Raw genomic sequence first — 72,089 nt, 5'->3', positions numbered from 1 at the left:
CAAGACGACACACATTGCATGCAGTCATGTGAGAATTTAATACACTAGGCACAAACACCTTTTACCAACTTTGTTATACACATAATATATTTTTCTTAGGATAAATGAAATACAAAGGGACGGAACAATATTCTGTCGTTCAAGTCATTTGATTTTAAACCCTAACGATAGGTTTGTTTTTGTTTGAGACAATGGAACTATCGCCATACAGTGATATTTTTTTTCAAAACGCTCGACTTCATAGCTCTTCATTCACAGAAGGAAGTTATTCGGTTACACTAAATATACAAGGCAAAGAAGGCGAATTCCCCGAACACCAACTCTGGTAAAGACAAAGGGAGGTGTTTATGTAGGGAACCCTATGAAGTTTAGTTATAGTCTGTTTCAAAATCTAACACCAACTCAGGTAACTTTTGAACTAGGTAATATTTTAACTAATATGATAAGATACATTATAAGATACAACAAATGTACAATTTTGTTAATTGCAATTATTAGTTTAAGTATTTGTATCAATTATTACTATTTTTCCCCAAAATAATCATATGATAATACACACTGCACAATATCTATATTTTACTATAGCAATTAATTTAAGCACTATTTTACACAAAGCCTATTTAAAAAAATCATAAATCAAATTTAAAGTTTTATTAAATCATCATATATTTTATTATATCATTTAAGCACTAAGGTAATTCAATGGTTTCTAAAATAATCTATAATGATAATATATGTTATCAAAGTGTCTCATATACGTTTGGATGTACATATGGTATGCAAAATATTTCATTTCTAACTAATTTAACCAAAATGCAGCAGCTGTGATGCTGAGTCGGCGTATGTTATCAAGTCGATGGTTCCAGTCTGGTAGCGGTCTTTCAGGGTTACCAGGCGTCTGTCGATGTTTACATACTTCTTCTTGCGGGGTTTGGTTGGAGCTCCAGCATCTCTCTGTATCCGGCTGATGTCGTTCATGTTCTGCATGTCCTTGAAATCTGTATAATGGTGTATATGTTGGGATGTGAGTGCATAACTCGTCTCTTCAGTTTCCCATGCCATGCTTCCAGGTGGTTTGTAGTGCGTGGACCTCAGTCAGGAAGTGGTTCCATGTCGTTTTGTCTCCATCTACCCACTGTTCTGTCACGTAGTCGGTAAATGGTAGGAGTGGATGAGGGATGTCGGCATCATTGGCATCCTCCAGGGCCTGGAACCAGACGTCCTCTACACGCTCCATGGGAATGAGGGGCATAATAGCAGCTCGGCGCACAAGGAGTCTCACGTCGTCGTTGTCGCGGTACAGTGTCTGAAGTCCTGTTGACTGAGCCTTTCTCCATATGCACTGAGTGAAGTGAAAAAAACATCCTTTTACATCTATTCCAGGGAAGACACTTCGGATAGCATTGTGTGTGGCGATCTCAAAGTCGACGAATGCAGTAGTTGGGTGGAAGGGAATGTTGAAGTTGGTCATATGCTCCTGAAGTAACGTGAAGAAGCGGGTGAAGATGGTCTGGCTCTTTCCGGGAAGTAGTGCATAAATCATCGGAGTCATGATGCCGTCAATCTGCGTATGGATGCTGTAGATCTGATAAAACAGTGAGGGCAGGTGTAGAAGGTACCGTCGCTGAAGAATACATCCGAAGCAGCAAGGTCGGCAAGGTTCTCTGATGTAGCAAACGCGAGGATTCTGTTGTTGCCTTCATCATCGCAAACAGAAGAAATTGTTCACCATGTCTCTGTCAATCTTCCATCCAGGTTGAGGTCGGCCATGGTTTTTGGTAGTGGTGGAGTCTGCTTACGACGAGCTCTGTAAAGTGATGACTTGGCACTGTAGAAGGTTGGCAGATGCTGGACCACAGCTTTGGAAGAGTCATCCCAGTCGTTGTCTCGAAGTTGGTTGAGTTCCTCGTCGAAGATAGATGGTATTCTGCACGGACTCTGCACAGCGGTTGCTAATCTGGTTCATGATCTGCTTGGCAACAACGTTGGCTAGGTCAGAGGCATGTGTGTGAGGATGTCTTCCGAAATTGACTGGTATGTCGTTCAGTGTTGAGAGGGAGGCTGAACAGCCGGAAGTAGAGCATCTCCAGAAGGTCCTGTCGCCACTTTTACGGGTCTGTCTGTAGATGAAGCCGTCATGGGATAGGTTACGTCCGCCTCTTCTGTTGATGATGACCTTAACGTTGATCTGTGCGTTTGCCATTCTGTGTGTAATAAAATGAAATTACAGTAAATTGGAAAATGCTAGTACAGATGTTTTACAAAATCTATGTTACCTAAGAAAATGATGAAAAATTAAAAAAATCTAGTACAGTAGTTCTATCAAATATTTACACTAAAACTTAAAAGAAAAGAAACGCAAGTATAAATCAATGAGAAACAGTAAATTGGAAAATTCTAGTACAGATGTTTTACAAAATCTATATTACCTAAAACTGAAAACTAAAACAAGTCAGAAATTCTAAGAAAATGATGAGAAATTAAGAAATCTAATATAGTATTTCTATCAAATATTTACACTTATAAAGCTGAAAAATAGCACAAAATTGTATAGACTCAGACAAAGTCTACTAATACAAAGACAAGTTGATAATTCAATGTACCAAATATCAGAGCAAGTATGATTTTTTCTGAGATATGCCACTGTTTTATACACTATTCTACAGCAGCTTGGCAATAATTAACTGTTACTGATTTGCTGATCACCTATCAGATGAGTTGAGTTACCTGAGATTTACCTGTGATCTTGCAATGAGAACAATTCTGAGACAGACTATAACTCCCTATCAACATACCTTAATCCCTATGTAAACACCCCACCCTACCCAGAGTTGGTGTTCGGGAAAGAATGACTACGCGTACGGTGTACAAGCAAAAATAATCATTTGCTTTTACTAAGTTTGCGTAGGAAATACAAGGTTGAAGGTCTCGAACGAAGTGCTTCTATCATGATTCAATACGAAGTACATGTTCACTAGTCAAGTGGGATCCTTTAGTGTCTTACAGATTATACGTAAGAAACAGATCTACCAACAAACATGCGGCCTCAATAGTTAGTGTATATAGCCAATTATTTCCATAAGTCATTTTTTTGCGATTTGAACTAAAATCAAGAAAAGTTAATTTTATCGGTTTTTAATTTTTTGATTTATCTTCAAGTGTATAATAGAATGATTCCTTCGTTTTTCTAACATTAGCGTATCACATTTTCTCTTTGAAGAACAATGTTCCGTTTCGCCTCCCGCACTATTTCATCTCTTGACAATATTATGGAGCACTTATGGCCTCTCAGCCAGACTATGAAATATAATCAGTGGGTTATAATTTAGAATCCTGTTGTAATAAAAACAATTTGTAGTTTTGATATTATGTTTTGTTTGGAGGGTATCGCATATGAATGGAAGAAAATTTGTTTTGGAATATACAATAACTTCACTTAGCCTATGAAATAAATATATTTCGTGGTTTTAAACTCAAACAAAGACACTAAATCATAACGAAATTTTATCTTAAAGGTCATACGTGAATGTCCACCACAAAACTCCAATTACAGTTTTAGGTCTGTTAAATGTAGGAAAAGACATAGTTTTGATAGAGGCGAGGCTTGATGTAATTGTAGTCCTGTTCATGACAACATTCAAACATGTTGTTTCCCAACAAAAGCCCGTGTAAAGTTGTATCTCCGATGAAAATAAAGCCCATCGAAAACGAAACGTTTCACAGTACGTTATACCAGAAACACGTAATGAGATAATATTCAAAGTATGTGTATCTAAATACATTTTAAACTATTTCAATCAATTTTTTATCTATGAATCTACATGGTATGTGATCTGCCTAGCAGATAAATAAATCTGTTTGAATGTTTTGAACATATACAGTAATTGTTATCTTTAACGTGTTTAACCCATGTATCATTAAGGTAATACTATACTTTAATCTACATGTACCTGCAAAATCAAAAACATATTACCTAGTGCATAAAGTGAAAAGCTTTACGGACCGGTGAATTTAAAAGGTAAATTACTTCGTCATTGGATGTCGTCATTACATGTCTATTTTGAAATGGTGAAAAATCCATGTGTGAAAAATCTTCATGTCAACATCTCGACAGTTGTTTATTTTCTTTGAAGTCACGGCCATGGATATGTACATATCCACAATTACATGTCACCCTTGCATTATTCATACTTTTGTACAGGTAGGTTTTTTTTAAGCTACAGTGTTACAAATGTTTATAAAGTTGCAGGGTGAACACCGCTTGCTTTGTCATATTCTCGAATTTCTGTTTTCAAACAGACTTAATTTTCTGTTTGTCTAAAATGCAACAGTAATAGGAACATGTGGACGTGACTTGTACATAGCGTTACGAAGTCTGCGTTATCGGGTAGAGTTGTTGGTTATTACACCGGGGGTCTGGGTGCGATTCTTCCTGATCAGAGCATTACATTTTGAGTATATAGTAATGCGCGGTTAGTCTAAGTGTTACGTTCATGTTTAATTATATAAACTACAGAAAATACTACTTTGAATCTGTAGAATGCCCTAAACAGAAAGGAAGTTGTGTAGGGTTCGATTCATTTGTATTTTCCACATTCTTCTTATAAACAAGAAAAGCGATGATAACACCACGATGATTGATTAATATATTTACTACGTAGCTATAATATGATTTCAGGGCCTCAGATTTTCTAAACATGTCTCATTTATTGTTAAAATTTCAGTAGGCATCGGCTTTAACACCAAGAGTCGGCCTCAATGCGATCCTTGGTATTCAAACAAATGCATATGCAAATGAACACATCTGGCACATGGGCATTTATTACCTAAACTTCTAGACATGTAATAAATCATTTTATCTTTAAGAGATTATGCATGATTCTAAAAAAATGATAATTGGCTTTTGCATAAGAAAAAATACATTCAGAGCAGCTATCTTTACAAATCTGTATGAAATATCTATCAACATCGTGTGATAATACCAGAATGACTCATCATTTTGTTATTTACTTCCCTGTCCGTACCTCTGTTTGTTTTTACACCTTTGTGGCAGATGTATTGATGTCATGGTGTAAAAATTCTTGTATTTGCGTTTTCATGGTAATAAAATCTAGGTGAGCTGGGGACGCTATTCTCACGTGAAATACCGATGGATATTGCTATTGGACTATAAAGTTTAATTACTATTTTCGCCTAGTCATTTATAATACTTTGATGTCGGCGAAAATGCATGTACTACATCACATGGAGTATCATGTCGGGTAGATAAGACCACATGCACTACATCACATGGAGTATCATGTCGGGTAGATAAGACCACATGTATTACGTCACATGGAGTATCATGTCGGGTAGATAAGACTGCGTGTACTTCATAACATGGAGTATCATGTCGGATAGATAAGATCACATGTACTACATCACATGGAGTATCATGTTGGGTAGATAAGACTGCATGTACTACATCACATGAAGTATTATATCGGTTAGATAAGACTGCACAACATCACATGGAGTATCATGTCGAATAGATAAGATCACATGTACTACATCACATGAAGTATTATATCGGGTAGATATGACCACATGCACTACAACACATAGGCTAACATGGAGTATCATGTCGGGTAGATAAGACCACATGCACTACATCACATGGAGTATCATGTCGGGTTAATAAGACTGCATGCACAACATCACATGGAGTATCATGTCGGGTAGATAAGACCACATGTACTACATAACATGGAGTATCATGTCGGGTAGATAAAACCACATGTACTACATCACATAGAGTATCATGTCGGGTAGATTAGACCACATGTACTACATCACATGGGGTATCATGTCGGGTAGATAAGACTGCACTGCACTACATCACATGGAGTATCATGTCGGGAGATAAGACACATGTACACATCACATGGTGTATCATGTCGGGTAGATAAGACCACATGTACTACATCACATGAAGTATCATGTCGGGTAGATAAGACTGCATCCACTACAACACATGGAGTATCATGTCGGGTAGATAAGACTGCATCCACTACAACACATGGAGTATCATGTCGGGTAGATAAGACTGCATCCACTACAACACATGGAGTATCATGTCGGGTAGATAAGACTGCATCCACTACAACACATGAAGTATCATGTCGGGTAGATAAGACTGCATCCACTAAACACATGAAGTATCATGTCGGGTAGATAAGACTGCATCCACTATAACACATGAAGTATCATGTCGGGTAGATAAGACTGCATCCACTATAACACATGAAGTATCATGTCGGGTAGATAAGACTGCATCCACTAAAACACATGAAGTATCATGTCGGGTAGATAAGACTGCATCCACTATAAACACATGAAGTATCATGTCGGGTAGATAAGACTGCATCCACTAAAACACATGAAGTATCATGTCGGGTAGATAAGACTGCATCCACTATAACACATGGAGTATCATGTCGGGTAGATAAGACTGCATCCACTATAACAAATGAAGTATCATGTCGGGTAGATAAGACTGCATCCACTATAACACAATGAAGTATCATGTGGTAGTAGAATAAGACTGCATCCACTATAACAACATGAAGTATCATGTCGGGTAGATAAGACTGCATCCACTATAACACAATGAAGTATCATGTCGGGTAGATAAGACTGCATCCACTATAAACAATGAAGTATCATGTCGGGTAGATAAGACTGCATCCACTAAAACACATGAAGTATCATGTCGGGTAGATAAGACTGCATCCACTAAAACACATGAAGTATCATGTCGGGTAGATAAGACTGCATCCACTAAACACATGGAGTATCATGTCGGGTAGATAAGACTGCATCCACTAAAACACATGAAGTATCATGTCGGGTAGATAAGACTGCATCCACTAAAACACATGAAGTATCATGTCGGGTAGATAAGACTGCATCCACTATAACACTGAGTTCATGTGGTAGATAGTATCATGTCGGGTAGATAAGACTGCATCCACTATAAACACATGAAGTATCATGTCGGGTAGATAAGACTGCATCCACTATAAACACATGAAGTATCATGTCGGGTAGATAAGACTGCATCCACTATAACAAATGAAGTATCATGTCGGGTAGATAAGACTGCATCCACTATAACAAATGAAGTATCATGTCGGGTAGATAAGACTGCATCCACTAAAACACATGAAGTATCATGTCGGGTAGATAAGACTGCATCCACTATAAACACATGAAGTATCATGTCGGGTAGATAAGACTGCATCCACTAAAACACATGAAGTATCATGTCGGGTAGATAAGACTGCATCCACTAAAACACATGAAGTATCATGTCGGGTAGATAAGACTGCATCCACTAAAAACACATGAAGTATCATGTCGGGTAGATAAGACTGCATCCACTATAACACATGAGTATCATGTCGGGTAGATAAGACTGCATCCACTATAACACATGAAGTATCATGTCGGGTAGATAAGACTGCATCCACTATAACACATGGAGTATCATGTCGGGTAGATAAGACTGCATCCACTATAACACATGAAGTATCATGTCGGGTAGATAAGACTGCATCCACTATAACACATGGAGTATCATGTCGGGTAGATAAGACTGCATCCACTATAACACATGGAGTATCATGTCGGGTAGATAAGACTGCATCCACTATAAAACATGAAGTATCATGTCGGGTAGATAAGACTGCATCCACTATAACACATGAAGTATCATGTCGGGTAGATAAGACTGCATCCACTATAACACATGAAGTATCATGTCGGGTAGATAAGACTGCATCCACTATAAACACATGAGTATCATGTCGGGTAGATAAGACTGCATCCACTATAACACATGGAGTATCATGTCGGGTAGATAAGACTGCATCCACTATAAACACATGAAGTATCATGTCGGGTAGATAAGACTGCATCCACTAAAACACATGAAGTATCATGTCGGGTAGATAAGACTGCATCCACTATAACACATGGAGTATCATGTCGGGTAGATAAGACTGCATCCACTAAAACACATGAAGTATCATGTCGGGTAGATAAGACTGCATCCACTATAACAAATGAAGTATCATGTCGGGTAGATAAGACTGCATCCACTAAAACACATGAAGTATCATGTCGGGTAGATAAGACTGCATCCACTAAACACACATGAGTATCATGTCGGGTAGATAAGACTGCATCCACTAAACACATGAGTATCATGTCGGGTAGATAAGACTGCATCCACTAAACACATGAAGTATCATGTCGGGTAGATAAGACTGCATCCACTATAAACACATGAAGTATCATGTCGGGTAGATAAGACTGCATCCACTAAAACACATGAAGTATCATGTCGGGTAGATAAGACTGCATCCACTAAAAATGAGTATCACTATAACTGCATCATGACAGTATCATGTCGGGTAGATAAGACTGCATCCACTAAAACACATGAAGTATCATGTCGGGTAGATAAGACTGCATCCACTATAACACATGGAGTATCATGTCGGGTAGATAAGACTGCATCCACTAAAACACATGAAGTATCATGTCGGGTAGATAAGACTGCATCCACTATAACACATGAAGTATCATGTCGGGTAGATAAGACTGCATCCACTATAACACATGGAGTATCATGTCGGGTAGATAAGACTGCATCCACTAAAACACATGAAGTATCATGTCGGGTAGATAAGACTGCATCCACTATAACACATGGAGTATCATGTCGGGTAGATAAGACTGCATCCACTATAACACATGGAGTATCATGTCGGGTAGATAAGACTGCATCCACTAAACACACATGAAGTATCATGTCGGGTAGATAAGACTGCATCCACTATAACACAATGAAGTATCATGTCGGGTAGATAAGACTGCATCCACTATAACAAATGAAGTATCATGTCGGGTAGATAAGACTGCATCCACTATAACAAATGAAGTATCATGTCGGGTAGATAAGACTGCATCCACTAAAACACATGAAGTATCATGTCGGGTAGATAAGACTGCATCCACTAAAACACATGAAGTATCATGTTGGGTAGATAAGACTGCATCCACTATAACACATGGAGTATCATGTCGGGTAGATAAGACTGCATCCACTAAAACACATGAAGTATCATGTCGGGTAGATAAGACTGCATCCACTATAAACACATGAAGTATCATGTCGGGTAGATAAGACTGCATCCACTATAACAATGAAGTATCATGTCGGGTAGATAAGACTGCATCCACTATAACACAATGAAGTATCATGTCGGGTAGATAAGACTGCATCCACTATAACACATGTAGTATCATGTCGGGTAGATAAGACTGCATCCACTATAACACATGGAGTATCATGTCGGGTAGATAAGACTGCACTGCATCCACTATAACACATGGAGTATCATGTCGGGTAGATAAGACTGCATCCACTAAAACACATGGAGTATCATGTCGGGTAGATAAGACTGCATCCACTATAACACATGGAGTATCATGTCGGGTAGATAAGACTGCATCCACTATAACACATGAGTATCATGTCGGGTAGATAAGACTGCATCCACTATAACACATGGAGTATCATGTCGGGTAGATAAGACTGCATCCACTAAACACATGGAGTATCATGTCGGGTAGATAAGACTGCATCCACTATAACACATGGAGTATCATGTCGGGTAGATAAGACTGCATCCACTATAACACATGAAGTATCATGTCGGGTAGATAAGACTGCTATCCACTACAACACATGGAGTATCATGTCGTGTAGATTAGACTGTATCCACTACAACACATGGAGTATCATGTCGGGTAGATAAGACTGCATCCACTATAACACATGGAGTATCATGTCGGGTAGATAAGACTGCATCCACTATAACACATGGAGTATCATGTCGGGTAGATAAGACTGCATCCACTAAAACACATGAAGTATCATGTCGGGTAGATAAGACTGCATCCACTATAACACATGGAGTATCATGTCGGGTAGATAAGACTGCATCCACTATAACACATGAAGTATCATGTCGGGTAGATAAGACTGCATCCACTATAACACATGAAGTATCATGTCGGGTAGATAAGACTGCATCCACTAAAACACATGAAGTATCATGTCGGGTAGATAAGACTGCATCCACTATAACACATGAAGTATCATGTCGGGTAGATAAGACTGCATCCACTAAAACACATGAAGTATCATGTCGGGTAGATAAGACTGCATCCACTATAACACAATGAAGTATCATGTCGGGTAGATAAGACTGCATCCACTAAAACACATGAAGTATCATGTCGGGTAGATAAGACTGCATCCACTAAAACACATGAAGTATCATGTCGGGTAGATAAGACTGCATCCACTATAACACATGAAGTATCATGTCGGGTAGATAAGACTGCATCCACTATAACAAATGAAGTATCATGTCGGGTAGATAAGACTGCATCCACTAAAACACATGAAGTATCATGTCGGGTAGATAAGACTGCATCCACTAAAACACATGGAGTATCATGTCGGGTAGATAAGACTGCATCCACTAAAACACATGAAGTATCATGTCGGGTAGATAAGACTGCATCCACTATAACAAATGAAGTATCATGTCGGGTAGATAAGACTGCATCCACTATAACACATGGAGTATCATGTCGGGTAGATAAGACTGCATCCACTATAAACACATGAAGTATCATGTCGGGTAGATAAGACTGCATCCACTAAAACACATGAAGTATCATGTCGGGTAGATAAGACTGCATCCACTAAACACATGGAGTATCATGTCGGGTAGATAAGACTGCATCCACTACAACACATGGAGTATCATGTCGGGTAGATAAGACTGCATCCACTAAAACACATGGAGTATCATGTCGGGTAGATAAGACTGCATCCACTATAACACATGAAGTATCATGTCGGGTAGATAAGACTGCATCCACTAAAACACATGGAGTATCATGTCGGGTAGATAAGACTGCATCCACTACAACACATGGAGTATCATGTCGGGTAGATAAGACTGCATCCACTGCATCATGTCACTATCAACATGGAGTATCATGTCGGTAGATAGACTGCATATCCACTACAACACATGGAGTATCATGTCGGGTAGATAAGACTGCATCCACTATAACACATGGAGTATCATGTCGGGTAGATAAGACTGCATCCACTATAACACATGGAGTATCATGTCGGGTAGATAAGACTGCATCCACTATAACACATGGAGTATCATGTCGGGTAGATAAGACTGTATCCACTACAACACATGGAGTATCATGTCGTGTAGATTAGACTGTATCCACTACAACACATGGAGTATCATGTCGGGTAGATAAGACTGCATCCACTACAACACATGGAGTATCATGTCGGGTAGATAAGACTGCATCCACTACAACACATGGAGTATCATGTCGGGTAGATAAGACTGCATCCACTACAACACATGGAGTATCATGTCGGGTAGATAAGACTGCATCACTGTAATACATCACATGGAGTATCATGTCGGGTAGTTAAGACCACATGCACTACATCACATGGAGTATCATGTCGGTAGTATATAAGACCACATGCACTACATCACATGGAGTATCATGTCGGGTAGATAAGACTGCATCCACTACAACACATGGAGTATCATGTCGGGTAGATAAGACCACATGTACTACATCACATGGAGTATCATGTCGGGTAGATAAGACCACATGTACTACATATCATGGAGTATCATGTCGGGTAGATAAGACCACATGCACTACATCACATGGAGTATCATGTCGGGTAGATAAGACCACATGTACTACATCACATGGAGTATCATGTCGGGTAGATAAGACCACATGTACTACATATCATGGTGTATCATGTCGGGTAGATAAGACTGCATGTACTACATCACATGAAGTATCATGTCGGGTAGATAAGACCACATGTACTACATCACATGGAGTATCATGTCGGGTAGATAAGACTGCATGCACTACATCACATGGAGTATCATGTCGGTAGATAAGACAACATGCACTACATAACATTGAGTATCATGTCGGGTAGATTAGACCACATGTACTACATCACATGAAGTATCATGTCGGGTAGATAAGACTGCATGTACTACATCACATGGAGTATCATGTCGGTAGATAAGACAACATGCACTACATAACATTGAGTATCATGTCGGGTATATAAGACCACATGTAATACATCACATGGAGTATCATGTCGGGTAGTTAAGACCACATGCACTACATCACATGGAGTATCATGTCGGGTAGATAAGACTGCATCCACTACAACACATGAAGTATCATGTCGGGTAGATAAGACTGCATCCACTACAACACATGGAGTATCATGTCGGGTATATAAGACCACATGTACTACATCACATGGAGTATCATGTCGGGTAGATAAGACCACATGCACTACATCACATGGAGTATCATGTCGGTAGATAAGACCACATGTACTACATCACATGGAGTATCATGTCGGTAGATAAGACCACATGTACTACATCACATGGAGTATCGTGTCGGGTAGATAAGACCACATGCACTACATCACATGGAGTATCATGTCGGTAGATAAGACCACATGTACTACATCACATGGAGTATCATGTCGGTAGATAAGACCACATGTACTACATCACATGGAGTATCGTGTCGGGTAGATAAGACTGCATGCACTACATCACATGGAGTATCATGTCGGTAGATAAGACAACATGCACTACATAACATTGAGTATCATGTCGGGTAGATTAGACCACATGTACTACATCACATGGAGTATCATGTCGGGTAGATAAGACTGCATGCACTACATCACATGGAGTATCATGTCGTGTAGATAAGACCACATGTACTCCCTAAGTCGACTTTACTACCTCCCTAAATCGACTATACTATCTCGCTAAGTCGACTTTACTATCTCCCTAGGTTGACTTTACTATCTCGCTATGTCGACTTTACTATCTCCCTAAGTCCACTTTACTATCTCGCTAAGTCGACTTTACTATCTCGCTAAGTCCACTTTACTATCTCGCTAAGTCGACTTTACTTTTTCGTTATGTGTTGGCAGATCCATGCCAAAATACGAAGCTACCCTTCAATGTAATTGTCCTAAATCTAGCCTGACCAATTACGCAATGTACACTAGTACCAACAATATCATTTTAAGGTAAGCTATTATTCTAAAAGCCGGAAACTAATTCGAAATATGATGAAAGGCCAATTGTTTCTAGGCTGACTTCACCAAGGTATTTTACATGAAACGCGATTCATACGATATTTTATATTGTCACTAGTTTGGTTTTGAAATATTTAATGGGTGTTATGAAGTGTTTAATGACAGCATAAAAGTACAATGCTGTTTTTGCTCAGTGAAGGAAAGTTATTTGGATGTGAATTCTTTCCTAATGTATGATTTCGGTGTCTTTATTTGTTTTACCCTTTTAATCCTATTCTATTATTTTATATATTTCTGAAAACACGTTTTGTCATAAACCGGTAAAATTGGATATCGTTTATAAACAACACGATACGGGTCACGTGATATTAGGTCATGGTAAATATTAATTTGTTTTAAATGCTCTAGTTTATTACATAATAATTATGTAGATGGAACAATGCGAAATAAAGTTATCGGTGAACTTGTGAAACATAAGCAGTCTAATGTCTTTCAGTGTTTAAGCCAGGTGCAAACGAACTTGGTCTCTGACTTTGTTTTTTTTTAGAAACTATGTTGTTGCGGAAGATAAATCAAGCCATACTATAAGAGCAATGTCGATAAAGTTTATCAAAATAATAATCATCACACACATCCATTGGAATACTGTATTATTTGATAGAGTGTATACCACCACATAGGTAGGGAATTCGTTGTCCTGTCCGCGAACTGGTCGGAATAAGAAAATTAAAAATCAATTTAGAAGCAAAAATTTATACAGCTAGAGTAAAAAGTTCAGATAAAATTGATGTTATCTTAATACATATAATTGCATGGCTGTAAAGTGTCCCCTGGACTCTGATGACCGTCCGCCTCTAGCGTCACTTATGTATTTTGACAGTTATAGCTAAACAACGTTGATCTTTGTAGATATTTTATTATAAAGATATTAAAGCTATTCGTCTGTAAATAAATTGATAAGCGTGACTAGTGAACTGTATTAAGACATTAAATATTGAATTAGAAAGGTCATGCTGGGGTCTCTCGGGACTCACACACATGTTAAGGTAATTATGTTCTAAACATATTATGTTATGTTTTTAGACATTTATTTATCAAAATTATAAATTGATATAAGCCAAAGTAAAAACAATAACAGAGCGATGATGTATGGTATTACATGATAAAATTGTTTTGTCTTTTATGAATTCTGTTGAGGTCTTACAGCGAAAGACAGCTTTAAGTTCACACGTGTTGACTTTCTTTTTGTTATGAAAAGGTGAATCAGCATAAGACCTCAGTCTGTTATGGTTTTGTTACTATTCCAAGGCTTTTAAGACTATATCTACTACATTGACTAATAAATGAGTTTTGTTTAGATTTAATTATGTTTTGCAGTAAAAAAGAAGATTGTTAACTGCTTAATTTCATTCAAGTTATCTAGGCTATTTATTTTTTCATTAGCATGTATGCAGTCATGATAATTAATTAAATGCAGTATAGGTGGTTTTCTAAAAGGTTTCGCGGTACATTTTCTCGTCGTAAACATCTGATCCGCGAAAAATTGAAAATGAATTATTTATCCGCTAAAGTAACCGGCTATGTGGTATTTTATTGAAGTAAGCGGTTTTAATATTCTTTTAAGAATGATCATCCATAGTTTTGGTGCGTGTGATGAAATGTGTGCGTGTGTGATTCTGAAGACAGTAAACTGATCTTGTCGTATAGCATCTGTAAAAGCAGCCTGATCTTGCTTAATTTACATTAGTTTGAAACTGAAACATACAGTCAAAGATATCGAGCACCGTACCTTAACTTTTCACATAGCACTACTGACAGGCGTCCTATACTTCATGGTTGTTAAGACATCTAAACTAAGGCTAATCATCTATTTTCACGTATAGCTATCTACTTCTTTCTTAATACCGTATGACACTAAGCATTCAGTGTGTAAGACTTTTCGCTGCTTTCGTAGGGGAAGTTGAACTTACATTTTACCTGAATAACTCTATTATAAGCTAACCACTAATAAATATGATGCACACGACGTACTTCGATAGTCCTAAACCATGAAATAAGTACACACGACTATTTCAGTTTCTAAAGTACCCCTAGCATGGTCCACCAAGCAGTCCGAGAAGCCTAGATGGGATAATCAGTTCTATTCAGTATAAAGATTACGATCTGAAGAATGTCTTGATTCCCAACTGCAGTGACATCAAGGGTACATTGCTGTTTTAATATCTCTTTTAGCTTTAAAAAGTCCCTAAAATAGAGCTTTATACTTATGGCATGTCCTCTTGCTTCGTTACCAATTACGGACTTTATTAAATGTAAAATAAAGAACATTAAACACTATTCAGACACGACCCTAAGTCAAAATGTTTATAATTAGAAGCTACCTGAAATGCCAGAAATGTAACTGTATAGGATTGAATGCTTCAGAAAGTACTAAAAGATAATTCCATCGTTTGAAACTGATTAAGGATGCAGAAATTAAACTTTCTATAAAATATATGAGTTTCCGCTAAATGTGTGATTTTCCCTAATTACCAAATAAAATCGACAATATTTGTTAACACTTCATCCTTTTCCGTTCAATATTCGATAGATATTACCACACGTGTATTCACATTGCTAGTATTTATTTAAAATTTAAAAATGAAACACTTTCCTGATGTCCAATGTAATGACCCTTTTAGTCAAGACGTTGCAGTGCAATTTCGATATGATTTTAACCAGGTGGCAATTTCATGTATTGGGGCATGGTGTTAAGGTTAAAAGAAATAGGATATCTAAATTCCCACCATCATTTTCTACTACTAAGTGAGTTTTAATGCAGTGATCATTTTAAATGAAAGCTCATGTAGTGTGATATGTACTGAACGAGTTTAGTTATGTGATTTGTCATACTGCTGTAGGCGAAAACTATATAATGCGACCTGGAAGATAAAGGGTAGTTAGCTGGGATACCGTCATCAGCAAAATACGTTTCTTAGAACCGCCCTCTTATTAAGAGGTTCATACATGTCAATTAATTTGGTAGTCAATATTAGCATCAACTGTTAATGGTATGTAATGGAAGATTTAATCGGAAAATGTGGCGTATGTTGAAATCTCGTTCTGTGAGAATATCGAAGAACACCGCATTGAAAAGGCAATCATCTGTTCAGACTCTCTTTCGGTTATTCATGCTTTAAAATCAAGAAACCCTAGAAATACTCTAATCCAAAATCTTTTAATCCGAACATTTCGATTATCTTCTTAAACTCAAATTACTTATCTCTGGATTCCCAGTCATGTGGGTATAAAGGGGAATGAACAGGCTGATAAAGCAGCTAAGACTGCTCTTCGCCTAGCACAAACAGATTTGAAACTACCATACACCGACATCAAACCTTCAATTCAGTCCTACAGTAATTTTAAAGTGTATACCATTGGCAACAAAGGTGGTCTACCGAAACAAACAATAAACTGTTTAAAATTCAACCTACACTTAATCCTAAACTGTCCAGTCGGAGAGACCCCAGAGAGGAAGTTGTTCTCTCTCGGCTCCGAACTGGACACACATATTTTACACATTCCTATCTATTGAGAGGGGAGGATCCTCCTACATGCCATGCATGTGATTCTCCTCTCACAGTGGAGCATATTTTATTGCATTGTATTGATTTTAAACACATACGAGATAAATACTACGATGTCTCCGACATGTACACTTTGTTTCATGCCGTGAGACATAATCGTATTTTTAATTATCTCAAAGAGATCGGTATTTTAAGCAAAATATGAACGTTTTCTCATCATACATCGTATCAACTCAACATTTCATCGTTTCATCAACATTGTGCATGAGTTTTCTCATGTGTTTTAGCCAAATTTATTTTATCCCATGCAAACCTTCTTTTTTATCAAATTAACGTTTACAATCTGTGTTTTAGTCCTTACTTGCTTTTTCTTACCCTGAACTTTTATCCTGATATTAATGCATGACTTGTAGTTTGGCCCTAAATGACCTTAGTTGTCGATGGGCCGTAAAACTCAAACAAACAAACAAACAAACAAACATGATATTTTCATGGAATCTATCGTTTCTAAGCTTACATGTATGACACCGTTTCACATATATTGTACACATTAAACTATTTGCGTTCGATTATGCCTACTAGGCTATGCGATGAGTGGTGAACCTCACTGCGTTCGGTCCTAACGTGACGCTAACCCAAATTACACTTTTTGAAGATAACATTGTTAAAATTTTCTTACGTGTGCTTGAATTAAGATATTTCTCTAAACATTAAACAAATAAATGCTTTTAGTTTTTATTTCATGCTTTGTTTACTTGTCAGCAGTGCATATATTTATAGGCCTAAATAGAGAGCTTTGAAGCATCCCCGGTTCAGGCTACTGAAGTATGCTCAGCATTTTTTTACCTGGGCTTGAGCCTAATTCAGTGTTTCATCAAAATACGTGTAAAATATCTCTAGGCGACTATAATATTATATTACTGACAATTTCTAATATCACTTTATCAAGCATTCCTGTCTGTGTTTCTAAATGTACAACGATAGGCCACATCGCAGAAAGTTCGTTCAAAACTGAAGCGGCGTAAAACTACAATGTAGGTCAAAATGTAAACAATGTCAAAATGTATTCTCACGCCGGTCAGAGGTCAGCACGTGACCAAGCATCTTCATTGGGAAATGAAGTGATCGGAGTTTACTAGTTTCATTGAGGCGGAGCGAAGTGAAAATGTAAATAAATGCATGAAACTGGTATAACTTCTTCTCTAGAACAAATGTTCCTACTATTTTGTTCTCTAAACTATTGAAATAGCTGCTATGTTTTTGTTTCTTTCTTGCTTCCATTGAATTTATAGAATGAAATACTGTTAATCAACATGCATTATTCGAGAATATCTATTTCGCCGTTTGGACGTATGAACTATATCGTAAATAAAAAATGTTTACAATCATATGCAAACAGTATTTCGGCGTTTATTATTATTATTATTATTATTATTTGTGTGTTTCTTCATCGTGGTTGGACCACGAAAACAACGAACGTACGTTTCTACACGAAACGAACATACACCGTAATAGAGTACAGTATATTGTCGCTAAAGTGTTTTTTTAAATAGAAGGGTAGCTATAATTATATTCAATATATATATGCCCGTTCAGCTTTCACGTCCAGACAACAATGTATCATTAATCAGTAAACACGTGATCACCTGCCCCAGTTATATAAAACTACCACTTATCAAATTCATTGTTTTATTTCATTTCCTCCTGTCTAGATTACTTACGAGAGTGTTTTATTTCTTTTTCTCTCCGGCGGAATAGTCATAAATAAAACAGCGAATTTATTTATAGTAATGATACGTGATTTCATTATTACATCCCTTTAAACTCATTATGCTATTTTTATGGTCCAAAGACTAACATTTTAACTTGATTTATGCCTTAACATTAATTTTTCGAATACATGGGTATTACGTATCGACTAGTTACCTTATTTATCCCGAACGTACGCAATGGAATTTAGACAGTTTACTCAGTAAAAATAAGAGACTTTATCTTAAACTAATCAAAATTGTGATACGCATTTTTGATGAAAATTTCTTAGAATTAGGGCTAGGAGAATCCTAATTGATATATTATGAAAAAGGTTGTGGAAATTATAACACATCATATTAATGTGTAGGCGTTTTGATATTTTTTTAAATGAAAAACAAATAAGGAAAAATGATGTTTCTAATTTCATCTGGATTTTTTTTTTCGATAAAATACTTTTGGGTTCAAGTTTTGTTAGAAAACGTAAAATGTACTATTTTCTTTTCTACCTTTCCGAAACAATTATAACGCCACAACTAACAGTTTGTTGAATCGGAAATAAATAAAATAATCAAACAATCAATCAAATACAATGTAAATATTTACTATCATTAGGCAATGGCCATTCACCATGACGCTGTATCGCCCTCCATATTTTTGTTGTACATTTAAACCAACCGGTCCATCTCCGCTATGACAATCAAAGAATCAATCTATCGTAAATCCCACTGGTGGTCCGAAAAGTAATCAATTTAAACATCAAATCCATTGCTGGTCAGAATTGAAATGTTTGTGTCAGCACTTTACATATATAGAAACACCTTCGGGCTAATGCTTGTGTCCTCAAAATATTTATGTTGTTCTAAATAGCCATTTAACCTCTACCATACATTTGATTCAAAACATCCGTAAGATTTTATCGGTAAATAAAAGCCATGACAAAGCATTTCGAATACTTTTATCAGTCCGAATTTACTATTTATATTTGAAACATTCTGAAATCATGGTTTAATGCTTTTATCAAATTCCTAAGGTTAACATCTATTGAGCTGTTTGCATGTAAAGACATTTTTCTTATCCCATTATCATTAACAACTTTATTAATCTAATATTTTCCATTTGAGGAATGTTTAAGATGAACATATTGACCTCTTTAAAGTTCACAGAAAATACATTATGACCATTTTTACTATATAAAAAACAAACAAAGACTGCCATGTAATGTTAGATAAATAACGGAATTTGATATCATTGTAATTGACTCGTTCGGCAAGTTATTTAAAATTATAATGCATCCAAACCTTTAAGGTTGTACTCACTTAGAGGAACATTTATTAACCAGTCCAATTCCTAGTACCCTTTCTATTCAAAAATACTTTTATAGCTGTTTTCTATGAATATTAAAACAGAAAAAAATATTAATTACACTAAAATGTATCCAAATGTAATGCATGGTGCTGTGAATTTGAAAAAAAGAACGTTGTCAAAGGAAAAAAAAGTTAAATAATCTTTCATTTGCTGAAACGAAGATATAGAAACTCATGATTTATTGGAATTTCCTGCCTGATTTCCCTCACAATCCTGGACTGAATTTATTCCTTTTTTTATGCAAGCTGGATTTGACATTGACCTGCATTGGTGTTATCTTCAGAGAGACGAATATGTTCCTTCTATTTTTGCAAAGGTTTCTATGCAAAAACAATAAATTAAAAACAACACTATACTGTAAACAAAAGAAAAAAACATGTTAATGAGAAACTACAAACGAACCAAAGACTACTCTGAAAACAACAATGAAAACAGAACTAGGTGCTTTGTCGGAGTAAGCGTCCCCGACAGGGCTATGACACCCGTGTTACTCGGTTAGATATACATTGTAAGTCGGCTTGCAATGATCAGTAACGCATGTTTAGTTGGAGGGATCGATGTCGACTGGCAGCAATCAACTTTCGCCCTATTACATTTTGAATGATTTTGTCACCTTAATTAGGTTTTGTAGACCGTGATGTTTTTCTGACTCAAAACATTTCACCGGGACATGATATTTTATAGTTTATATATCATAGAATGAACCACTTTTAATTAATGAATATTTGGTGCCTACTGATTATATTTTTAATATAAACTTGTGGAATTGTTTTTGATTTGTTTGTTTGAGAGATGGTATGGTCGTGTCAGTGCTGTCACGGAACTTTTACCGTAGTTACAAAAGGACGGCTTTGACATGTGGTGAGTAATCCTTTGTCTCTTGAAGTGTAGCATTCACTTTAAAAATATCAGTTAAGTATTGCAATAAATATCGCAATAAAAAGTCAACTAGAATTCGTTTCCTGTAGAGATTTAAGCAGTGTGAGTCTTTAAATTGCAGCTCACACTACCCCTTAATTCGTTCGGGTAAAATGTATATGGGTCATTCAGTTACTGGGTCATTACTAAATTGTTTGATTTGATTGATAGTTAATGTATGAGCATAACTGAAATGGATTTGAAATATATTATATCTCTTTAGCACCTTTTTTCCATAACGACTTAAGCATGTTCTCCTTTCAATTCAATATTCTCAATTTCATACATATGCTTGTAAGGTAAATTAAACTAACAGTAACTACATTGTATATGTGTGCCTCGCATGCGAAATGTACCTAAATGTTTCAGGGTTAATATGTGTTATAAAACCGACAACTGAAATAAAACTAGTTTTCGTTTTAGTCAAGTATAAAAGAAAGTTGAATTATTGCTGAATTTTATTGTTTTTCCTTCGTGAGTTATACACGCTTTGTAGATTAATCTCTCAGCTATTACCCGGAGATAGCACTGAATCGGAATTATTGCTTTACAGCGAAATAAAACTAGAATAAAAATTATCACCTTTGTTACAAACTACATATTTTCACAAAGGCTGTCTAAAATGGCCGACGCATTCTCCATCTACTGCTGGGTGTCAAAGAACTGAAGCACGCGAGACGTTAACACAAACTATACACCGGTTAGGAGACGGCGGTATCGAGTTAAGTGGTCCGGAGTTTTAATGCGGCAAGTGTCTATTGATTGAAAACAAGGTACAATGTTAATTTTATGTACCATGTCATGTAATAAATCATTCACAATGCATGAAATATACAAAGAATTAAAGATAATCATATCATCTCGTCCCTACCATTTGTAATGACATCCTGCTAGATAAAAGATAAATTGGTAAGGATATTGACATCGCATGTCTTAGTGATATAACACCATATATACAAATTATTCAATGATGTTTTTTTTTGTATTTAAATGTTCCTCGTTTGTAACATTATTTCAAAGCAGTTTTATGGCCCTCGTAAATTATTTCTTAATCAATTTGTTGGCATTTTACCTTTGATGCATTTTAGATGAAATAGAAAATATCTGAATAATAATTAAAGGTATACAATGATTAATGTTTGTCAGATAATTTCATTTTTAAGCATTTAATTTGTAAAAAATATGCATTTTAATACTTTATTTTTTAAATGATAAATCACTTTTATATTAATTCTTTTAGATTAACGATGTTTATGGTGAGTATTAAGATTACGTGTTACTTAAAGAAAACATGAGGGCGACGGTACGTAAATTATCTTAAGCCGACGTTTGTTGTCAGTTTAACAGCATTTTCTTCTTTCTAAATGCTAAGTGCAATCATGCGTCTTTTGTGAAACATTTACACGAAGTAAAATGGACACACAATAAGTTAAAGTGTTTGCACGTTTACTTTTTGTAAGAGTAATATTTACATATGTATCATCATATTGAAAGTTTTCATGTAAGACAAATATTAGAGCTGGAATGTTTGAGGTAATTATTCTTGACGTTTACTTATTTAGTTTACGTGTGCGTCACTGTAGATATACAATGGCATTCTTTAACTTCAAAATACATTATTTATCTTAATGTCGACATCATTTCTGACCCTTGAACAGGTGTGTTGAAACAATGTTTACATAAACAAAAACAATATTTGCTCATCTTTGACAAGCCACCAGTTCTTTATAAAAATCATTGGTGAATTGTCTCCCGAAACATCGGATTTCATTCACAACTAAAACACACACAAAAATGAAAGCATAATGCATTGGATTATTTTTACAGTAGGACATCAAACACAATGGTCGCGTAACATCGCACGAGAAATGAGCCATAAGCAATTGTTCTAAAAACAGTCAAGTTTTGGAAAATATTTCATTGACAGAAATTACAAAGCATCATGTACTTTCTATAATCATTCTGGTTTTTGTTGTTGTTTATTTATTTATTAGCCCAGAAATAAGTTGGACATACACGTCAAGTATAAGAAATACATATGCACATGTATGTTGTCACTATCCCATGATCATGATGCGCGACTTAATTTTGACACAATTTCAAGTTGACAACAGTGAAAGACTTTAGGACTCACTTCTCTGACAGATGCATCAACAACTAAAATATATTGAACCATTCATCATTTTCAGTAGTAAGAGTGAATTGCATATTTTCAGTACAACACAAGTGGTAACCTACTAGATAATTCATGGAGATAACGCTATACAGTTTATATCGCTATCACAAGGAGACACATTCACAGATACAATATCTATTTATAGAATTAACCGAACCTTTAACAAAATTAAATCGTACTTAAATATGCTTCTTACATTGCTAAAACTCTTGTTTTGTTAAAAAATAAAAACAATTTCATTAACTCATTTCGATCTTTGCTGCCCACGTTTTATTTACCAAAAACGAAGCGCGTAACACCGAATACACATATTTCGTAAGCTAGATTGATTTCCCCTGGGAAACTTCGTTGTTGTATCTCATTGTTATTATATCCTTTCAAAACAACAAAATTATAATACTTAGATTAGATCTTAATGTGACAATCATTTCGGGAACGAATGCAGACGTAGATTATGATCCAAAGACATTTCAATTCAAACGCACTGAGCCCGATAGCCAATAACAACAGTTTTATTCTGAGATATTACTCTATACACAATTTGTGTCGTACATGTATATGCCTTTTTTTCTTTTCTTTCTTCCTCAAATTTCCGAAAGATAGCAAGAGTCTATAATCTGTCAAACTCATTTTCATCGCTGGGAATTAAAAATTTTCTTATTAAAAACTTCTTCATCAACATTATGTTCACCATCATCTTAATCAATGTGGACGCTGACACTATAAAACTGTAGTATTGTTAAATGGACGTGCAATATCATTCATGCATTGGAGCAGAGAACTTTTATAACGTAACACTTCAATATAATAGATTTGTTGCAAGGTTGATGTTCTGATATAAACTGTCCTGTATATTAACAATATAGGTAAATATATGCCCTATATAATTGTGACGCCTCCCTGACTTCATTTTAGAATTAAGATGCTATTTATGTGAAGAAGTAGGCAATATTATAGAATAATCAGCAGTTGTGGTGCAAAATGTACTTTGCTTGGATAGTTTTGAATTTAACTATCGAATCAATGTTTGTTCTTTACTCGGGAAAAAATGTTTCTAATGGTCAATAATTTAGATACTTTATAAACTGTTTTAAGTTTTTATGGACCATTATCGTTTTTATTACATGTAAATCTGTAGTTTGGCGCCTGGCGTTTCTGACGATTACTTTTATACTGACGCATTGCTTGCTGTAGACACATGCTCCGATTTTTCACACTTCATGTAATTGCTGCTTTCATCAAACCAATTAAAAGTTAGAACATTCAAAATCATTTATTTGTAAAATATTACCGATTTTCATGACATAGTGCATTGCATTTATTATATTATTCCAAATACTTACCCCATGTTAACTGATATTTTACTATGATGGCATTGCGATGATGACATCCTTTGCACCGATTTTTTTTTTTTTTTGAAAAAATGACACTATCTACTGAATAATAACAAATTTCATCAAGATGTATATATTTTCCATTTGTCACATGAATTATCTTTTTAAATTTTATTCGATATTACTCTTTCTCTAGAGGTACATGTGTGATGCCAATATAGTAATACATTGTATGTGAAAATTGTTGATTTAGAGCAAGATTTCAAAGAATGCATTTTTCAGGTAAGGTTACGTTACTAATACTTTGACATAGCCTCGTATTATAATTAGCTGTATACATCAAACATATGCAATATTTAGGGAAAGTATGACCAAATTGTTCTACGAAATTTTATTACTTATATGTAGAGTTAAACTTTGTGGACATGAGCTATTGGGAATCAAAGTATCACTATATGATTTACGCAACACAGTTATAAAGCCATGTGATATGAATGTTATAGTGACGATCATTGTCAATCAAACCTGCCCGCGTCTTAACCCCTCCCCTTTCTCACTAGTACCAATGTCCGGTGTACGGTCATACATAGCATTAAGGCCTGTCATTATTGCGTTGCCGTATAGCTTATTGTAAAAATGACGTGTCGAGGTGGGTTGGGGTGGGTAGAAGTACGCTATGATAGGTTTTGTAGTTTAGGCAGCGTCATATAGGGCATACCTCTTTGTGTAGGGTACGCTATTTATAGCCCTGCTGAGGTACATTAAATTTTCGGTACGTTCTGATGCGCTATCAGTGCAAGTATGAGCAGACCATAAGTAAGCCACTTGGCATATGGACAGGCCCGGGTTATTGAGTGATGTCTTCTGTTCACTTTGTATTAACTTCATTATTACTCAAAATCACCATTTTCCTTCGTTTCATGTGATTGTAAAAATAAACCAAGTTACGTCATTTGAAGGTCTATTGACGTCGTCCTTTGAATATCAATTTTCATCCAGACATTTTAATGAAAAACCGGATTACGTAGGGATTCATAAGTTTCCTATTACATAACCAATAAATTATCACATGTGACATTTCTATGGCCTGTACGGGTTTTAATCTGCAGCCATTAAACAGACGAAAGTGGCGGTTAACTCACCCCCCCACAAAATTTCATAATGAACTCTTCCATTCATATAATTAGGGAAGGTCCAAAATTTGTCTTTACAGGTGAATGACTCAATATACTTTGCAAGTAATTTTATCCAAAATAATATTTCAATCATAGAGAAAATGCTTAGAGATATTTTAATAGTACCGATGGTAACATTTCCATACATACAATCTCATTTCTGCATGAAAAATTGTATCATGTTTGTGTCTTAGTTTGACATTCCAGCGTCTAAATCAGGATTGCAAAAGATGGCGATTATACGCTACGGTAAAGTCACAGTCTGCACGCAATGGGTGAGAGCATCGGGTGTGCACTTCAAAAGGGATGTTTGGAAGTTAATAGTATAAAATTGATAGCTAAATGGACCTTTTATGTTTAATCATAGACTGAATGTAAAATGAACAATCCGAGTTTTGACATTATTTGGTAAAAAAACATATTTAGTACATCATTTGGAATGAAAAACCCCTTAAAAGACGCCAGAATGCCATGGAAATAGGATTCTTTCTTAAATATAATGAGATATACTTGCTGGTTGTTTAATGTTTTCATCCATCGATCAATCTGGACAAAGACTAGGACATAATGGCGTATTTCATAGTGTAATGTGATACTTCTCAGTATCGCATATGACGTCATTCTTACGTGTAGACATATCACATCCAGGTGTCGAGTGATCAGGCTTGTTCAAAACAATCAGACGAAGTGGATATAATTTAACATATTGTGATATTATAGAAATAAGAAAGAATAGACCATACCGCTTTTGCTGTTTCAACACCGGGCCATATTATATTTTATTTAGATGGACAAAGTCATAATAAATATGAAATTATCAATTGTCTGTCTTCCAACAATAGAAATTACCCGTACAGTGTGAGTTGCACTAAAATCGGATGACACTTTTTCAGTTAAACATTGCAATAATTTGTGAAGAGAAAATGATCCTGTCCTAAAAATGGTTAAAATAGGGATCAACCAACTAAATAAAAAAAGACTTTCGAAATGGCCCCTGTGTATACAAGATTGAGCCCAGGATAGAATTTTAACCCGGCCGCTGATTGGCTGGCTAATTATGAATTTCAAAAGTAAAAATGTTTTCTGACAGGTAATTATTCCTAGATAACCATAATATCAATTTGGAAATTCATATTGAGATTTAGGTTCAAAATATCAATTTTGATAATGAATAGGTAAAAGCATTAGAATTTCCGGATATTTTAGTGCAAAATGCGCCTGATTTCAATAAGGCTACCCTGGTTGGAGTTTGAGCAGAAGGACCCAAACTTTTTTTTTCTATCTAGTGTTATATGAGAACCTAGACTTTAATTATAGAACACAATACCTAACTAATATTTCTTTGTTTTAATAATACAGTACAAAACTTTAACAAAGTTTAATACTGTGGTCTATGTAAAATCATTTAGTTGGTTGCTCTCTAAAACGACATTGTATCTGACCATGTCTTCCTTCACTCCAATTATATTACGCTATATGCTGGATCTACTGGGAGTATTGTAATTTATGTTGTAAATGAGAACTTTGACCCAAAGATTTATTTTGACACTATACAAATTAAAGGTTGACTAACATTTTTATTATTTTAGTTTCATGTGATCATTATATCAAATTACCGTTGTACTGTTTTGTTAATGTGTGTCGGTCGTAAAACAGCATTTCTCCAGTTTAGCATAGCGTGTTATTCGGTAAGGCGTCCACACTTAAATCTCATAACCGGCATTTAAAGCAACAATATCGCATGACAAAAGTTTGACTTTAAATAGAATAGACGATGTGGTTGGATAATTACTTCCTCTTTAGTTAAAATCTTAGAGTAAGAAAAATCTTAGGTACGAGTAGAATAAGAGAAAAATAACATAGTAGTACAGTTTGTTTCCCTTTTATAAGGGAAAGAGTTAATTAAATTGTATTTATGTATGTGAATTAGAGAGAAGGTAATTAGACTGGTCGAGCAAATTCAGACGATAATTTAAAATGTATTTTTATTTCAAATCATTCGAGGATGATTCAAATAAAGAGTTATCTAACATTCTTGTGTGATTTATCCGCAGTTGAGTCCACCTAATATCTATGTCTCGTTTTAACTCAGTTTTGGAGTCTACTTAATATGTATGTCTCGTTTTAACTCAGCTTTGGAGTCTACTTAATATTTATGTCTTGTTTTAACTCAGTTTTGGAGTCTACTTAATATTTATGTCTCGTTTTAACTCAGTTTTGGAGTCTACTTAATATTAATGTCTCGTTTTAACTCAGTTTTGGAGTCTACTTAATATCAATGACTCGTCTTAACTCAGTTTTGGAGTCTACCTAACATGTACATGTATGTCTGGTTTGAACTCAAATTTAGAGTCTACCTACCATCTATGTCTCGTTAACACTAATTATTTCAGTTTGCCTAACCTCTATGTTTGGTTTTAACTCAATGTTTGAGTCTGCCTTATTACATTTGTAAATCAATGCATGGTTCCAACTAAAGGATTGAATCATCCTAACATTTATATGGTACAGTGTAGATCTGTCTTATTTGATGACTGGAAGTGAAAACTTGATGACACAAAAAAACATATGTTGTTTTCTGTACATGTTAATAGGTAACATCGCCATACCTCATGTTAGATTTTACTTAATGTTTTACATCTATATTTTTAAGTCTGATTGGAAAGTTTTCCTCTTTTCACGCAAACGTCCAAGGATCATCACCAGTTTCTGATATCAGATTGACTTGTATGGCGGGTGTCGTCGATTAAAGCGAAAGAATTTCGGTACTTATTGTTTTCTTGGGAGATTTCCAGAGCTGTTGAAGGGACGGAGTGTCCGGCTATAATAGAAAAGCATTCAAATTAATGGGGTATAACGACAATGAACAATAATAATGTCTTTAGTTTTGTTTAGTCACGATACAAAGGCGAAGAGCTAGCTATCTATTTGTAACTAAGGTGTCAGCTTACTTATATACCTCTGACTTTTCGGTCACTCACCCCATCCCCCTCCCTACCTCCCCCTCTCCACACCACAGTTTTTAATGTTTCAGGATGCTTTGATACCTCTTCCTACTGGCACTTAAGACATTTGTTAGGGTCATAAATCCTTAATATATTGACTGTGTTAATGATTGATTCGATGATGTGTGTACCTTGTTTTTCACTCCAGAACTTTACCAATCTGAAATTTGATCCAATTTAAAATCTTGACATTTTAAACTGCTTTACCTAAAATATGTTATTGTGTTATGATATCAAGATATCTTTATTTTAATTGTACTTTAGATTTGTCCTGGAATTGTAAGATGGGTGACGCCACTCAAACCAAATAAGCGTAACCTAAACGTATAGGTTTCAACAAAACTTGAAAAGGTTTTTTTTAAACAAGTTATCGCAATATAACAGCTTTTCATCCAATATACGGTTCACTTTGAAACAACAAACTGACTTAATGAGATAGTAACTAACAAAGTAAGCCATGAACCTAAATTCAACATAGTGATTGTAAAGTGACATAAAGTTACAACAAGGTTATTGACGTAGATATAATTACAACACAGTTAGTTTTTTTCTGCTTTATACAAGCTTGAAATACAATGTAGTAATTGACATTTCCACCACGCTTTGGAAATATGATAGAGTAGGTATATAGACAGTATTGACCTTGACCTTACGAAGTTCACGAATCTCCTTCCGTTACACTATGCACTCTGGCCATAATGTGTCCTTGTTATATTGATTTGAATTTGAATAAACGGTTTCTTTTTATTATGAATATATTAATGTCTATTCAATGTAGGGTGAGTTGGTATCAAGTTTTATTATTGTATATTTATTTACATATTGCCATAAATATTGCTGATGTCTGTTGTTTTTAACCACAAGAAAATTATATGAGCAATGTCACGGTCGGCTGAACGTTAGATATATTCGGCCAATAATCAATGCATGCTTCATAAAACCATTTTCAAAGCAAATAAAAATCATCTTTAAGTGTCCAAGCATATATAAATGCACTAACTGCACCAGCTTAAAACCGCAGGAACGGAGTCCCCAAACCACGTGTAAGCTCCTCGTTAACAAAATAGGGGGGGGGGGGGGGAGCCGGGTTCTACATGACACTGATATAGTTATCGTGACCTCCATTCCTCTAAGCTCAGTCGGCATTATTTAGGTATTTATGTGTTTTGACATATTCCGTGTTTTGTCTGTGGGAAAGGTGTAAATGTCCCGGCAGGTATGTCATTTGATATAGCTATCATCACAAAGAAATGATAATATCTTAGTAAGGAGGTATTTTATAACCACTGTAGTAAATATATTGAAATTAGCATACTCCACAATGTGTTCGTCAACACACCTATCGGGTGTTATATGATACAGTTCTCGGAAGGCCAGAAGTTGTTTTGTCATTTCAAAAAGTATCATGTAATTGTGACTTTTAAAAATATAAAGAATTGCAAAGCAAACTTTTGTAACCGATGACTAGTGACCCGTTAAGGACGATGACAGAAAAGGCTAACAGCCAATCAGAAGTCGCCATTCTGTTGTTTGGTCGCCAAGGTTGGTTGCGTAAAATGTCTAACAGTATGTGGTAGAAGAATAAGGTCGTCTTTTGTGGGAGATGCAATAAGTGGTTGAAATAACATAAATGAATAGGTATCGTTGAGCATTCATTGTTACATTCTTGTCTTGGTATTGTTTCAAAATATGTCTTGAGAATTTAGGTCACGGGAAAAGCTATAACCCCAGAAACGCCAGCAGATAAGCTAACCCAAATAACCCAATTATATTCGTTGCATTCTGCTACTGCAAACTTGTTAAATAAAATAGCAGATACCCGAGTAGGAACTTATTCAGGATACTGCGGTTTGACAACATATGTTTTTTAAAACTTATTTCCAATGATGCAAATATCTGTCATTCCAGTGTCATTTGTGCCGGGATACAAACTTGATATGACACCGGTATAGCGGGTTGGCGGTACAGCGGGCTTTACAATAAGAAGAAATTCTTCATGATTGTTTATCGACTTAATTGGTTATTTATGTCCTCATGTCCTCAGCAAGACTGTAAGACACAGCTATTCCCTTTTTAATTTTTGATCATAATTGACCTAATAACTTAGCAGAACGTACTGGGATGCAAATTATAGTGTGGCTTACCTCCAGGTATGACCATGAACTACGTTTAGGTTCCCTCTATGTAATCATACCATGATGTTGACTATGTGACATACCGATCATTGCCTACTCTACGTGAGAACAGCCTATCATTGCCTACTCTACGTGAGAACAGCCTACCATTGCCTACTCTACGTGAGAACAGCCTATCATTGCCTACTCTACGTGAGAACAGCCTATCATTGCCTACTCTACGTGAGAACAGCCTATCATTGCCTACTCTACGTGAGAACAGCCTACCATTGCCTACTCTACTTGAGAACAGCCTATCATTGCCTACTCTACGTGAGAACAGCCTACCATTGCCTACTCTACATGAGAACAGCCTATCATTGCCTACTCTACATTAGAACAGCCTATCATTGCCTACTCTACATGAGAACAGCCTATCATTGCCTACTCTACACGAGAACAGCCTATCATTGCCTACTCTACGTGAGAACAGCCTATCATTGCCTACTCTACGTGAGAACAGCCTACCATTGCCTACTCTACTTGAGAACAGCCTATCATTGCCTACTCTACGTGAGAGCAGCCTATCATAGGTTCCCTCTATGTAATCATACCATGATGTTGACTATGTGACATCACCGATCATTGCCTACTCTACGTGAGAACAGCCTATCATTGCCTACTCTACGTGAGAACAGCCTATCATTGCCTACTCTACGTGAGAACAGCCTATCATTGCCTACTCTACGTGAGAACAGCCTATCATTGCCTACTCTACGTGAGAACAGCCTACCATTGCCTACTCTACGTGAGAACAGCCTACCATTGCCTACTCTACATGAGAACAGCCTATCATTGCCTACTCTACACGAGAACAGCCTATCATTGCCTACGCACGTGAGAACAGCCTATCATTGCCTACTCTACTTGAGAACAGCCTATCATTGCCTACTCTACGTGAGAACAGCCTATCATTGCCTACTCTACATGAGAACAGCCTATCATTGCCTACTCTACATGAGAACAGCCTATCATTGCCTACTCTACGTGAGAACAGCCTATCATTGCCTACTCCACATGAGAACAGCCTATCATTGCCTACTCTACATTACCTCCTGATTTTAACACGCTAAGGTTGACATAAAACGCACGCATGACCAGACCTTAGAGACCGAGGTGCTTGAATGCTGATAATTGTACAATAATATATACCTTGTTATTATATATGTGTTGATGAATAGTTAAATATGATAGATTTTTTACTGCATTATATGATTTTACATAGACTTGAGTAAACTGCCAGAGTAAGTTTTATAGTGCCAGGCCCTAATTTTATGTCAAGATCGGTCGGATTCTACATTGCGTATCTAAGCTTGTAGGAATTATCTCCCTTAAAAAGCAAAACCCAAAGCCTGAGAACGTAGAATTCTAAAATCATTATTTGTACACGTGTTTAAAAAACATTTCATTTAAAGATTTATAGATAATAACACAAAGTTATATAATGTACGAAATGAATATGTGTAAATAGACTTTCCATTACATTGACCTTAAGGAGACCATACACAAAGTTATATAATGTGCGAAATGATTATGTGTAAATAGACTTTCCATTACATTGACCTTAGGGAGACCATACACAAAGTTATGTAATGTACGAAATGAATATGTGTAAATAGACTTTCCATTACATTGACCTTAGGGAGACCATACACAAAGTTATATAATGTACGAAATGATTATGTGTAAATAGACTTTCCATTACATTGACCTTAGGGAGACCATACACAAAGTTATGTAATGTACGAAATGAATATGTGTAAATAGACTTTCCATTACATTGACCTTAGGGAGACCATACACAAAGTTATATAATGTACGAAATGATTATGTGTAAATAGACTTTCCATTACATTGACCTTAGGGAGACCATACACAAAGCAAGTTTTATTTGATTACAACAAATAGTTAACCTGCATCGAAACTTACCCATTTTCTTTATCAAACTACTGTAGAACTCATTGTACCTTTTCCTTCACGTTATTTTGATGGCGTCAAAAATGAAACAATACTATAATACATGTATAAGGCAATCCATCAGTATCTCGAACCAAATCCGTTATGGTCTTTACCGCTGAAATTTCCCAAAAACACATGGCAAAAATTTTTGGCGATATAATCAAACTTTCATACCTGACTTAGCTTAAAAATGTGATTTGCAAAAAAGAAAACAGTGAAAAAAAGACGTTAAGCATTTTCTGATACAATGTCCCACATTATATTAGAGCAGATATATATTACTGGAACAAATAGTGATTGTTTTAAGTGTCGAAAAGTACGTGCAGTATGATACGCTAGGCATCGACGAAAAATGCCATTCATTCTTGGTGGGAGAAACGACATTGTCTTAGATGATGAAGAATTGGAGAACATAATGGTTGCTATAAGTAACAAACTCGATGGAATGTTCACAAAAATGAACTTGATTATCCAAAATGTAAACTTAGTGACTCAATGAGGTCGAAATAATATTGTACATATGTACATTGTAATGTAATATAATGTAAAGTTGAGAAAATGTTGAAAACGACAAGTCAATGTAAACTTTATTAAGAGGAAATAAAGAATGGCTGTCTGTCGATTTATTTGGAGTCCGAATGTTTACACACAACTTTCAATATGAGAGTCTTGCATATGCTTTCATTAGAAGTCTTGAATCGCATGCAACATCATTAAGTTCTCTTCAAGCTCTCTCTAAGCTGTCATATATCAAACCCAGAAAGGTTAAAACAATCACTTTCATAGCACTATATGCAGAAATAACCAACACTTTTCAGGAATTACGATGATAAAATAAATTTATTTGTGATATATGATATTGAACTCTTTGCAGAATGTATATATATGCATGGTATGTTAATCAATAATTTGGAAATATATATCAAATATGTTTTAATAGGATTAGCCTGATGCCCAATAAAATGATAAACATAAAATCTTAATGAAATGGAAAATGATATATTGCCTTTGATTTTATGTACTGAAGGCAAAAAAATATAAATATGCATACAGATGAGATTTTAGCATAAATGGCATTATATTTTCAAATATGATATGTCTATTTATAAAATGTCTATAACTATTAGTTGCCACAGTTACTAAAACCGACAAAAACATCCATGCTTACTAAAGTTAACTGTGTTTTCTATTACATACAATTTTCCCCAGGTACTCGATATACATATGATCATGAAAATCATGTTCAACTACGCGATTGTTCTTGACACGTGTGACTTTAAGTCCAAGTCTTTCGCAATTATGAACAAAAAATAAACTTAAGTAATCTTTTGAGAAATTATTTGCATATATTCTATAGAATAAAAAAGAATATTCTGTCATATGTATTTATTGTGTTTTGAGTAATTTCAGTCTATTCCTACAACTTTTCATAAAACTTTCATTTGTCTACACCAAACACTGATGCCGTTACGACTAACATTTTCATAAAAATATAAATTTGTAAACCAATATGGCGGTTATTAAGAGGAAGTGACGTGATCTGTAGATGGTGCTGCCTGAGCGAGCCATCAGTCGGACTGGACACACCTGACCGGCTTTGTTGTTGCCTAGCGACCGGATACTGTCAGAGAAGTTCTCCATCCAGAATAGCTCGACATTGGCTACAATGGTGGCCCTGTGGATAACAGAACAAGAAATTTTATTAGCAACTGACTGTTCTTGTATTATCAAAATATTTTGTTTAATGGTTTAATTCATAAAAGTTTTTTTGTTCTTTGATTGGGAAAATGTGTCAAACAGATACCTTAATCCCTTTTTGCTAATATTTATTTCAATAGATACAAAGTAGATTCCGTCTAATTCCTTGCGAAACAAGTTATGAAAATGAAGAGAAAGATTTATTGGAAACAATTGATATCAGCACTAAATTTACAGTTTGGAAAGTTAGAAATATTGCGAAGTACCGAAACAAGAATATTTTTAAAGTGTCCAATCTGCACTTGTTATCTTTAAAAGAACTATTCTAGAAAATATTCTAGAAAAAAGAAACTGTACAAAGTGTTATCAAATGCTATAGTATAGTCAAAGTATAATAATCTTCCTCTTTATATCTGTTATTTTGAAAAAGAGAGAGAATGAAATGTTTTAAAAATATGAAAGCTTACAATTTAATGAAAGGATTAACTACCTTATATATTTTGCTTGGTATGGGGTTACTTCAACTTGCTTACAAGGACTAATTGTTATTTGGAGAAATATTATCAAAATATTTATCTGAATTAACAAATTGTCTTATTTCCAATAAGCCTTGAAAAATAATTATTATAATGTAAATTAAGCACATGATGAAAATAAAAAATTAAGAAAATAATTATAGATGTATATAATTCATATAGATAAAGATTAATTGAAATTGCTCGAAAACTTGAAATGGAATTTGTTGTGGAGTACAAATGAAACTTAAAAAAGACGTAATTAGTATTCTCGAAATGTCAATCTTCTAGAAAACAAAGAAGTATACACGGGTTAGCATCATAATCTATCACTGTAGAATATTGATAATAACTACTATATACATGTATATATATTTTGAATTACTATGTACAGAACTTCATTTATTGTATGAAAAGAGAGTGAATGAGAAATGAGAAGATGGAAAAGATACGATTTAATTGTACGAGTTGTCTCCCTTATATGTACGAGTTGTCAGCGAATTTTTTATTTGGAGTGATATCAAAACTATTACAATTTTACAAATTTTCTTTTATAATTAAATTCAATATATATACAGCAATTGTAGATTGCACTGTAAAATAATGCGTTGATGGTAAATTAAACACAAAATTAAAAACTCAAATTAAGAAAAGTAATATCAAGGATTTTATATTCATATATTAATAATTATATTGATAAGTATTGTAAGGATTTGGTTTGGTTTGTTTAGTTTTACGTCCTATTAACAGCCAGGGTCATGTAAGGACGTGCCAGGTTTGTTGGTGGAGGAAAGCCGGAGTACCCGGAGAAAAACCACCGGCCAGCGGTCAGTACCTGGCAACTGCCCCACATAGGATTCGAACCCGCATCCCAGAGGTGGAGGGCTTGTGGTAATATGTCGGGACATCTTAACCACGCGGCCACCGCGGCCCCTCATATTATAAGAAAGAGAGGAAAAATATCATATCAAAATATGAAAATCAGAGTGATAGGCTTCTGTTGAAAGGAAAATATATTATATTCACATGTAATACTGAATAAAAAAAAAGTTCTTTGAATGGTGCATGCCTGATTGAAAGATAATATGTTACCTGAAAAATAGTTTCCTTGTTTCGTTTTTCGGTTTGTACCATCTCACAACCACTTTGTCTTTGTTGAGGTTCCATTTACGGCTCACAACTGCACTCTGAATTAAACAATATGACAATATTGTACAGTTTGTGGCCAGTAATTTAGCTTGTTCTCATATGGGAGCAAGTGGTGTGTTATCAATTATGTTGTCAGTGTAGAAAACCCTAAGGCATACTAAACTCTTAGAGACTAGTCAAGATCCCTTGGTGTGTATGTAAAATTGTTACAGTTCACGGAGATCCATAGTCCGCTAAAACTGACCATAATCACAGGCTCAAAACTCTGACTGATCGCCTGTTTATGGTCAGCTAGCTACTGCTCTTGAAAAGCCGTGGATTGTAGTACAAATTTTGTGACAGCAATTGTGAGAATTCTGCATGTTGGTTAGGAGTCAAATATACCTTTGAAGTTAAAGTAAAACGTTGGAACTCACTTTAATACATGTCACATTAAAATGAATCACATTAACGATGCTTTTTTTCCTTGACATGTTCGAGACGTCCTAGAATCAGTGTTTCGGAGCCATCTTTAAAGACCAAAAGTTAATTTTAACAGCCAATTAGAATCGTCGTATTTAACCGGAAATCTATCCCAGCTATCAGATTAGGTGTTAAAATTAACTTTCAGTCTTCAAAGATGGCTACTCATACATTGATTCTAGGACGTTTCGAACATAACTAAGGACATAGCATTATTAATATGATGAGTTGGGATGTGACATGTATTAAAGTGAGTGCCAAATGTTTTCTTTTAACTGCCAATACCTCTTTGGAATTAAACCTACACAAGTCCTACAATCGCTGTCGACAGATTTGTACTACAATCCCTGGCTTTTCAAGAGCAGTAGGTAGCTGACTATAAACAGGCGGTCAGTTAAAATTTTGAGCCTGCGATTATGGTCAGTTTTAGCGGAATAGGAGATCCCACACCCTAAACCTAAAGGCTTCACATAAGAAATTAAACATCAAAACTTTGACGCGGTAAAATCATTACAACGGTGAAAACCGTTGATATAATTATAAAAATGCAACACTTCACTTCACAAATTTGGTAATATTATCTATTACATACCCTGATATCATTGTTAAAAATTACTGATCGCACCAGTTTATTTTGAAAAATACTCCCCCCAGCCCCCTCCCACCCCGAAAAAACATTTTATTTCAAACCTTAATTATTGCATTCTTCAGAAGGTTATCGATAACAAAGTCAATGATATTTCAAAGTAATGCATGTTGTATCAAAATTAATGTTAAATGCATGACTATACAAATACGTTATCAATGCATTGTCATAGTTATCTCCCTTTAATCGCTCTCTCACTCACGTCATGCCTCCCGGCGCAGTGGATGAGTTCAACATCATCATGGCCGAATTCTTTCTCAAAGTAACCGATAGGTTTGTCCTGGTCAGTGGACGAACAGTCGGCAACACGTGCTTGGAGGTAGAAGGCATTAATTTTGTATGCACCTGTCGCTTTTAACGTCACTATACAAAAATAAAAGAAAAATAAATGTTTTGACTGATATTTGATATAAGCGCTCTAAATACACCTCTTCAATTGTCTTACAATAATATTTGTTTAAGTTTAAAGATGCTCCAACGCCGACAGAGCATAAATGATATTCTTCATTTGAACTATAATTAGTGTTTAATCGTGTACATATATGGCTAATTAACACAAAAAATAATACAAAATAATTTATTTCGCCTTTGGTGCATGCGCAATCAATACTTCATTCCATATAGGATATAGTGCCACGGAATTTTTCCGGATGCAATTAATTATTTTTCATATTTTTAACTTGAATTAAAATTAGAAGCTCAAACTTTTAACGGTGGTAATGGTGTGAAGTAAGTAACTTTTGTAACTGAAGAAAAATACTAAATCGTCTCCTCCTGTTTTTGATAGTGAAAAAAAAAACATTTGTCAGCGGTGGAGCATCTCTAATGAAACAATTAATTTGATACTGTATAACGTCGTGGATATTTTCGTTCGTGGTTTGCGGCTTTCAAATAATTTCGTGGGTAGAAATATTCGTGGTTGGTCAAGAGAACAATGGTAACAATATTAAACATGCATTGTTCATTATTTTTATATTCATAAAACAACGAAAATTTCTACACATCAAAAAATGTATGTGATTCAGTATATCCTCTATTTGACACATTCATAATTTGTTTCAGCGACATCCCTTCACAGCGATCATATTTCCTGATCATTTCTCTATACTCGTTTTCTACATATTAAAAAAAATTACAGTTGGATGAGATATCTGTTTTTTATGATCTACTGTATTTGAAACCATGGATTGTTACCCTGCTCATGTGATACCCCGTCATAGATAGTGTCCGAAGTTTGAATCTCGTACGGCGGCTTGGAGAGCTGTGAATGGACACCTAGGGCCTCAGGGAACATGTCTATGCATTCCTCCTTGAACCTCTTGGCCGAGAAAGGATAAGGTACGGCTACAGCATTGTCTAGTACTACAAATAGTAACACCACCAGACACACCATGCTTTCCTGTAACATCTGTAAAAAGTAGGGATACTATCTGAATAACCCATCATGATACACTATATGCGAATTAAATCAATAAGCAACATGCAGTTAGGTAGAACATTTTAAAAAATTGAAAATACTGGGGCAATTTATTGTTTATTTTAGATGTGTTTCAAAGTTATAATGTATTTTCTTAAAAAGGTCCTTTAGAGAGTTTATTATTTAAATTTTCAAAAAATTAAATAATAATTTCATTACGTTGTATCATAACTGTTACTTGACTTTTCATTGATGCGAAAACCTAAAATGTTGTTTGTATAGTGACCAAATCCCATTAGAATGAAACTAAAATGAAAAATGTAATTGAGGGGATACTTAACATCTGCCATTCAATAAGTAAGATGTGTATGTCTTAAAGGTTCAAAATACATTTAGGATGTTAAAACACGTAATTCTTAACCGTTTTATTTAAATTTAAACGTGACAATCAGGACAAGGAAACGATTCATTAATGACAATAAATTGGGTTATGATATATGCACACTAGGTACCCACGGAATCAAGCTTTGTGTTCGTTCATGATTGGGACAAATTATACCATTTATGATAAGGTGATGAAATTATAATGATGCACGTGATACTAAAATGGATTATTTTATGAATCCACATTTTGATAATTTACTTTTTAGGTTTTTAAAGAAAAATCATAAAATTTAATTGGAAGTTTTTGCCATTTCACTACATTAGTGAAACAATAGTACTATCATCGCCACATCGTCATTTTATGAGAGAACAAGCAACAGTTGAAAATATGATTGTTTGATGATAAAATAATTAGAAGAGATCAGAATTGTAAAAATTAAGTGAAATATTGACATAAGTAAATAGTGCTTTTCGGTAAAACCTCACCAAATCGTTTGTCAGTAGTGATATCAATGACAGTCAAAGCGATATATCTGGTGCCATCTATTCTCACCATTAGATAAATTATTGTTTTTGTTATGTAACACCTCAATACTATGGATACCAATCGCTTACCTTTATCCGCTGACGACTGAAGCTTGATCCTGAACCAGGGATACTAACGACTTGCCACTTAAGCTGCTATGGTTATGTGAACCACATTACATCTACAGTGTGACAGTCATTTGTTTGTGACCCAGAGTATGAACCCTTAATATGTTTCCTATAGCCGATGGGTACAGGGATGTTTGTGTGGAAAGTGACTTACACCTTGGCCGAGATCTAAATAACAGTTTATTTTTGTCTTACGTATTCCCTGTAAAGAAAACCTCGCTCATACCTCAGTTTAGTTAGATACAGAGGCAAAAGGTCTTAGCGAGTAGCCCGTGGACATGGCAGAGGTGCTACAAAGAAACAAAGAAGAATTCATTACAAGTATAACTGGATACGCCCCTTCTAGTGACGTTTATCACAGCGGTTGTCATGGTGATGGCTTTGAAAGAGTTACCGTTGTCCAGGCGGTTTCCTCGGGCGAATATATTTGTTTACTCATTGAAAAATAATGTTTGAAATTGGGTTGAATTATAACGAAAACAGAGAGATGTTATATTGGAACTATTATATATGGGGTACTTCTGTGTGACGCTGCCTTGAGGTTATGACATTGAAACACGACAGTGTACAGCCAATATGATGAAATACAAATCATTAGCAATATTAGATCTTACATGATATATATCATGCGAGCCACATTCAGACAATCAGGAGACAATATGAAGACAGATGGCGCGACCTTGTGCAACAATCAAACAAATTGCTGATAATGCTGGCATCAACATTCGAGGGTTGCTTTTCATCTTTCTCATTATTCAGTTGGTTACCATAAATATGAATAAACGGTAGGTGGGACGCAATAATATTGTGTGTGTAGGCAAGAATATATCACTGATAGTTAATTGTCAGGTTTACTATTGCGTTCACATGCAATAGTATTGTGTTCGCACGCAATAACTTTTTTAATTTTCATGTCTTTAACCAACCACCCTAGAAAATTTAAATTGTGAAAAAATATATTCAACTAGATTTGACACCTACATTTTCTAAAATGATACTTGATCAAATGTGTGCTTGCATTATAGATGTGTCGTAGTCTTGACGTGTAATTTGTTGTGCAGCTTGTCAATTTGACACAATATTCTCAAAAAAAAAAAAAACATATTTCCCTTGCAAAATAACCACATATGTATACAAGATACATTTGCTCCCACCGTTTGTTTGGCTGTATTCGACTTTACAAATATGTATTCTAATGTTGGTTGTAGATCACATCATGTATAATCAAAATGTTCCAATTATATAATATTAGTAAGTCAGCATGAAAAGAGGACCGAGTTTTAGGAAAATATATTCGATATTGTATTTGGAGCAAAATTGACACATTTTTGATAAATCAACAATTTCTCTCAAACCTAGACATCTCACATTTATCGGATTCTTAAGGAAAGAAGTTATGTAGGCTTCGCCTGTTTTTCAATCCATTTGACATAAGATCTCGTCAATTAAATGTAAAAAAAAATCGGATGCTATTATAGCATTGAATAGGTACATTCGTATTAATCGAAATAACTGCATCTAAGCCATATTGCACACAACCGCCATTTATACGCCATTACGCGTCAACATAACAGAACTAACTGAAGTTTTAAATGATGTTTATGAACTGTTTTTCTGCATTGTTTTTCTTCTGGTTAATTTTGGATTTCAACATTACTGTGATTGACTATTTTATCACTTATATCTTATTAATAATCGTAAGACTGTAGCCAATGTTGCAGTTACATGTACGTACAGTTCATACGCAGTGTAGTGGTGTCTCTCCGGGAGCTCTATATTCCATTCAAACGGAAAATCACGCACCGTAGATGATCATACACACAAACCACGAGAGAGAGAGAGAGAGTGGGGGGGGTTTATATCATAAGCGATAATGTCATTTACGTTGTAAACATGAAAAAATAAACGGTCATGGTACATTTGCTGAGAGGAAAAGAAATATGCTAAAAAAGTGACATGCGATGTAGTGTATGCAGTATGACCCCATATGGCCCCAGGCAGTTTTTCTGTAGCGTGTTAAAAGTCAGTAACATCACATACCATGTAGCTTGCCATATAATCATTTGTGTTTATCCCATTAACACCACACGACCACATTATCTTCGTTTGAAAAATAAAAAGAATGGAGACGAAATGGGATTAATGAGTAGATATGTACAATATAAGATGATATGATGAGGGTATTCTAGTATATGTATCCGAACGGAATACCTGGAGCAGTTCCAACCAAAAATTACAATCAAGCACACGGCTTTGCAATGATATAATCTTTTAAAGCATCATCACTGTTACGGTTAATTGCGGAAGGCATGCATGTACTGATACAGACAAAAGTCTCATATATTTTTTACTTTATTCATTGATAGAGAGAAAACTGATTGAATACAAATTGAAAAAAATACTTTCGTCATGCACTTATACCATTAAATACCAATACTCGTACAATTTATTTTTTGATTTATTTAATTCTTTTCTTAGATTTCTTATAAAAGAACACAATGCATATCTATCAACAATTTGAATGCACCTCTTCATCTAACAGTTTGTATATAACACACAAGTTGGTTTTTACAATTTATTGGTCAAGGACTAAAGCAGCTCAGTGCGATATTCCCCTTTTTCATATTACAGAGTTACCTCCCTTGATGGTAGGTATCCATTGTGACGTCATATTTGTGAGCGAAACTCTCTGAAAAATATGACGATATGCTTACATACACATCACAATCAGTACCTACCCGCAGAAACGAGTAACTCTGTAATCTACAAATACAAACATCCATATTTACATAACACTCAGCTCGGCTTCATTGCCTTTGGTTTCACAAGGGATTAGTCGTATTGAAATATTTCATACACTGGTCTCTGTCATGTTCTGAGTATCGGATAAAACATAATCAACTACAGAAATAAGCATATTTTGATTTTGATTTGTGCGACAAAGTTCACATTTACCTTCTACGTATTTGACATTATACGTGTGTAAGCACAGCATTAGATAAGGTTTGTATATGTATAATTTAATGAGATTAAACATGTTTTGATTATACAACCATACATTATTCACCGCAATTTAAAATTTAAAATTTTGATATATTTACAAAATCTGTCGATTTTAACAACCTCAAAACATAGAGAAACAAACGAAAATTAAAAGGTGGATAGTGGTTTACTTATATATTTCATTTGTACCAGGTATTTAAATAAATCATTTAAAACCTCAAGATAAAAATATATAAAATAAACAGTCTGAAGAGCTCCCTTAAATGGGGCGAAAGCGCTCACTAGTCAGTCGTTATTGTTTTTATTTCTTATATATATATATACATAGGGATCAATTAAACACGATCGATAGGACACTACCAGGAAAAAGGTAAATAGATCATTTCTTTCGTATTTGAAAAGGTATTTTACACCACTGTGTAAACCATTAAAACATCTTCAATAAAGGTGTAACATGGTATGGAGTAAATTAGTACTACATATCTAATGTATATACTGTGTGTATATATTCCGGATTTGCATATTACAGAGTTGATTGTGACGTCATGTTTTGCGAGCGTAACGTCACACTTTTCGGAGAAAATGACGTGAATTGCGCTCACAAAATAATGACGTAACAATCGATACCTTCCCGCAAGGGAGCTAACTCTGTAATATGCAAAAACGGAATATATATGTATCGATCAATTCGTATCTCTATACTTTTTCTCGTTAAATGGGTATTCATACTTTCTGTAAGAGAAAGGAAAAACATTTTACAGCGAGAAACAGAAAAGACAGAAATAAAATATAAGTTTTAGGCAGATATACATATCAAATATATCAAACTTTGTGGTTGAATGAAATGAAACGATTATGCTTGTGACAAAATCTAATGACGTGGAATTTCCATTTGACGCTGTGGCAGGCCTTTTTCTCCTTACGCCTGTCTTTGTATTTCGTAGACAATGACAAAAGGGAATTCATGCTCAGAATGTGACTGGAAATCAGTTCAATATTTACCGACATGCAGCACCTGCGCACACATTCGGCGACTAACAGCACAGAACCAACCGAGACATTTCGATGGAGGTGCTAATATGGCTTTCAATGACCCAGAATCATTGATAAAATTTTATCTTAAAACGATACCAGTCAGAAGAGTTGCCATACTGATCACGAACGTTGAGATACCGTAAAGCGTGTTTGCACTATTTTCTTTTGTAAGTGATCCAGTTGATACAGATCGGCGCGTACTCATTTCAGTCTGACATGCTATCCCGTCATCCTCTGCTGTATCTGAAATATGGCGAATGACTTCGGAGTGGATACCGACCCAGTACGTCTGTTCGTCGTCCACAACTGTTGCACTATAATTAAAAGTAAATACACATTATTCAAATCAATAAAAACGAAACATTGACATTTACCACAGATAATAAACATCAGAGGTTTGATTATTGAACCACAACGTATTCCGTCTTTGCATATTACATAGTTAACTCCCTTACGGTTAGGTATCGATTGTTACGTCATTAATTTGTGAGCGCATTTCACGTCGTTTTCTTCGAAAAGTATGACGTTACACTCGTAAACACATGTCGTAATAATGGATACCTACCCGCAAGGGCAGATAACTCTGAAACATGCAAATACAAAATATAATAATGGCATTTACTATCACTGAAATATTATGTTTTTTTCTTAGAACATTTATAGAAAACGATTAACTTACTTTTGATATTGCCTATTGTTACACTTACTAGAATCGAATCTGTCTCTGTTCTGAAGCAGCAACTTTCCACGTGGCTTCCATCACCTCATCTATGCCCCAGTTGAGGTTCGTTATTGCGCTCTGAAGATATCAAAATGGAGTAATTAAATGAGAATAAGTTATAATAATTGAATTACATAGATACATATCTGCTTTTATGGACCACGTATGCTAAGATAATGCACCGGTGTATCCAATGAATAAAATGATTTTATCATATTCATCCAGTCATTTGATAGATTATACTTAACATACAAAACATGTATACGAAAGGGAAAACCAAAAGACAACGTCAAGATCAAAAGCCAAGTTGTTTTCTCGTAAATCAAAGATATGTCTGAAGTCAAACAGAGACAAATGAGATATGTCTGAAGTCAAACAGAGACAAATGGTCCCAGTGTACACATCGTTCATAGAAACGTCACACATAAAAATTCATTGGTTGTGTAACATTATTATTCCATAAACAATGTATATCTATAAGTTTTGGAAATATGCATATGAAAATAGGCGAAATGTGATTATTAGTGTTCTTAGCATATAGGAATCAATAATGAAACTGGAAAAAGGTTCAGAATCACTGAATTCAAACTGAATTAAATGAAAAATTGCACAAAAACAATGGTTAACGTTGGTACATACGTTTGTTCTCTGGAAACAATTGACAGGTTTCATCTTCCTCGACCCTTGTAGATTGGTGAAACTACCGATAGGCATGTTACTAACAGGGTTCCCTGGACGTGGGCACTCAGCACTTCTCGCTTGAATCATTAAACCTCTAATTCTGCGTTTACCAGTTGCCTTAACAGTGACTTGACAAAGAGAAAGTAAAAGTTATTGATTTTTTTTTTGTAAAGCAGTTTTTCAATAACGAATTTTTAGGTTACCCGATGTTTATACCACTACAAAAATAGACAAAAGAAATGTGCAAACATTCTTTTTCTAACAATAATGAATGTAGGTACATTTCATGACCACAGGCATTACTTTTTGTCATTATAACATTACTCCTTAACGTTCTATATGGTACATTTGTAGTATGTCTGATACAGATTTCGCTATAGTCCAACATTGGTATTCATATTTATAAATGATGCTTGTTTTTATTTTTAAGATTTTTTTGTCGTTTTTTTTTCCTTTTAATTTCAAACATGTAATTTTAATTTTGAATATCCTTACCTATAAGTTCCATGCCTACTCCGTGCATGTTCATGCTAACACTGATATTATAGGGAGCTGGCCCTCTCTGCGGAAGTGACGTCAGTTGTGATGGAATCATCTTCTTGCAGTCCATCTCTGTTTCTCCAAATGGAAATGCACTGGTTAGTGTAAGCAGTACCAAGGATAGGATCGAAATGATCAAACGTGCTGGATCAAACGTCATAATTTTGGTCTGAAAAAAAATGAAAATATTTCAATAATACTACAGTACTCCATGATAAAAATGCACACAAAATCAATTTAGTGGAGATAACAGGTTGTACTAACTACTTTCCAATTGTTTTATGTTGCTTATTTCAAATAGTTATTGCCCTACTCGTTCAGTACTTGTTCAATAGTAGTCTAGTACATGTATTTATTCGAATAGCTAATAGTCCTCCCATTTCAATTCACCCGCCTTAAAGGACGATCATATGTTCCCCTGTTTATCTTACTCCTATGTTGGAGTCGCTGTTTTGACGCAAGTTTCAAAATATTTAACTTTTAATTCCGATGATATTTGTATATTTCTTAACAAATACCTTAGTTGACTTATGTATACAATATCTTCTTATGGAATCGTAGATGAAATATGAGAGAACTAATGTTACGGAGACGATGGTACTAGTGGATTACCTAAAATAACCATGCCACTATATTAATAGCCTGGGGAGTATAAAACAATGTCCAGTGATAAGACTACGGTAGACTGTTGACTAACGATAACAGTGTGTCATATCCCTACAGGTCCATTAACCTGTCATCCACCATTACTATTGACTTGGAAACATGACAGTGTTTACTTGTTTACTCCGAATTGTATTTGTACAACATTAATGAAAGTAAAATGGGTTATGTTATTCCTGTGCCTTTTTCATTTTGTACAAAATTCAACATTACTCTTTCATCATAATCCGTCAATTGTCAAATGCGCCTTTTGACGTTGAAATTTTATTGTTTTTGTGGTACAGGAACCGATCTTGGCGCTATAATTAAATACATCGTCGTAAGGTTAATTTAGGATTACATAATATCGCATCAAGGTATCGCTATGACTCGGCAATTTTTTTTTTAGTTTTTTTTTTTTTTGCAGTTATATGATGAAAATTTATTTTGAGAGTGATTGGGTGGTGTAGCGGTTAAGCCGCTTGCCTTTCACCTAGCTGACAGGGGTTCGATCCCCGACATGGGCATGAAAAGGTTAGGGGTCACCTGCTCGATCACTTGGGTTTTCTCCGGGCACTCCGGTTTCTCCCACACTAAGACCCCCCGCCCGCTTACATCCGAGTCATCGAGAGTGATTTGCATAAGTTGTATAACTTGTTTCATAATCGATGTAAAGTAAATAAAGTTTAATTAAATTTAATTTCAAACATTTCAGACATGTAACGATACTAAATTTATTCCTTTAAAGGTTCTAACCCGTCAGAGAATGGTAATTATATCTAACAAAAAACAAGAGCAGACCAATTATTATCATTTTTACTGACTGAAAAGTTTAAACTTCTTATTTCACTTCAGAATAAAAGTATTTTATATTTAACAATTAAAGGATTGTTAGATTGCATTTATTGGAGATATAAATGCAATCTGGGTGGCAGATAAATAGAATAGCGCCCGTTACACATTTTACTTTCTAGTTCAAAGTAAAACATAATTTAGATGCGAGTGAACATTTGAATTTCCCGCTTCAGCCATTTAACCTCAACAGCCAATTTCAATGTGATAAAAATAGTCCCTATAAAAAAATTGAAAAGACAACAAAATTCCAATGTTTTTCAATAACTTATCAGTTTACTTTCAATCATCCAGACACTTACAAGATTTTTTATAGTTTCATAACCAAACTGGTTCATTTAATTCCAATGTCAATTTTCCCGCGCCAACTAACATGGTGTCAGTAAACAAGACTCACATCCATTTATATAGATGTCACTACACCAAGTCTAGGCTGCATTTATTGGCTCATAATGCAGATCACGATTATCATTAGAGTAATGGGAGTCGCTGTGGCAAAATGTAAATATAATTAAATGCATCCCGAAAAATATGAATAGATACAGATTGCGCAGACAACAAGAGCAAAGTTTTATGTGTGCGTTAATGTTTATTATACATGTATATATACGATTCAAATGTATAAAATAATAAATATAGGACGAAAGGTACGAAGTTACTTGCTGATATAATGCCTGTCGGAAATATAACCATTGCCGAACGATAAGGAAATCGATGTACCGTAGACATTGTTTATTTACATATAAGTATTTATTATTTATTTTTGTGGAGGGGGTGGTTTTTGATTGTTTGTTTGTTTGTTGTTGGTGTTGGGTTTTTTGTTTTTTTTATTGAGAAATGCAATATTTTTATTTCGATGCCTTTCAGCGTAACCCTCTTCCTTCGAAATTAAAGTCGAAATTCAATCCCCAGTTACTGGTTATAAAACATCAAAAGAAATATGTTTTTTATCAACAGAAGATGCACTATAATTGCTACAGAATCCGTTTAAATATAAATCGTGAATCATTCAGCGTACTGGTAGGTCTGTGCCCTAAGGGGCTATAAGTTTTGACCTCACCCTTTTACACCAGTGAAGTATGACGCTCCTATTTAGGTACATTTGTGAGTCTGCCAAACGCCTACAGTAGCTTAAGCTGCTGTCTATCTGGTAGACTCTTTATACTATTTCGTTATTTCATAATATAAACGTTAAAGTATATTAAAAGAAACCAAGCAAAACTGAAATAGGTCCTGTCTGCATGTACATGTATGCAGTGGGTTGCATGTGTAAAATGCATGGTGCGTATTTTGAACATTTCGAAGGTACTAGTAACTGACTACCTTCCTATCTGCTACCTACCAAGACACAACTGGAAATTCAAAACTTTTTCATGACTTTCAAACTCTTTATCCTATACCTACGCGCAGTTTATGTAATTTGATTTTGTTCACTTCGATAAACAAATAAATTAGGGATAGTGGGAGATATGCATAATAAATATTACATCATGAAAACTAGTTTTACAGTACAAACCTGTATTTTGCATATACTAATGCCGGTACTGTAGATTACCCTGGTCAACTTGATTGTATTACAGAAATAACCATAAATATAATTATTTGTGAATCCGGACATAACTGCTCAACAATATCTTAATAATACCATTCATTTATCATTTCTAATAAGTTAACATTTTTATCGCCTCTTGTGGTTTTAACGCAAGTTTAAAGTTTCTCTATTTTTCATAAGTGATAGTGATCATGTGGTTAAGTGATTATATAAATGATGAAAGAAAATTGCTTATTTCTGAATTATCATTTTGCATTTTGATTTCGAACTTAAGTTGATTATTTATAAAATTAAAATAATTGTAATGATAAAATATACTGATCATTAACGCATAATATATAATCAATTATCTCACAATTTATATACAAATATCAATCAGCCAATTGAACTACTTACCTTGTATGAACTGACTGTCGGATCTACTATAACGTTATATGTGACCGACAAGTTTACCTCCTATATAAGAGCGTCGCGACCACACAGACAACCATCATAATTTATCACTGGCGCGCTTTGTAGGGTGCAGTAGTTACTAATACATCAACCTCCATAATGACCTCTGTCAGAGGTCTCCCCTCCCCCACCGTCAGACGTCAAACTGGACATTCATGAGGTCTCGCTGGACATTACATAGTTTACAAAGGTCACCGTAAAACACCAGATTATGCACAAACACCAAAATAATTATTAATTAAGATGCATCATAAAGTTCAATTTTGTTTCGCAAATGTCAGATCTAGTGTGTGAGTTTTAAATCTGAGTTGGAGATCAATGTTGATCAACAAAGAATCATTATGAAGCTTAAATTCAAATAATTATTAACCATTTCAATTTGAGCAATGATTAGGAAGAAAGTATATGTCTTGCTTGAGGTGTTGTTTTTGGCTCATATTATAGGTGAAAAGACCAAGTTCATCTTAAGAATATGCGTTTCCTTCATCAATGGAGACATTCATCATGAAAATTTTCCAATATAAGTAAAGTCACGTGATAGGAGTTTGATTTGGCTGAAATAACTTAAACCTTTGATCTATGTTATGACGACTTGGTCTTTCCAAGACTCTAACGTATTTGGAGTAAAAACCAATGTATCCAAATTGATTTGGTTATGTCTTTATGATATATAACATGTTGGTACAATGTAAATATATCCATATAAGGAATACCACAGAAAACTGAAATTAAATTCTCGAAATATCACTTAAGTCATTACGAGACAGTACGGGGTACTGAATTACCGCGGGTACAATAGTGAAAAAAAATCAATATAATAGGGACAAATACATCTTCTTTATACAATAAAATCACAAATGTAATTATATCCATATAGATATCGATTTTTCTTTTATTTACATGGTTTTTTTTCTTGCTGCGCATCAATTTGGGTACACGTTATATGGTGAAACTGTAAGTTTTATGGTTATCAAAAGATCTAACAGTTCATATACGTACTGCCAAAACAAAACCAAGATATCAAAATAAAGTTTGTATGCAGTTTTTTCTCAAGACATGAAAGAAAAAGGTGAAAATCGCCATTAGAGAAATATGCATACATCAGTATCAATTTGGGTACAATTACGTTATACCCCCATTTAACCAATATTCAAGACGTATGGTGCCATTCCAACAATTATAATGAATAGTTCTGTTTTCGAGTCAAGTTAGTTTGTTTGTTGTTGCATTCTTAATACTATTCTTCCTCGAAAATGACAAAACTACATGGTTGTTTAACTTCATTAAGTTTTACACGCTCTAAGCATGTATCATGACTGGATTTTTTTCTGGTTTTGACCACACAAGATGTCGTTCATCAAGGACACTGGGCAGTGGTCTTATTTATAGGACACTAAATTTTACGGGGTCAAAATATCGGTGTGGCTCCGCAGAGGTTATTCACCCATATACATATTATTTATATTATCTAAAACAGGAAAACGGGCTCGTAAATATAAAAAAAATTAAAAACAAAAGATGCTAAAGCAAATGTTGTCAAAACTTCATGCGCTGTCTGTGATATATAATGACAGCCAATTTTTCGTTTTCAAGAAAACAACGTAACGAATGTGTGTTTTACCTTTTTTTGGAATTCTATATTGAAACATAAGTAAGACTGATGATAATGGGACACGATTATAACATTTCGTTCTAATTTACTCACGTTTACCTCACGAAAACTTATTATATTTTGGAGACTGTTGTATATTCCTGTTTCTTCTTGTTATGGTGGACTCTTATCACATACGCTAATAATTCCACACAGGTTAGGGGTCAAACCTTATATACCAAACCAAATCAATTTTCACAAATATCTCGTTATTACATATTCAATGGATAAATCTCTGAAATAAGTGTTGATTGGAGACGGACCCGGAAGTCAAGAAACCATCAACCCAACCTAATGACAAAAATTGATGAATGGCAATATGAAAACATGTTCTGAATTCAGAAATATTGAAATATTTCGGTAAAAGATTTTTGAAAAGGTAAACGGTGTGTAAAATTTTAGTTCAGAGAAAAACGTGCATGAAACATTCCATCATATGCTTTGACATTTCCATTCGGTTTTAATCATATTAAAATTTGACTATAAATTCAGAAAAAAAATGGTCAATAAAAATGCATTTAATTTCTACTCACAATTTCGGTAATTGTGTTGAAAAGCAAACCGAAGAAATCACGAAAACACTCATTTTTATTTTAGAAGTATATGCTCTAAAGTTGCACGTCTAACAATCAATATCCTGGTAATACCGCCCTTGTCCTCCGAGCCAATTCTTTGTTTCTCGGATCGATGCCACACTGCACCTTGACCAACTCTTAAATCATGTGTTCAAAATGGTATAAAATCATGGCTTCTTGACAGAAAGACATAATCACGATAATATACATGATACTCTTTCTTGATGATTTTATATTTATGTTACTATTACATTGTGAAAATACAGATTGGGACCATATGTGCATATCAATAACTGGAAATTATGTGTTTTAATCAATTTTGTGACTTCACGTTTTTCACCACTTGGCCCGTTTTGCATTTGTCTGAACAAGACTATTTAAGCCATTTTCCGAAGGATTATTGCGCATGTGTTATATTTTTGTCCGTTTTAAGACATATGAAGAACACGGCGTTGTCTGTGTCGGTCATATCCCGTAAATACAATGGTGCATCACAATCGGGGAGGTCGAACTTTAGAGAGGCACTCACCAAAATCTTCTGGTTTTGTTTCAATTCCGCACATCATTTAAATTTTTTCTTTTTTTCATTTTGTATCCAAGAAAAAAAATGAAATGCGCTTTCGGAGAACAAAAATAATAACTTATACGCAGTAAACTATTATAAGTGTCGGTAATATGTGTTCGATGTATTGCTGCCATTAGAACACTCTTCATTGACACTAGTTTATATACAACTAGAGTAATTGTATTCTACAAAGCAGTTGAAAACCTGCATGTACTGTAAAGAAGGGAAGATGATATTAGAAAATTGTTATACAAAACCTGAAAATAAGTTTATAGTATTGTTAATTACATGTAATATGGTTTTTGCATTTTATTTTTTTCGCTGAAAACTAGTAAGAACAAGTTTACTAACACTCGACATATATGCTAGATCTGAATCGAGTGACTCCTCATAAAATAATGTTTTCTTCCATAGAAAAATATATATGTCAACGCACGACTGTAAATTATATCTTCCTGTCAAAATTGCTACTATGTGTGGTAAATCCCGCGGGCGAGACACCGGAAGTAGACTAGTTTCGGCTCGGTTGTGTCATCCGGAAATTTTCTACCGTTGACTCATTGGTTTGAAATACATTTCAAGAAATGGGGATAATTTGACTTTGGCTTATTTGGCTTCTGTAGATGCTGATATACATCATTTTCAAGGTCCTTTCTTTAACTACCGGGTATATAAATTGCGGACATCATGATTGTTTTTACATGATATCAAGTATGATTAACACGAAAATTAAAAAGGTCAAAAAGTTGATGCCACTTAGGCTTTTATATTTGGCAACTATCTTACTGTATACGCTTTATGGTAAGACTGGACCAGTTTTGAAAAGAGTTGCTTGTTTGATATACAAAGAGAAGTTTGCAAAATAAAGTTTGATAGACTTTCAGGCATGTAGCTACCATAGACACCCGTACTCTCGTGTAGCTACATCATATTTATGTAAAGATAAAGTTTAAGCTCCCCTGGAAATGCATCTTGACCGGAAATGCTGAAACTGTTAAAAAAATCCACAGAATTAACATATGACACAATTCGCTTATTTCGAGGTTGCGATAGAAATTTTGGTCCAACAAGAATTACACGGAAGTGGATGTGTTGCCTGCACAGCATCACAAAAATACTAATTTACAGTTGAAAATATTGTTAATAATTAGGTGAAGTTATCAAGTTCCGTAACTCTTAAAAAAATTGATAGATTTTGATCAGTATCGAAGCCATCTACAATCTCCTTGATATAAAGCTTTATACCGAATTTGGTTGAAATCAGACAATAATTAAGTACTCAAGTTATCGAGTGAAAACCATGGATTTATCTGTTTTGACGAATTTTTAAAGTCCTGTAACTCTTGCAAATATAGATTTTGACCATTATCGCAGTCATCCGAGATCTCTGATATAAAGCAATAGACCAAATTTGCTTGAAATCGGACAATAAATATTTTAGTTATCGAGCGGAAACCATGGATTTATCTGTATGTCTTTGTTTATGTTGATAAGTTATTAGTCTATTAGTCAACGCTACTACAAAGCGTTTTGACCATTGTTTACGTGGATATTGTTGAGTCACGTGTTTTTAATAATTACCCTTCACAAACATTATCATGCTTTTTTGACTAAAACAAATGGGGGACATCCTCGTTTGATGTTGAAAAGTAACACAACATACTAACTACACACTATTAATCTCATACACCGATAACGTAAAACTGTTGTCAACAACCAACCTCGGCAATTTTCGTCACGTTACACAAATTTCCGAGGTTTTCCGGAAAAGTCAAAACAACTTCGTGACTTGAAATAAACATAAGTATTTTAGCTATGAGAATTCTTATAAAACGCTTCAAAATCAAATAGCTAATGATATTTTAGTTTTAATAAAGCTGTAATTGTGTTTGTGGCCTAATTAAAGTTAATCAGCTGTACATCTGGCCATTAAAGTATGAATTATGGTATGGTTGGCTGAAAATCGGAAAATAATAACGTTAGTACATGTATCATCCGGTATTCAGCTAACCATACCATAACAGTCAGTTCATGTATTGTACCTGTCGATGGTTTTTCTCCGGGTACTCCGACTTTCCTTCACATACAAACCTGTCCCTCCTTTACATGACCCTGTCTGTTTATAGGACGTTAAACTAAAAAAAAAAAAAAAACTGCGTACCTGGCAAACCCCACACTTGTGAACCGAACTCGGGACGTACAAACCTGGCACGTCCTTACACGTACATTAACGATATTGTAGCTTGAAGTGAGGGAAGGGGCTGGTACTGTGGTAACCATACTAGACTCACTCTTTTGTTTGGGGCTGAACTTGTTTAAAATATTTTTTATTATTGTCTCCAGAAAAAGAAACACTACAGATAGTTATGTCGCCATGTCTTGGCCTGACAATTTCTTGACACCAGCCATAAGATTAATGCCAATACGACAGACATTCGGACCGTTGGATTTTATTGGTTGAACGTCCTAATAGTCAGTTGGAATTTTAGGTCGTGACATGTCTAGGTGGTGTAGGAAAGTCGGAGTACCCGGTGAACTACCACCGACCTGCGATCATTATACCTTATACCTGAAAACTATCCCACAATGGATTAGAACTTATGTGGTACTGTATCGGGACATGTTCCCACTTGGCCACAGCGGCCCAACATTTATACCTACTTGGTATTTATGAAAATAAGTTTATACATGTACATATTTAAGGTTAATTAGTATTACCTCTCTATATAAATATGGAAGAATTATCTTCCGCAGTTATTATGCCATTGAATGTTTTAAAAACTAATAGTTTCACTTCCTAAACCTGACATTCTGGATTTTAAAGTCACGTCAATAAACTCAAAGAAATACTAGCCATTGACCTACGGTCAGTATATTCCAACTTTCCTGCGTGCCAGTGGTATCGTTATTTTGGAATATCTTACACACTCTATCGGTCACTGTTGTCTTTCATGATAAATCGTAGCATATATTCATGTTTGCGTATGTGTTCTTAGGAAGCGGGGGGGGCAGGGGGGGCAACTGCCCCCCCGTTCCCCAGGACGGGGGGGCAAACATGTCTTTTTGCCCCCCCATTTTCGCCGACTGAAATTTTCTAAAAATGCTTATTTGAAAGAAAAAAGGGTCCTCCTGCACATTTTTCGTACTTCATTCTAGAAAATTTTCCGCTGCGCGGCGCATTTCCTAAAACGTTCAAGCACATAATGTCAATTCAATACACACAAACTAGACTAAAAATGTCCATCAAGGGATTCTATGTACTATTTAAAAAAATGTCTCTTAAAACATCAATTTGTTTATGTCTTAGCGAGACAATTAATTCTTTTTTTTATGTTACACAACAATGTGCCGATGGTGTGAAGCCGGTATATTCAGATCGAGTAGGGTTGCATAATGTTATGACGACACAATTATCATTTCTAAATGCAGGTAGCTTTAAATCGAAAAATTACCATGTTAAGAACGCTTTATAATCATTAAACTTTATCGTAAAACTCATCTCAGCCATTCTAAATCGTAATTTTTTTCCCGGGGGAGACCCCCGGACCCCCCTAACACCAAATTCTCGCGCCTTTGGGCGCTCGCAAATTCATCATATGCATCGTAAAACTCATCTAAGCCATTCTAAATCGTAATTTTTTCCCGGGGGAGACCCCCGGACCCCCCAAACACCAAAATCTCGCGCTTTCGGGCGATTGCAAAATCATCAAAATACATAAAACTCATCCCGGGGGTCACCCTCAGACACCTTATAAAACACCAAAATCTCGCGCCTTCGACGCTCACACGCTAATTTGGCCAATTTGCGTATTCGTTAATTTCCTTTTACCGACCCCACTGTCTATAAATGTGTACAAGGATTAAATTTAGTGATATATGAAAAATGTACATTAAGCATGTATACATTATATGGTTGGGAGTTGAATTAATCTCCTCCTGTAGGTGTGGCGGGGGGGGGGGGGGGGGGGGGGGTTTTACAAAATATTGAAGACCTTTGCCCCCCCATGACGTTTCATCTTCCTACGCCACTGCGTATGTGTTCTTAACAAAATATCAAACTTATATTACAATTAGCCAGCATGTTATGTTATTATGATATCATTAAAGTTTGATCAATTAACAATCGTAGTTTTCTGTTTTGTCTGACATTACATAACGTAATACAAAACTAATCTTAAACCCTGATTGGCGCGGTATCACCGACTAAAATATTCTTATTTATACCTGATATTTGTAAAATTTGATAAATAAGTCATAGATAAATTGACGTTTTTGTTTATTTTGCTTCAAAAGACATAATATAAGATAAATGTTTGAATATCATATTTTTCAGTTTTTCAATTGCAATATCCTCGTTAGACCAAAGGGAAATAACTCTAATACATTTTAAGTTCACATGGCTTGTGATAATTAAAAGGGAAACAACTCTGATCGTTTATACAACCAAGTACATATATTAGCTTCCCAACAAGTATTAGCTTCCCAAAAAGCTAAGAAGGCTACCATACAGCATTATTTATTAGGAAGCAATTATAGGAAAGCTTGACGAATTGTTCTGTTCACAGTAATCTGGCATAGTTCTTATGACAATTCATTTTCAAGTTGAAGAATGATAATTTAATTTTTTTCACATTCAATGTAAAAGATAATTTACTTGATGATATTCATGAAAGGGCCTCTAGGCTACTTTTCCGAAACAAAAATTGATAACGATGGCCAAAGATGAGGTTACCACACCAAACAAATTCAAATCTATATAGATGTATTTACAGTTAAGATACATGTCTCTGTTTTGCGCAGTAATAGTCAACTGACGCCTGGTATTTAGGGCGACGTCGGGAAACAATACGACCTGTGTGATGAAAATTAAAGTTTTGAATAATTTAATACCATTATGGTCCACCGCGGATCGTGGTTTCATTTCCAAAATTTGAAATTGCTAAGCAATACAAGTATTAACTTCCCAAAAAGCTATGTGGGCCACGCGGAAGCTTAACCCTTTGATTGGAAAGAATATGAAAATTATAATTATATGATAATATTGCTTAGCAATTTCAATTGTTCTGTTGAAAGCCATTTTATAATTTGTGAGATTGTATTAGTGCATGTAGCCAGGTCTAGTACAGACGAACAGTTTTAATTATACTTTTATTACCAACAATTAAAAAGGACTTTATGCAGAGATTGATAAGCTCAGAAAAGAAAAAAAAAACTTTATCTCATATGTTCCTTGCTTTTTTGTGTTCCGTTTTCATTCCACTTTTAGAATGTACTACCATTCCATATTCTGCATTTTAGTATGTTTTGTGTCTCGCAAATTAGCATACGCATTGTCTGATACATTTGTTCCACCTGTGAATGGAACCATATTTCATTAAAAACGTCTGATTAATTACTAGAAAATCGTAATTCAGAATACTTTTACCACGAATGCTTATTCTACACTGAAATCTGAACGGATGTAACAACTGTGTGACCATATTTATCAGGAAGATCCGGACAGATTCAAGTCTGTTTCCGTAATTCGTTTTAATATTACTTCAATAGGCAATGCTTGTTACACACGGATCAACCGTTTGATTCAAGCGTTCTTGCTACGTGACTACCCTGCAAGATGCTCAATCGGATCACCTCGTCATTTTCTCCGAAACTAGACTCGGACCTAAGTAGTAACCATTTTGAACTACTTTCGGAAAAAATGGCGGCGCCCATGGTAGCACGCTTCAACGTAATCAGTTGGCTATAAGAGGTATTTATTCCTCGACTGCATCTATATCTACTGTACATGAGTTATAGATGATGGTATCTTTGATTTTGTATATAGATTACAACTAGAAATTTGATTAATTGCCTCATTTTTGATAATGACTCAGTCGCTCTCTTTTGGGCGGTGTACGGTCAAACAGCAGGCCTTGATTCAAAAGGTCCCAGTGAAAACAGTTCCGTTATTTAGAGTCATCAATGTAAAAATTAAAATTCAAGAAACATTTTACGACTTTGTTGTTTATTCATTTTTCAACCGTTTACGTTCAATATTTCAAACTTATACTATCTAAAAGTATATATCTAAATGTCTAGAATTGAATTTTATCTAGCGGTAGTATGATAATTTAGCATATTGGAGGGGATCCTGTGAACAAATTAATCAAATTTTTGCACAGTCTCTTTAAAAAATCTACCCTAGGAGTAATGGTAGAGAAAATATGCTATAAAAAGGTTTTTTTCATTACGTATCCCTACTTTGAATATACAATGTAGTGTCCGATAGTTGTAATGTCTTCAAATTTCTTGTGGTAACGAAGATGAGTTATTGTAAAATAAGAAAAAAAAAGTTAAATCATAAATGCAATTGATCTTGTGAACCATCAATTGCAACATATATAGATAACCTTTTTGATTTAAGGAGGGGCCGGTATGTTTGGGGTTTTGTGTGTGTGTGTGTGTTTGTTTTTTTTGTTTTTTTTTTTACACACAAGTCCGTTCTGCCACGCGTCCCGCTCTTGAAAGTTACTGTTCGTCGCTATATTGTACAATTTAACGACAAACGACTTTTATTTTCGTCTCATTCCCCCTTTCTTTGATTTATTTAAATGATGAAAATTGTTCCATAATATTACTTTCTCGGTAAATGTTAAACGTGATTGCAATGTACATATATACGCAATTTTTAAAATTCGCTACATTTCGTATTTCAATAGCATTTTCCGTGTCTCTTATATCTTAGCAAGTTAACTACAAAGTATTTTGTCTTATTTTGAGTACCGTGTTCGCATAAATTCCAGATACATTATCTGTTCTGGGACTATCCTATCGGACCTTCGGACTAACGGGCCTTAGGACTAACTGGCCTTCGGACTATTGGGCCGTAGGGATATGAGAGACAGGTATATTTCTAGATTTAATATGACTTAGCCACACAAAGCTAAAACCAAACTCGAAGTGGTAATCAATTAGCGTCTTTATGGTACATTAATGCTAGGAATGGGGTACATGTGGCTACTTCAAACAGCGATATCGGACTCAAAATATGTTTTTAATGGACATCACCAATTTTGTTAAAAGTGAATGTCTTGTAACATGTAATTGTTTTATCTTTACGTATTATTAAAATGATGATTAAGGATATCATTCAAAAGGTTTTGAATATTCTATGAACTTCTTTAAAACCATGATTACAAACTAATGAAATTAGCGGTATATTAATAGCTGCAGTATTAGTAAATTTGTTTGTACATGTATGATTATAATGGCTGATAAGTAAAATCAGAAGAGGAGTTTGTAATAATTACGATAATGTTTCCTTGATTGTATATATGTTCACGTGTATATATATATATATATATACATTGTATTTATATCTCATTTTCTGTATCTCTTATTCGAGGAATAAAAGTTTTAACTATGGAGAATTAAATTTTTAATGATATATTAATTGAACTGATAATGCCACGCGACCGGAATCACGGATGAAGCATGTAAACAAATTAGATTATTGTCTATATCGTTTTCATATGAAAAAATGTATCTTATCTGGTCTTCAAGTTGGAACAGTCACCACACAAATAAATGGATATTTCGGTACAAATGTGTTTTAAGATGCTCCATCGCCGACAGAGAATAAACGATACTCATCATTTGAAAAAAATGGTGTTTACTCATGTAAATGTATGTCTTACTAACACAAAAATATGTAAAATAGTATATTTTACTAAATGGTGCATGCGTGATCAGTACTTTATTCCATATAGGACATAGTGCTATGGACTTTTTTGGAAAGCAATTAATTATTTTTGACATTTTTTTTTTTTGAAGTAAAATTAGAAGCTCAAACTTTTCAATGACGGTAATGGTGTAAAGTATGTAACTTTTGAAACTGAAAAAAACTTGATTCGTCCGCTCCTGTTTTTATACTATAGAAAAAAATACCATTGGTCGGCGGTTTTAATGGTATAAATAACGCACGAACTGAGGTACAATTTATGAACATTCTTCAAAGAAGTATAATGTATTAAGTCATATATTCCATTCATAAAAGGTTACCGTTGGATAAATTTTCTAAAACATTTCATAGTTTCTTGTTCGAGCATTCATGTTCATTCCAATAAATATATCTCATACGTCTTGTAAAACACAAATTTAGATAGTATAAATCAGGGAGTTTGTTTTAAGCTCTTCTTTGTGGTACATAACGCTGTATGTTTCACAAGGGAGGTAACCCTCTATGATATAGTCCTACAGGTAGTGGTAATTTGGCCATTGTCCGGCGGATCACAAAATACATCATTTTCATGTGTATTCATACAGTTAGGTCCGAGCCTATGTTCGAAGAAGTGGGCGAGGTGTTCCGATTGACACAAGATGGCGTGAATAGTTTAAGAAACGAGCTGTTACGCCTCAAGCGGCGAAGCAAAGACACGAATCCAGTTTACTTTAAATTCGCTGATATGACAACAAAGACGAATCCATATACTTTAAAAAGAACTGAACTTCACGTGTTATTAAATCTCGCGAATTTCGCTATCAGATTGTTATTATGAAAATCAATCATCTCGACCTCGCGTTTTCAATTAACAATAAAAAAAATAACTCTCAAACAGACCTCGCGTTTTCAAATTGCTGCGAATTTGTGGTATATTCTCAAAGCTCTAAGTAAAACACAGCGAATTTGTATAATTAAGTTTATTGACTGATGTTTTTTCTTTTTTTTTCTTTTAGTGAAACCTCACCTTACGACCACCTCAGAATTAAGACCACCCCGCTGGGTTGCCAGTTCGAATCCCATGTGGGGTAGTTGCCAGGTACTGACCGATGGTCGGTGGATTTTCTCCGGGTACTCAGGCTTTCCTCCACCAACAAACCTGGTACGTCCTTACATGACCTTGGCTGTTAATAAGACGTTAAATCAATAAAATCATAAAGTTTTCGGCCCGTTATTTTCCCCTCTATATCTGTGTAGTGGTCGTCTCAGCATAACGACCACCCCGCTATTCCGTTTATGAAGTATCCCTTCTGCTTCTCAATACTATACACTGCCATCGCTGTACCTAATTTTTACCAGGAAGTTTTTGCTGGCCCCGACGATCCGAAGAAGCAATACATGTGGCTCCCTATTAGTGCTAATTATAATTATTAAGTGACAGTTCTATAAACTTTTTAATTTGTATTTTGTAATAAAATGTTGACAAAACTCTTCAATTATCCATAGTGAATGATTTTAAGCAAATATGAACACAGAGCACAACTAAGGCTAAAAGAGTAGAATTATAACAGCATGTTTAATTTCTATATTTTTAAAGAAAGTTGATACGCTAGTTCAGAAGGACGAATTATACGTCCAATTCAAAACGTCAATGATGTATTTACATTGTAAGCATGGACAAATGAAATGATAACATGAAGATAATACTGTCGATTTTGATCAGTCGACGACCCGTGGTCTCCTTATCAGAAAATAACATCAGCTCCTGTGTCATCGTTTAACAATACATACATGTATACATTATTATCTGTGATATACATGTGTATATATACATGTATAATATCCATGAAGTGCTACTGTTGTCCGCGTCCAGGGCTATCCCACAGGTAAAAGTGAGAAATTCTCAGAGTAGGTACAGAACTACTGCTCCTTGTTCAGCGAAGACACGCCCACTTCTTGGTACTTCAATTGTTTACCTGTATATATATGGACTCTCGTGAAGGGATAGAGTATTCCATAATAAATTATTCATGAGAAGTTAGACAACATGATTTGGCATGTCAAATGTCTGGATGAGTTAGAACGACGCGGATGTGTGTGAACGCATTAACGGAATTTAAATCCTACAAAGTGTTTTAAAACATTCGTTCAAACTGAGCATGAGGAGTCAATAAGTATTCTATCATGTGCAGTTAATTTTGGGTGTTTTTTAATTTTCGGCCTTGTTCTAAGAAACTCGTGCAGATTTATAGTAGGACAAGTTTGTTGACAAAAGAAACTATCGGGTTACCTGACAAAGTTTTAGGAGTTCTAGTGTTTATAAACAAATTCGAAAATGGCGGCGGTACCAGGCGCGGAAAAGACCGGATGGAAAAACTATGGAACTGGTGAAACTATCGCGATACCTGGTGATATGGAACCGGAAACGAAGATTACAAAAACAGAATCGAAATCGGAAGCAATAAAAAGGACATTAAAAAGCAACTTATTATTGATTCTCTTAATCATTTCAATGGGAATTGGTGTTGCCCTAGGTGCCGGACTCCGGTCAGTTGACCCTCCGTTTACCAAGAGACAAATTTTATATCTTCGTTTCCCCGGAGATCTACTAATGAACATGTTACAGATGCTCATTCTTCCGCTTATTGTGTCCAGCCTTGTGTCCGGTTTGGCATCTTTAGACACGCGGTCATCTGGTCGGATTGGCCTGAGAGCTGTAGTGTACTACTTGACCACTACTTTGGCCGCTGTAATTCTTGGAATCATATTGACCGTTGCTATCCGGCCAGGGTCCAAAGGTGGAGCTGTTGAAAAAACAGGAGAGTCTAAAGTTGTGGAGCCTGCCGATACTTTTCTCGATCTACTCAGGTAGGTTTAACCTTCAAAATAAAGTTTTTCTTTCTTTCTTTCTTTTTTTCATTCCTTTCTTTCTTTTTTTCTTTCCTTTCTTTCTTTCTTTCTTTCTTTCTTTCTTTCTTTCTTTCTTTCTTTCTCTTTCAATTTTCCAAGTATCTTCAAATACAAATGAACATTTTAAATCAAATTGCAAAATAAGAAGCCAAGGGCAATAACTCGTGTTAATATAGTGTAATGTTACTTCAAGTGCATAAATCTAGATGAAAAAAGCCAAATGCAATAAAGGACTATTGTTACCAGTAAAAACATAAGAAAATACTCTTTTTGTGTTACTTTTTATCTGGTTACTGTGTACACTGTTTTTTTAAATAGATAAAACATAAGTGCTAACACTTCCAATAACAAACAAATTGAATTTACTTAATTGTAAATCATTTGTTTACAAATGTAAGGTTATATTTTTCACATTATCCGAGGAACATATATGTAAGTGATGTCTCACAAACTTTTCTATAATTACACATTAAGAATACAGTACTACATATGGTATTTAAGTTACAGCAAGAAGATGTATATTTTGATGTTAAGATCACACATGTGACAATACCGGTGTGTACTCCCTGACCGATAGCAAAGTGACGATACACGTGTGTATAAATAAAACAACAGATACGTTTTACGTTACATCATATTGACACACAGTGACATGACAAGACAGTGAATTTATTACACGAAATGTAATCTGACATCATGAATGAATGCATAATATAGCTCTGTGTCGTTTGATAAATGTAATATAATGTCCTTTTCAAATAATTATTAATTATTGATTCTTTATATTATAGTAAAATGTTGAATATGTTTCATGTAATTTGCATTTCTTGATTAACACAGGAAATCGAACATTTCAAGACAGTTCAAGATTTGAGAGGAGAAATATAAAAATTGAAATTAAGAAATTATAAAGAATGATTTTCTTTATACTTGCTTAATTTCAAATTTTCTAATTTATATTGTTTAATTTCGATGGATACTATGAAATTCAAGACTCCATAATTTCCTGAGTAATTCAAAAAATTGATTTCAGAGTTTACCTTGTATATGATGGGCCTGTCCACACATAGATAATACCAGGATGTGGTTAATACGTAACATAGTTACACATTTACAAAAACAAAATCATAGCCGACGATCCTTAATTAACGACATCCTATATTGACAGACATGTGACAAACATGGACAAAATACACGGCCTTAATTAGTCATTCGTCGTTAGAAGGACAAGGGAGTGTATGCTATCATATTGATGTTATATACCAGATTATAAATAAGATTATAAGACTCTTTCATATGTGAATATGAAGGATAGGGATATTCTACCAGAGGGTCACAAAATGTAGTAAAACCCGAGGCTTTTTGTGATCCCGAGGGTAGAATATCCCTATCCTTCATAACCACTTATGAAAGAGGTGGGCTTTTTTTCATACCTCGACGTTTTATTGCAATTTTACAACAACAATATCCCGCCATTTTGACATAAATTCGAAGAAATCCACGACTGGAAGTCAATTTTACATACATGAAAAATTACGTGATATTTTCAACACAAATTCTGTGTTTCTATCCTTTATATTTTTAATCTCGTTGTTTGCATCTTTTATGTTAAACCCAGTCATATTTGTGAAAAAATGTTCAAATTTTACCGAGGAAATACAGATTTTGTTGAAGCCATGATATCGTGAGGCTTTATTGCATGAGTAGCTATGCAATACAGCCTCAGGCGACATGAGTGTAATGCACTAAATCAGCTAGTATTACACGTGTAAGTATGAAAGAAATATGCAGTGTTGACTAATTACAACTAGTCCAACTTGAATCTTACTGATCTATTCCGTTTGAGTAGATTATTTGATGATTCAACCTGCTTTAAATCAACAGTGAAGGTTTGCCGCCAAAACATGTCATAATTCACAAAAAAAAGGCAAAACATTGCGCAAACAAATAACCAATCATTCGAACATTACTCCATGTTTAAAATACGGTATCTTTCAGAAAACTGTATTCTGTCACATGGTAAACGTGCAATGGCTTCATAATGTTATATTTTCATTTCAGAATTATTTAGTGGGCAACAGGTAAATCCTACACCTACACTCTCTATAACAGTATCAATAGGTATTGGCTGCAGTTGAATATTTTCTATCCTCTTTAAAGAAAAGTACAATTAGACATTTCAGTAACTATTGATGAAACTAGAAACTAACACAAATATCTTAGTGCCAAGTTAATATTACCAAAACACGAGTTGAACCATTCAGAAACTCCTCACAGGACAAAACACGCACATTTATTGAAATGAAGTATAACTTAAACCTGGTATTTGCTTACAAGTGTAAAGAGCTTTACAAAACATACTTAACAACCCGGAGTGTCATTTATTTGCCAAAGCCAGATTCAAGACCGTCCTAACAATGCGTGTCTAGATGCACTGAAATTACCAGAGGATTATGGTGTATAGTCAATAAATCAAACCGGTTTAGTTTACACAAACCTTACAGTACAGACACTAGTGCTTCGTCAAGCTTACATTTCATGATTCGCCAAATATAAAATAACATCTAGATCCTTTGTGTATTAAATACGATCATACTTTGCTTTAAAATCTTAACTATCTATGTTATTTGTTAATTTGATCAGAAGTAAATATTTTCTATAGCCAATGATTAGTAATATAGTTAACTTACATGTATGGACGACTATCAAAGTTAGCTTGTCGATTCAATCGAGATAAACTTTTTTCTCTGCGTAATGGTATGACATCGATATCTGGAATGGTGTTTAATCGATTCTGGTTTGCGTTGCGGTTATCATCAATTTAAAAGAGAATACTCATTCTGTAGCGTCACCTGGGACTATCATTACTTTGACAACACGAATTATAAGAACTGATGGTAAGATACATAGACTAATGTAGTATATGTGTGTTATTTGTAATGTCCAAATTAAAAATAAAGTTGGTCACTAGATCAAGACTTGACCAGTCATGTCAAATATTAAGTAAACTTCACACGCTTTTTATTTTCATGTACATTTGTACAAACCGACAATTTATAAAAGAGGTAAAGAACTGTGCGTATAACAACAAACAAACATTTCAACACCTAAGTTAGGAAAATATTTGTTCTGATTAACTCTACTGATACACAGAGCTGCCCTGGGTTTAACATTGTTCCCCTCCATTGCCTTCATATATCAGAATTGACCGAAGGTCACTATAATATATTCATAAAGTTTTATTTCCATTCTCCATTAGACCTCTCGTGAACGTCAGGTACCCTACTCGAGGGTGTTTACATGCGACACTGAGGTTTTAACAATGGGCGCGAACAACTCTTAGATCACAAACATTGATGTACTTCATCGCTATCAATACACAATTAAACCGGTAGTTAGGGGGTATAAACACTGACATCCTAACCAATCGTCTAATCTTGACTATTTTCATAAAGGCATGGACTGCTTTCACTGAATTACAATTACTACATATATTGCCAAACCAGTGTTCTATACAGAGTGCTGGTGGCTACATTTTATCAACACTAAACGGTATTTGTTGGGGCCCAGTTTCATCAAAATCCTTAACTCTTAGGCATTCTTTAACTTAAAAAGTCTCCATACAAAAGTTGAGTAATGTTTTTAAACTCAAGGCTTAATCCTTAATGCTTTCCTATGGAGAAATTATAGTAAGGGAATTCCTTAAAGTTCAGAAATCTTGAAACTTGGTCCTGAAATACATGTTTAAGAATACGACTCATTTTCTAAAATAAACCGATGAAATAAGTACCATTCATGCTTCGTTATATGTAATGTGCCTTATATATTAACATTACTGCAGTATGTTCTGCAAACACTCAATCTGATCCGCATTTAAACATTTTTATGCTTCATTTACAGGCAGATGTTCCCAAGTAACTTGGTACAGGCCTGTTTCAGCAAGGTAGGCATTGATATGGTACACCTGTGAAACACTTTGTGCTGGACACTTTTCGCGGTATCTCGACAGTAGTATTTAGTGATTTGTTTCGCCATTACACCAACCTGTTACACATTTAAATGCATGTGATGAATCATAAGTATTTTTTATGTATTCCAGCCAGTCACTGAACAGGTACTACGTGTAGACGAGGACGCAAACATAACCGACGTCAATGCTACAGGTAGGGACTATTACATAACGAACAAGCTGTTGTAAATCATTCTCATGTCGAAAGGATCCTTTTTCTTTTGGGAATTGTTCGTTTCTTGTGAAAGGCGATTGCTGGATAATTTTGCTATTTTTCAATTAACAGTCCATGGTTTATTTGATTTTTTTTTATTTCTTACAAATGTAATTATTTGTTATATACAATTGTGAAACATTCAGGGAAAGCACCGATTTCACTATAATCAAACATAGATTCCCACCAATAAAACATATCAAAGACAGTGTCTACCTTTTTAGTGTAAATGTTTCTTAAAACTGCACTACAGGTTACAATGTCATTATAACTGTCTTTTCGAAAGTTATCTAAAATGTTTGTAATTCATTGGATGCCAATAACGTCAAAATCTTTGATGGTCATAAATTGATGACGGACTTTTGTCACACAAACGTAGGACGTAGTAATCACATTCTGATCCCAAGAATCAATAACCATATATAACCAGAAAACCTGAAAGCGAAACACAACATGACGATGGTTAACAATTTCGTTGGAATGTTGTGTTTCAGCCGTATATGATCCAGTGGTGGAGATGAAGCCAGGGATGAATGTCCTAGGTCTCGTCGTCTTCTCCATCTTCCTCGGTATCATCATTGGTCGTCTGGGTAAGAAGGGCCAGCCCCTTGTAGCCTTGTTCGAGTCTCTTTGTGAGGCTACCATGGTCCTCGTCAAACTTGTAATTTGGTAAGTACCCACAGGATACAAGGTGCTGATAACTTAATTTTCTGATTGCTGTTTGACACGATTGAACGTTTTATCATTACAAAAAAATCTTCCTCGTCATAAGTATTGATTTTACATTTGTTATGCATTAAAAATATTTCATTTAAAAATGTATATTTGGAAAGTCAAAACTGTCCTGTATAATTTTTTTTCAGAGGATTTAGGAAATTGGAGTTCTTACCATAGAAAAAATTGAATAAAAACCAGTGCAAATTAAACTACATTTCAATAAAAAAGAGCTTATATTTTACTATGTATATCACGTTTAAGAATAAAACCATCAGTTATTCCATAGCGTTTTAACCAGAATTTGTAATACCAGCAGCTCACAACGAAGATCTATAATTCAAAGCAAACTTCAAGATATTTATACACATTCTTATGACTTTATTGTCTCCCTTCATAGGTATTCTCCCATAGGTATAATATTCCTGGTGGCGGCTAAAATCGTGGAGATGGAGGACCCCGCAAAGACGTTCGAACAGCTCCTGTATTATTTCATCACTGTAATGGCAGGTCTAGTGATTCATGGCTTTATAACCCTTCCAACCATCTACTTCATTATCGTGAGGAAAAATCCATTTAAGTTCATCTACGGAGTCACACAAGCCCTAGTTACGGCCATCGGGACGTCATCAAGGTAATAAACGCAACAAGACCAACAAACAGACATGTTTCAGCTATAATTTTACATTCCACATTTTACAGATTCTTGCAAAGACAATTTTCAACGAAGCAATGGGACAATCTCTGATGTTTTTGAAAGCGTAACCGTAGAATGACGTCATGAACATATGTTTAGTTTTCGTTTTATCAATAAGCGCTCCAACAAGAGTCGAAACTTCAAACATATCCGTTGAGTAATTTCATTTAAGACATAGTGCAAGCCCTATCGGTAAAACATATGACAAAGGATAATTTCTAAGTCTTGTAAATTGAAAATTTGGTTCTAGTCATATTAGCAATGAGAGAGATCCTTTCCTCCTCCAATCTATCTTTGCACCAATCGGTTATCCGTTTGATTTTTTTTTAACTTTGTCTTTGTTCAAGGGTATGGACTTTTTATACATCAGTTGTATTCTTACTACGATTTGGTTGATATATCGATAGGTTTTATTTTGTAGCTCAGCCACACTTCCTGTTACGATGAAAAATCTCGAGGAAAATAATGGTGTCGATCCCCGCGTGATTAAATTTGTGGCCCCCGTAGGAGCAACTATTAATATGGACGGAACAGCGTTGTACGAAGCTGTTGCCGTGCTCTTCATTGGTCAAGTCAACGATTTCGATTTGGATATTGGTCGAATCATCATCGTCAGGTATCACAATTTGGTCATAGCAATATATTTCACGAATTCAACATAATCATAATTTCTAAATGTCTTGATATCATACTGAAATGATGACAAAAGGTATCGAGATTGCGATTTAAGCAGCAATTGTTCTTTTCAATGAAAAACTTTTACGACGTTACATAATTAAAGGTGGTAACACAATTATCTGAGAAATTATTTCGTTATGCCAGAAAAACACTTTGGTCATGACAATATCTCGACACTAAAGAATATGAAAGATTGCATGCATTGTTCAGATAAGAGTGTGCGCCTTATGCATTCTTCCAAATCCACGTTTACACACAGTATTTTTTTTTCTTTCATATACAGATTATACATTAAAAAATTGCACTGTATTGAGTAATCTAGTTTGGATAATGCACATGGTTTTCTAATTGTAGTATCACAGCCACCGCTGCCGCTATTGGTGCCGCCGGAGTGCCACAGGCAGGGCTCGTTACCATGGTGATCGTCCTCACGGCTGTTGGCTTCCCGACTGATGACGTCACATTAATCTTGGCTATTGACTGGTTGCTGTAAGTGCACAACAAAAATATGTTCGAATTGAAATATATAATGCTTGTATTTGTTACTCCTTTTCAAAGTCAATTTAAGGCGTCTGAAATAATGAGATGCAGCGTTTGTTAAGATATTCAGTTATTTTTGTTTCCACATTTTTAAACTTTCCCTTGGAATCACCCGATTTTCACTTTAAATACTGCCTTAGAATCATCCGAATTTCACTTTAAATGCGGCCATACAAGACGTCCTCATTTAATTGATCCTCGCATGAGAATGGGATATGCCATTTTATAATAAAAGTTTACTCAGAGAAAACAAGGCTATTTGCCTGACACTACAGTTTTATTCTGAGGTGTTCTTCTATGCTTAAGAGTACCGTAAAGTAGATATATAATGATGTTTACTCGGGCCAAATCACGTATTTTATATGTATATAGACTTACGCGAAGTTTGGCCTGTGGGATATTTCGACCTGAAATATGAATTCTTTGTATTTAACAATACTATTTACCATAAGATTCTCAAACACTCTTTCGCTGTCCCTACTTTATTGGTTATAGATATAGCCAACATAAGTTGACAGAAGTAACACAACTTTTAAAATATGTCTTTCCTTTGTCCAATGATTGTCAAGTCTACTTTAAGTATATTTACCTATAACTCTTTTATTTGTATGCGTGTTAATGCCCGACATTTTAATCTGAACACTAACTATACAGCTAAGCTAAGTTTGTCCCTGGGGCTTGCCATAACATGCTCGTCACTCTTAAAAACTATAGAAAACCAACGCATCCCAGTAGCTTGCAAATCATCTGATTTATCGGGAATTAATTCCAAAGTTTTGAATTACAGAACTTAATGCCGTCCTTGCACTCCGGTTTTCCTTTTGTTTGGCCTGTATTGTAAAGCAGATGTCGTCGAATCAGAAAATCTCCAAGACAATCTATTTTTGTCCAATAGTGCATTGCTATCTTGCTATAACGGAAACAGTTTTGTTATTTACGTTGCTGTATTTGTAATAAGCCAGAGGCTTTAATAGAAAATAAACTAGTTAGTAAAGTGATTCACACAATGTAGGTGCAAGAGCAATTTCATACCAATAACAAATGCCCCGTCGTTCATTCATGGTAAATGAGTTCATCCTTGTTAATGTCATATCTACTTTAAATTGCATGACAATATGTTAGTGCAATGGAAATGTCTTTTCAAAGACCCACTCCTCCTTTGTTTTATTACAATGACAAAGATACATATAACACTGTAAATGATATTAACTAATACACATGAAGTAAACAGACGTTATGAACTATAATCTCAAAGCACTAAATAAATAATGCAAATTGATAAAACAAAGCCATCAGTTACAACGAAAAAGACATTCCGTAAAAGCAGTTATTATTAAACACCATGATTTTAATAGTATACTATTTTTACTCTCATTAGGGACCGATTCCGGACCTCTGTGAATGTGATGGGAGACGCCATTGGTGCGGGTATAGTGGATCATTTATCAAAGAAGGAGATTAGGAAGATGGACCTCCTAGATTCAGTTGAGGATACAGAAAATGGAGTTCTCAACATCGCATATGAAGAGGCAGGTGTAAAGATGTAGATAAAAATATTTTTACCACATCCAAGTCAAGTATAGTGTCTGTGTTTCATCGAAGTATTTAGTGCTTAGACGATTGAGACATTTTAATGTCTTAGAACACCACGTAACAATCAATGCCTGATGTTTCGGGCTAAGGTGTTGGCAGAGGGGAAATACCGATCTATAGTCAGAAACTTGCTGCCGTAGGTCGGCGGGTTCATTTTTCTTTCGTCAAACTGTTTTTGCACCTCCTAATTATTACATGTTCTCTCAATGACCATGGCTGTTCTTTATGGCGTTAACTAGGATATAGGTCAAACAATCAAGACCTTTTCCAGATTACGTGTATTGATCGTAGGGGAATGTATATCATTATAAATAGTTACAGTTTAGTTACACTTACTTTGTATACCTTTTTAATATGAAAAAGTCCCAATTGTTCACCATTCATATCGAATGTTACGAGAGTATGTCCAAATAGATTTAGAATGATTTCTAAGGTTTCCTGTTCTGCTCAACATTGAGTCATATTCGTGAAAATATATCACATTACTTTACTTTTTGTACATAATCTTAAGAGTATAAAATAAAGTGAAAATCCATTTGTGTGTGTCTGGTTTTTTTTTTTTTTTTTTTTTCTTTTTTTTTTAATCAAGTTATTCATAAATCACATAGATTTATATCATTCTCTAGTAAAGTAATGAACATTTATTTACTGTTGACAAAACCAAAGTTAATTTGATAGAAAAATATACATTATACATACAAACCAAAACAATAAGTATAACCAAGCTGGAAACATAAATGTCCGAAATACATTGGAACTTATTTGATGCAAGAAAAAAAAAATCAAATTGTATTTACTTAAATATAATAGCAGTTTACTTAATTCACTTCACTTTTGTTTTACATGTATTTAGATCGTGTCTGTGGAAGTGATATATAGAATTGTTATATTCTCAACCACTTTTTAATTATCCTCGCGTGTGAATGAACAGTATTTAAATGTGAACATATGTTGATAAGCTTCATCACTGTTAATATATGTTGATAGGCTATGTCAATGTTAACATATTCTGATAACAAAGAAGACGACAATAGCCGTGTGCACAAACATTTCCATTCTCCTTTCCCTAGGTACTGCTTTTAAATTCATTTAGATTATACTTAATTATCACTTCTTGGAAGACTTTTTACATTTTTACTCTTT

At 34.8% G+C, this 72,089-nt stretch overlaps 3 protein-coding genes and 1 pseudogene across 3 annotated transcripts; 1 reads left to right on the top strand and 3 right to left on the bottom strand.

Moving 5' to 3' along the window:
* Nucleotides 1-804: 804 nt before the first annotated feature.
* Nucleotides 805-2,203, bottom strand: LOC138326409 (uncharacterized; annotated as a pseudogene).
* A 31,068-nt stretch (nt 2,204-33,271) lies between these two features.
* On the bottom strand, nt 33,272-39,665 carry LOC138326318 (putative defense protein). The gene is made up of 5 exons (XM_069272437.1): nt 39,584-39,665; nt 38,362-38,575; nt 37,370-37,530; nt 36,003-36,097; nt 33,272-34,372 (listed from the first exon to the last, which is right to left on the bottom strand). The coding sequence occupies exons 2-5, from the start codon at nt 38,573-38,575 to the stop codon at nt 34,180-34,182; spliced, it is 663 nt and encodes a 220-aa protein (XP_069128538.1). The 5' UTR covers nt 39,584-39,665; the 3' UTR covers nt 33,272-34,179.
* Nucleotides 39,666-41,958: 2,293 nt separating this feature from the next.
* LOC138325408 (putative defense protein Hdd11-like) lies at nt 41,959-49,139 on the bottom strand. The gene is made up of 5 exons (XM_069271066.1): nt 49,045-49,139; nt 45,558-45,771; nt 45,021-45,190; nt 44,368-44,459; nt 41,959-43,974 (listed from the first exon to the last, which is right to left on the bottom strand). The coding sequence occupies exons 2-5, from the start codon at nt 45,760-45,762 to the stop codon at nt 43,740-43,742; spliced, it is 702 nt and encodes a 233-aa protein (XP_069127167.1). The 5' UTR covers nt 45,763-45,771; nt 49,045-49,139; the 3' UTR covers nt 41,959-43,739.
* A 12,362-nt stretch (nt 49,140-61,501) lies between these two features.
* LOC138325407 (excitatory amino acid transporter 3-like) lies at nt 61,502-71,483 on the top strand. Its single transcript, XM_069271065.1, has 8 exons — nt 61,502-62,459; nt 66,402-66,444; nt 66,601-66,664; nt 67,219-67,393; nt 67,839-68,072; nt 68,557-68,751; nt 69,168-69,302; nt 70,732-71,483. Exons 1-8 carry the CDS (start codon nt 61,927-61,929, stop codon nt 70,898-70,900), a joined length of 1,548 nt encoding a protein of 515 aa, XP_069127166.1. The 5' UTR covers nt 61,502-61,926; the 3' UTR covers nt 70,901-71,483.
* The last annotated feature ends 606 nt before the right edge of the window (nt 71,484-72,089 follow it).

The sequence above is a fragment of the Argopecten irradians genome, chromosome 6 (assembly GCF_041381155.1).
Source record: "Argopecten irradians isolate NY chromosome 6, Ai_NY, whole genome shotgun sequence".
NCBI classification, from domain to species: Eukaryota; Metazoa; Mollusca; class Bivalvia; order Pectinida; family Pectinidae; genus Argopecten; species Argopecten irradians.
The sequence above is the reverse complement of the archived record's forward strand: the minus strand, read 5'-3'. Positions and strand labels throughout refer to the sequence as shown.

Coding starts and splice junctions, on each gene's coding strand:
- LOC138326318 (XM_069272437.1), bottom strand. CDS start 38,575: ATGTTACAGGAAAGCATGGTGTGTCTGGTGGTGTTACTATTTGTAGTA. Junction 37,531..38,361: donor CGGGGTATCACATGAGCAGG/GTAACAATCCAT, acceptor ATTTTTGTATAG/TGACGTTAAAAGCGACAGGT. Junction 36,098..37,369: donor ACTGCGCCGGGAGGCATGAC/GTGAGTGAGAGA, acceptor TGTTTAATTCAG/AGTGCAGTTGTGAGCCGTAA.
- LOC138325408 (XM_069271066.1), bottom strand. CDS start 45,762: ATGACGTTTGATCCAGCACGTTTGATCATTTCGATCCTATCCTTGGTA. Junction 45,191..45,557: donor AGTAGGCATGGAACTTATAG/GTAAGGATATTC, acceptor CTCTTTGTCAAG/TCACTGTTAAGGCAACTGGT. Junction 43,975..44,367: donor CAGAGACAGATTCGATTCTA/GTAAGTGTAACA, acceptor TTTTAATTATAG/TGCAACAGTTGTGGACGACG.
- LOC138325407 (XM_069271065.1), top strand. CDS start 61,927: ATGGCGGCGGTACCAGGCGCGGAAAAGACCGGATGGAAAAACTATGGA. Junction 62,460..66,401: donor ACTTTTCTCGATCTACTCAG/GTAGGTTTAACC, acceptor CTTCATTTACAG/GCAGATGTTCCCAAGTAACT. Junction 68,073..68,556: donor GCCATCGGGACGTCATCAAG/GTAATAAACGCA, acceptor TTTATTTTGTAG/CTCAGCCACACTTCCTGTTA.